General features: G+C 49.4%; 5 protein-coding genes and 3 long non-coding RNA genes across 13 annotated transcripts in view; 3 read left to right on the top strand and 5 right to left on the bottom strand.

Moving 5' to 3' along the window:
- Nucleotides 1-6,021, bottom strand: part of LOC135821638 (uncharacterized) — a 6,054-nt gene extending 33 nt beyond the window's left edge. Inside the window, exon 1 of the mRNA XM_065334634.1 lies at nucleotides 1-6,021. This exon is cut by the window's left edge and continues 33 nt beyond it. Within this exon, the coding sequence (XP_065190706.1) occupies nucleotides 1-6,021 (6,021 nt within the window).
- Nucleotides 6,022-16,198: 10,177 nt separating this feature from the next.
- LOC135821637 (52 kDa repressor of the inhibitor of the protein kinase-like) lies at nucleotides 16,199-17,161 on the bottom strand. The gene has a single exon (XM_065334633.1). It carries the CDS (start codon nucleotides 17,159-17,161, stop codon nucleotides 16,199-16,201), a length of 963 nt encoding a protein of 320 aa, XP_065190705.1.
- A 100-nt stretch (nucleotides 17,162-17,261) lies between these two features.
- On the bottom strand, nucleotides 17,262-17,876 carry LOC135821635 (52 kDa repressor of the inhibitor of the protein kinase-like). The gene has a single exon (XM_065334632.1). It carries the CDS (start codon nucleotides 17,874-17,876, stop codon nucleotides 17,262-17,264), a length of 615 nt encoding a protein of 204 aa, XP_065190704.1.
- A 2,973-nt stretch (nucleotides 17,877-20,849) lies between these two features.
- On the top strand, nucleotides 20,850-41,100 carry LOC135821088 (uncharacterized). Of its 2 annotated transcripts, XR_010554292.1 has the most exons (6): nucleotides 20,850-21,115; nucleotides 28,910-29,011; nucleotides 30,907-31,426; nucleotides 31,806-31,869; nucleotides 39,579-39,633; nucleotides 40,934-41,100. It is a non-coding gene; the product is annotated as an uncharacterized LOC135821088 (long non-coding RNA). The 2 variants fall into 2 exon arrangements; XR_010554291.1 differs by lacking the exon at nucleotides 30,907-31,426.
- A 1,872-nt stretch (nucleotides 41,101-42,972) lies between these two features.
- LOC135821087 (complement factor B-like) lies at nucleotides 42,973-51,070 on the bottom strand. Of its 3 annotated transcripts, none has more exons than XM_065334152.1 (6): nucleotides 50,802-51,070; nucleotides 47,896-48,045; nucleotides 46,221-46,397; nucleotides 45,901-45,975; nucleotides 44,478-44,678; nucleotides 42,973-43,725 (listed from the first exon to the last, which is right to left on the bottom strand). In XM_065334152.1, the coding sequence occupies exons 1-5, from the start codon at nucleotides 50,881-50,883 to the stop codon at nucleotides 44,674-44,676; spliced, it is 489 nt and encodes a 162-aa protein (XP_065190224.1). In that variant the 5' UTR covers nucleotides 50,884-51,070; the 3' UTR covers nucleotides 42,973-43,725; nucleotides 44,478-44,673. The 3 variants fall into 3 exon arrangements, with proteins under 3 accessions (XP_065190224.1, XP_065190223.1, XP_065190225.1); XM_065334151.1 differs by having other exon boundaries at nucleotides 44,490-44,678; XM_065334153.1 differs by lacking the exon at nucleotides 45,901-45,975 and having other exon boundaries at nucleotides 44,490-44,678.
- A 290-nt stretch (nucleotides 51,071-51,360) lies between these two features.
- On the top strand, nucleotides 51,361-53,334 carry LOC135821938 (uncharacterized). The gene is made up of 2 exons (XR_010554430.1): nucleotides 51,361-51,926; nucleotides 52,456-53,334. It is a non-coding gene; the product is annotated as an uncharacterized LOC135821938 (long non-coding RNA).
- Nucleotides 53,335-59,445: 6,111 nt separating this feature from the next.
- Nucleotides 59,446-60,772, top strand: LOC135821937 (uncharacterized). Its single transcript, XR_010554429.1, has 2 exons — nucleotides 59,446-59,697; nucleotides 60,211-60,772. It is a non-coding gene; the product is annotated as an uncharacterized LOC135821937 (long non-coding RNA).
- Nucleotides 60,773-67,783: 7,011 nt separating this feature from the next.
- Nucleotides 67,784-70,686, bottom strand: part of LOC135821090 (uncharacterized) — an 89,828-nt gene continuing 86,925 nt past the window's right edge. For all 3 annotated transcript variants that reach the window (XM_065334155.1, XM_065334154.1, XM_065334156.1), the window contains 2 exons: nucleotides 70,213-70,686; nucleotides 67,784-68,503 (listed from right to left, as the gene is read on the bottom strand). The exon at nucleotides 70,213-70,686 is cut by the window's right edge and continues 225 nt beyond it. In XM_065334155.1, coding sequence (XP_065190227.1) covers nucleotides 68,364-68,503; nucleotides 70,213-70,686 — 614 coding nt within the window. In that variant the 3' untranslated portion in view covers nucleotides 67,784-68,363. The remainder of the gene's footprint in view (nucleotides 68,504-70,212) is intronic.

Here is a 70,686-nt window from a genome sequence, read left to right as displayed (position 1 = left end):
CACAAGGCTCTTACCGGTTGCTAGACGCAGCTTCACCACTCGTACATGGTTATCCTTACCGGGATAGACTTCCATTACTCGTGCTAACGGCCATTGCCCACGTGGTGTATCGTTAGATGCCACTACAACCACGTCGTTGACCTTCAGGTCTGGCAACTCTTGCCTCCATTTCTTGGCTGGGTTGAGAAGAGGCACCCACTCTCTCATCCAGCGAGTCCACACTTGACCAATCAGATGCTGCACAGCGCGCCAGCGCCTGCGCGGGCTGAAGCTACTTTCGCTGCAAGCTGGTGCGAACTGACCACCGACTTGGCCGATGAGGAAGTGGTTTGGCGTCAATGGAATGTCGTCCGACGGGTGAGCTGACTGATACGTTAGGGGACGCGAGTTGAGCATGCTTTCAGCTGAGGCAAAGCACGTTGCTAGCTCTTCATCGGTGATATCTGCTCGGGTGAGTATGGCGTAGGCTGCTCTCTTGGCGCTCTTGACCATGGACTCATGAATTCCTCCGAAGTGAGGTGCTGCTGGTGGGTTAAAGTGCCAAGTCACTCCAATAGCAGACAACTTGTTGGCTACTCGCTGCTGGTTGACTTCGCCGACCAACTGTTGCAGCTCATTGACTGCGCCGACGAAGTTGGTGCCGTTATCCGAGATGATATCTGTAGGCGTTCCACGACGACTGACAAACCGACTCAAGCAGTTGAGAAATCCATCGGTGGTGAGGTCGTTCACCAGCTCGAGATGAACTGCTCGCGTAGCGGTGCAAGTAAAGACAGCCATGTACCGCTTATACTGGGCTCGTCCTCGACCCTGCTTCGTGAAGAATGGTCCGCAGAAATCCACCGCGGTTGTAGCGAACGCACTCAATGACGGCTTCGTACGGTGACTCGGTAGAGGAGCCATGACCTGCTGCAGGGTCTTTGCTTTCTGCCGTCGACACGCTTGACACTGCTGCTCATACTCACGAATAGCTTCTCTGGCCGAAACTATCCAAAACCGTTGGCTGAGCGCTGCCAAGGTCTGGTTGGTTCCACCGACGTGAAACAGGCGGACGTGTGCTCGTTTCACTATCAAAGTGGTTACTCTGCTCGAGCGGGGCAGAATGATCGGGCACCTGGCATCATCCGAAATATGCTCTGCATAGCGCAACCGACCACCACACCTCAGAATACCATCTTCGTCGAGCTGCGGCTGTAAGCTGCTCAGCACACTCTTAGGAGAGATAGGCTTTCCCCGCTGAAGAGCACTGATTTCCTCTGGGAAGGCTGACTGCTGGCACTGACGTATGATGACATACTCGGCGCTGCGGATCTCATCTACGGACAGGGGGCCTGACACTCGCTCAGTGTTCAGGCGTCTTGCGTTGCTTGAGAAGCGATTGATCCAGGCAATGACCCGGGCCAGCTTGAGGAGGCTGCTGTAGCGCTCTGGATCCAATGCGGGCAGGGCGGCGATCGCCAGATAACTGAAATGAGCTATCTCAACTGCAGGCTTCTTCAGCTCTGCCGCCGCTGTTGCTGACAATGCCTTTCCTGGGGACGGCGTGTGTAACCCGGACATGTCTGGACCGCACCACCAGAACTGGGAATCTGCGAGCTGACTTGCAGACATACCACGCGTCAACAGGTCGGCTGGGTTGCGGGTAGTAGCTACATGCTTCCACTGGTCGGGATCACTCGCTGTCTGAATCGTGCCGACTCTGTGGGCAACGAACGGCTTGTACTTTCGGCTCTGTCCACGAATCCAGTAGAGGACATCAGCACTGTCAGACCAGAACGTGACAGTACTCATTGTGAGATCAAGTGGAGGTAGAAGAGACTTCACTAGCTGCAAACCCAGAACTGCGGCCATCAATTCCAACCTAGGAATACTGTGGACAGCAAGCGGGGCGACTTTCATCTTCGACGCGACGAGACGCATTGAGTCGCTGCCATCGCTGAACTGCTGCCGGATGTAGACGACTGCGCCGAACGCCTTTTCGGAGGCATCCACAAACACTTCCACGCTGCTAGTTGCTGTTGTCGCTGCTGATTGTCGCAGGCACCTCGGAATTTGAACTCTTTTCAAATCCGGTAGCTCGGCGCACCACGCTACAGCTGCGCTGACGAGATCCTCTGGCAAGTCGGCGTCCCAATCGAAGCCTTCGATCCACATGGATTGGAACAGGACTTTGGCTCGGACGATGTACGGAGCTAGAAACCCGAGCGGATCAAATATGGTTGCCAGAATACGCAGAAACTGCCGCTTCGTCAGACGTGTGAAATCTGGCACCTTGTACTGAAATGTAAACATGTCGATCTCGGCCTGCCAGAGGACGCCGAGCGTCTTGATGTTCGGCAGCTGTTCGTCCGTGAGCTCGAGTTGACTTGCCCGATCCGCTTGTGGGATCTCAGCCAGAACCTCCGCCGAGTTAGAGAGCCACTTCCGCGCGTGCATGTTCGCTTGGCCCCAGAGATCCGACAAATCCGCATATAAGGACTTGGCTGCTGTAACATCAGGTGCTGACGTCATGCTATCATCCATGTATGTGGAGTCCAGCACGACACTAGCGGCTTGCGGCATCTCTGAGCTGAGCGATCTGGCATGCTGCTGCGACACGTACTGCGCTAGGAATGGCGAAGCATTGACACCGAACACCACGCTGCAGAATTCGTAAACTTCCGGTGGCTTACTTGGGTCTGTGCGCCACAGAAATCGATGGTAGGGCCGGTCGTCTGGATTTAGGCTGATACGGAGGTACATCTGGGCAATATCGCAGACCAGTGCTATCGGCTCACGACGGAACCTAACCAGTACATTCACCAGGTCTTGCTGTAGTTTGGGGCCGGGCAAGATGAAGTCGTTCAATGACTTGCCATTCGACTTCGCTGCGGCGTCGAACACGATGCGTACTTTTGTTGTGGTCTTGTCCGGCTTGACTATCGGGAAGTGGGGCAAGTACCACGCGTTTCCGTCGTTGACGTCTGCGGCGTCAACCCGGCGCACATAGCCCTGGCTGATGTGTTCCGCTATCGTAGCGGCGTAGACTTCTCCGACTGCTGCGTCTCGCCTCAGCCGCTGCTCGGTGTTGGCCAAACGCTTCAGAGCAGTGTGGTAGCTAGCATTAGCTCCGGGCGGGTGATCCTTCCATGGAATGCCAACACTGTATTGGCTTCCAATGTGCTTGATCGACTTTGCGACCGTCTCCTGTGCATGTCGCTCATTTGGGGTTAGAAGTGCCGCTCCATCTGCCGCAGGCTGACTGTCTACTTCCCAGAACTTCCTCACCAGCTGAGTGAGGTCGGCGTCTGACTGAGTCATCAGACAATGGTGCACGCTGGCCGATACCCGGGAGTCTCCCGCCGTTTGACTGATGGGACCCACACATGTCCAGCCGAGTGGTGTTCTCCGGGCACTTGGCTCACCTGGACCACCGATGACTTCTTCTAGCGATACATGCAGGCTGCTGTTGTCAATACCAATCAGAAGGTCAACTGTCGACCAATCACTGAGCTTCGGGAACTTGACATTCTGCAAGTGTGGCCAGCTCTTCTTGACAATCTCCCAGTCTACTGGTGTTAGCGACCGAGATACTGCTGGTACAGTGTTAGCACAGATGTCCACGTTTGTCTTCTTGGTCAAGTCAGACAGTGTGACGGTGACTGGCATACTCTGAAACGTTTCTTGGTGCCCATTCAGAGTAGACATTGTAATCCTCTTCGTCTCTCCGCGGAGACCAAGTGCACCTGCGGCACTTGCGCTGATCAGCGTCTGCGTTGCGCCGTCGTCCAGAAACGCGTTGACCCGTATGGTCCGCTCGTTGTTGCTCAACAACACTGGCACAGTGCGCAGTGACCCTGGTACTGCGCTGACGTTACTCGCTGACATAACGTTGCCGACGTTGTGCCTTGAAGGTCGCTCCCCTTCAGTGCTGCGATCCGGTTCGCTGTGTACTTTGTCGAACTTGGGTTTACGATGCAGCAACCAATTGTGTGTATCGCTGCACTTATCCACACCGCATTGTCTGGTTCTGGAACACTGCGCTCCACAGTGACCTGACCCAAGGCATCGATAGCATAGCCTTTTCTCTTTTGCCAGGTCCCACCGTTCATCCATGGTCTTTGCCTTGAAAGACGGACATTTCCAGACGGGGTGCTGCTCGCTGCAAGCGGCACAGCTCTCGCTCTTCTTCTCTGCTAGGAAGACTCTTCCGGACGACTCTGCGTTTCTCGGTTTCCGGTCATTGAAACCACCACGTCGCTGTCTGCTGCTGGCAGTACTGGCGATGCCGTCAATGGTTTCCGATGCTGTAGCCATTATTTCGGCTTCTCGGTTCACCCAATCTAGAAGAGTCGTCACAGATTCATTGGCATTGGTCTCCTGCACCCAGCGATGATACTGGACGAGGTTTTCCGTTGCTAGCTTCTTCTGCATACGTGTATACAAAGTACCCGTACCGAGTTCACTGGTCATGCCGGCATCCGTCATTTTTACCACCGCCACCTCTAGCAAATCTGCAAACTTCTCAAAGTCTGCTGCTCTGTTTTTCACTGCAGGGAAGTCCTCTAGTTCTTGCATATGGACGGCCACCAACCTCCGCTGTCCGCCGTACCTCTTCTCAAGCCGTCTGCGTGCCGCACTATACGCTGATGGCGTGAAACCCAGGTTTTGTACGACCGCCAGAGCTTCGCCAGACAGGTACTGCCTAAGTTGCAGCATCTTCATTTCTGTTGAAGTTGCCTGCTGATCAATGGATACATCAAAAGCCGCCTTCCAAGCCTCGTATTCCCGTTTGTCGCCGGCAAACGTGGCAATAGAAACTTTCTTCATGTGCTTGGTGATGTCTGTCTGTGGCTGACTTGTTCGCAGGTACTGTAGCTGTTGCACGTTCTGCGGCTGATATTGTGGCGTATACGTCGATGGCAGCTGTTGCTGCTGCTGCGGTAGGTACTGTTGCGACGTGTACGTGTATGACGGCTGAGACTGCTGCTGTTGCGGAGTGTACGTGTATGACGGCTGGAACTGCTGCTGTTGCGGAGTGTACGTGTATGCTGCCTGGGACTGCTGCTGCGGTGCCGGATTCGGTGCAGTGTACGCCGGATTCGGTGCCGTGTACGCCGGATTCGGTGCTGTGTACGCCGGATTCGGTGCCGTGTACGCCGGATTCGGTGCCGTGTACGCCGGATTCGGTGCTGTGTACGCCGGATTCGGTGCTGTGTACACCGGATTCGATGCCGTGTACGCCGGATTCGGTGCGGGGTACTGCTGGCTCAACGCCAATGGCGCACCTGTACGCCGGGTGAAGTCCCTAGTAGTAGCTGATGTACTTGGTGTACTCTGTATGACTGCTGTGCCAGTGGCCATAGTCACGAAACCCGTTGCCATGGGTACCCGTTGTGAACCCGTGCTGCTTGGTGCCACAGTTCTGGCTATTAATGGCTCTGGCTTCATTCTGGCTTGGCTAAGCTCAGATGCCTTCGGCTCTGGCAACGCTGTTGCCATAGTAACCGCCGACCACGATGACGTGACCCTTCCCTGGGTTGACGTTGTGGGCGTGTCAGACATACATGTACGCTTTACAGGTGCGTTGCTTTTCACTTTACTCTGGTAGACACCTGCACTCTCACTTACATCCACACTTGGTACCTCCTCTTCTTCATCTTCTTCGTCGTACAGTTTCTCTTTCAACAACGACCTTACTTCTCTGATTTTTGCCGCACGTTCTCTGGTTGCGGGGCTGTGGCTGATGCTGGTGGCTTTGCTGGGCCTTTCTATTCTCAGCTGCTCCAGCACATCCCCCGCTCTCGATACTGCTTCGCCATATTGCTGTTCCAACAGCTGGACTTCCTCATACCAGTCTGCGGCATCACCTTCCACACAACAGGCGATGGTGGATGTGGCAAGAGCACTGAGGCCATCCAGTGCCCTTAGTATCTCCTTCTTGTCCGCTTCATCCTTATTGATCTCTACTAGCAGCGCTCTTCTGCTGTTGGTGAACTGGGCCTTTGCCAGTGTTCTTTCCTTCTTCGTGGTTTCTGGCATTCTTGCTTCAGTTACTGAGTCTCTGTCTTACTCTTACTACTACAATGTAGTTCTAGTACTACTGCCTAGACGTGACTACTATACTACAACTATTACTTCGATAACAACCATCCTCTGCTACCAAATGTTGCGGTGCGACTTGGTCCCGCAACTAACCATCGTCAGGCAGACCACAAAAACCCAGAAACTCCTTTAATCTACATTACCACTCGTTTTCCACAAGAACACCAAAGAACACACCGAACAACGATCGCCAAATCGCTGTCCTGGGCAAAACGTGCAGCGTGCGTGCATTTGGCTTGCGCTGCATGCATGCACACAACGACGTGGCATAGAGAGAAAATGCAGCGTACAGAAAATGCATGATCATCGTAGCCATAGAGATACTAAAATATGGCGACTGCCAAAGTCCGCGTGCAGCGCGGACGAGTACGAGTGCATGCAACGAAAAGAAAAGCAATAATTTGAAATGCAGAACAAGCAGAAACTAATAATGACTTGCAATGTGCTGGAGTGAAAGAATAAAGAATTGTTGGTTACGGAGGTGAAAACAGTGTCTGTCAAGGGGTGCTTGCACCCAGCGACAGGGTGACAGCACACCCTGTCAGCGAGAGTAAGTTTCGCCAAGTAGATCGTAGCGGAGTTGCCGCGGATGGCGATAATGCAACGGATCAAATACTAGTAAGTACATGTACATTGCAACCAATTAGTGTGTCAACAATTCTACTTATATAATACATTAGAACAATTCACAAGATATTCCGCTCGTGAACATGGCGTGGTACGAACACGCATAGCAATTACTGTATCGTAAAATGTGTCTCGACGTAGACGTAACAGACATGCACTCGTGATGTAATTCTAACAGACTAACAAATAAATATTACACTCGCGAAATACATAGCAGTAATACGCAACGCACCAATATTGCAAGCGACCTAGCATGTCTTGACAATACTGCCCTTGCAGCATGTGACAGTTCTGTACACAATTCGTAACTACAATACACTAATAGTATCAACGTGCAACATGTGACAACATGAAAAGATAATGTTCAAGAGTGCAGTCTCCTGTCCAGTCCTCTTTCCTATTCGTGCATGTTGGCGCAGTACTCGTACAAGTCACAATAAAAACTACAAGTCACCCGTGAAGTGTCAGACCAAGATGGACTCTTGGGGCATGTTCGATTAGTAAGGATCGGGATCGGGATCCAGATCTCAGATCCCTCGGATCCTTCAGATTCAACTGAACACTAAAGTCTTTATCTTGAGGTATATTATGGCACCGCAGGCCGCGCACCTGAGAGCCTTTCTGGAAGCCTTACTCGATCGGATAGAGCGAAACTGAGCACCCTGGGATGCGAGCAGTTTTTAGTACTCCCGGGTCCAAAATCTCACCACCAGGCCGGGCTGATCAAAACGTCTGCCGGGTCTGCAGCCTACAAACGTGGATCTGCCGACACTGTGCTGTCGACGACATGTCCCGCAAGGCATCTTGCGTGAAAGCAAGGAACGCTTTTTTTTAGAAAGGAAGCTTCTTCCCCAAAATTTAAAAAAATTGAAAATTATTCCTTCTGAAAATATCATCGCGCTCTTGACCTCGAAGCTGACGGCTGAATGCGATTAGGAAAGAAGATTCCTGAAGATGCACCAGACTGATTCTGGCAAGCCGTCTGTCGTCTGGATATGCACTGTTGTTCATTATGGTCAGCAATCTTCTTCGTTCGTCCTTTCGTTTTCCTGACCACGATGATGACAAGCAGCTCTCATGCTCAGGTTAGTGCTACTTGTATGTCTGGGCACACAACACATCTGAGATGCACCCACTGACGTTATCGAACTGAAGAATGTAGCAAGGGTTCCTTGGATTCTCTTGATTTCGGAACAAATTTCCTTCACTTTCACCCTCTCAGTCTCTTCCCCATGCCCTCCATGCATACACAATGGAGCTTGCATTTCAAATGTTGTTTTTATACTTTGGCAGTGCCTCTGCTACACTTTCATATAGAGTGAGGTCCTGTAAATAGGATCCAACATTGTTGGTGGTGGTGTGTGTGTGGGGGGGGGGAAGGTATGTTTGCAGCCAGGATGTAGGAATGACACTTCTGCGCAGCAGGTGGCAATAGTCAGAACTGGTCACTCTACAAATCCCATACCTGCCGACCTTTGCAAACCTGAAATGGAATGACATACCTAGGCATGAAAATGTATACAAATATACCTCGCGGTGAGGCATGGAACTAATGCTCTTTTGGGTGCCTATTACCGCCCTCGATGTCGGGATGGTTGTCAGGTATGAAATCCCAACCGAGAAAACCATTTAATTAGAAGATAAACTCGGCTGGAACGCCGCTTTTCTGGGAATAGAAATTTGTTGTGCCACTTTCGGCTAGTCCTTTTTGCAGAAGTGATTCAGTGCCTCCGCAATGCTGTATGAGGGCCAGGACATAGCAACTTTCTGTATGCCGGGGGGGGGGGGGGTCATCGTCCGCAACATTGGTAGAGTTACGGTTACATTGTATATGTAGATACGTGATTTTTGGACTCGCCTCCAGGGATTTGTCGTAAGCTGGGGCACGCGTACGTGAAGCAAGTGGCAAGAAAGGCCCAGTTCGTACAAGGGAGTAGTAAAATACCGGTATTTTTCTGTTCCTATGTTCCCACGACGAGTCCTCTGTGCACTGAGTGCAGGTCTCTTGCCGCTCCCTGGTCCCCGGTTCACGTGATCGTGACGTTTATCGAATAAGGTCTATATGCGGGCATGCATAAATCAACTCCTCCACAAGAACGGCTCAAACAGGCAGCCAAGGAGTGAAAATTTCGCTCCTGGGGCTAGGGGTGAAACGAAGGCCTCAATTTGCCAAATGAACCTTCTCCATCGAAACGACCGAAGGTGTCGAATAATTCTTTTACCAGTTCACAGTTCCTGTTCACACGCACTCCCGGGGGGGGGGGGCTACTATGCGCTTGTAGTGACACTTACCGTAAGCCAAGTTGCACCTATGGAAGCCAAGTGGAACACGACTAGTTGACTGAACAGACTACAGTACAGTATACATGCACATGTATACAGTGAAGATCAGTGCATGGATGCCTGTCGTAATCGTATGTTGACCTTCGTTCGAATTGAAAAGAGAGGGTCGTTTCGAAAAAGAAAAAAAAGCTCAATGGAAGTATGATGCTGCTGACAATTCAAGACTCACTGAAGTCGCCTTTCTGGAATGGATCATGCGCTCTAGGTTCATCCAATTGGAAATGGACTCAATCATTGTTACACCATTCTTGTTTGGTTAGTTATTCTACATCCCATAGCATGTACAATCCAACTTGTGAATAATGTACCTCGGATTTACAAAACAACTCGCAAATAACAATCTTCAGATCTAGTGACCATTTGATTGCATACTTCCAACCTCACGAGTAACAACAATACACCAATAGCGACACTTTTTTCATTCACAATCGAGGGTCAGTATTCCCCAGGTTGACTGCAATTGCCAATCAAACAGGAGGGGCGAAAGTCGACCACGGCTGAAAAGGCGTAAAGAAAATGTATGTCATGAGCTAGATGGCAGAAGGAGGAAGTAGGTTTTCTGAGAAAGCAAGAAACAGAGGTGAATGAAGCACCAGGTCTGTCCATGCAGTGGATAGAATTATTGGATTGAAAGACAGGCTCTTTACGTCAGCTTGCTACTATTATACCTACATTTATTATTATTATTATTATTATGACGGATAACCCAAAGGCAATGGTTTGCTTTCTGCCTTTTCATGCAGGATTCTGAAAGCTGGAGCAGCTCTGCTTACCTCGACCACTGAACTTACAACTAACTTCCAACCAAGTTCAAGGCAGTATTATGATGAATCAAGCACGCTTGCCATCATTTCATCATTGCAAAGTACATCGACAATATAGATTTGGTGCTGACTATGTATGATGCAGAGTGTGCTCTATGTATCTATACTACTGATTGGCCTACATTGTACTTATGTGGGCTGAGAGTAATCGATTGTGCTATATGGCAGTTTACTTGTATGTCATAGATGTTAAATTTGCACACAGCTTCTGAAATGCTTTCTGTTGCACTGGCCTACTGCGGCCCACTGCAAATAGATTGTAGTGGCATGGGCCATGCCATCATTATAGTGGTATACCGGTACTACACCAACAGTTTCACTGGTACACTGTACTTACTGGTGGATCTACATCATGCACAGCCTTGTCACTGCTTTTCTCACTTTTTATTAATTTACTGTACTGTACACATTTTGGCACAGCTCTTCCACAAAGAGTTACTATTATTTTCTTCTGCATACCTACTGTATACAGTGACCTGACAGGTAACATCTATGGCTGTGAAATCACAAATTTATGGGTTGACAGCCTCAAACCTATACGATTTGTTTCTAAGAACGTGCTATAAGAAGTATTCTATTATTAAAAGTATTCTACTGGAGCTCGCAGGACATAGAGTGAGTTTGGAGCACCACTCACTCTTCTGTGATTTGGATGTCAAATTATGAAATTCAGTTTGTGAGGTAAACCCATGCATGGCATTCACTGCTATAGTATGACTCGGGGTAAAGTGTTCCAACGCATACTCATTATAGTGAATAGTTGTGTGTCAGTTAATCGGTGCCCAACGTTGTTGCTGCTGGATAAATAAATATTCTGAGATAACTGAAGCTACACAGCCATCTAATGTTCAAACATGCATGCATGGAAGGGGCCGTAACGAGATCTGCAAGGCATGATTCTATACCTATATTCGATGCTCTCTAGCAGGACATTCATCTGCCTCATTTTCTCTGTGCTGCATTGATGAGCGAAACAGCATGCTGTCCGCAGATTGAGTATTGTGTATAGACAGACGTGTATGTAGTGGTAAAGCTCAAATACATGTACAACATGACAATCAATAACAATCCCCGTGTTTTACAACAGCACAAACCCAGCACCACAATTCTTAAATTTGGGCTGTGGTGTTCTTAGTATTCCAGGCTGGATGTTCTAGGCTTCCACGCTCTTGGGCGCACGACTTTACTGTGCCGAAGAATATTTTCAGCCAATGAACCCAGAGCTTGGTGGCATGGTGCCATGGAACAGCCTTTTGCATGTGGCTTTCACTACATGCACATGTACAACGTTCAATTGATGCGGAAAAATCAGACAAGGACTTTTGCAGTTATGAGCAAGGTCCCCACGAATGGTCATGTCACTTCACAGAATACATGAACTGATAGATTAGACCTCCGTCCCCTCAGAGAACGCTTGGGTGAAGTCGGTTTCAACTGAGGACATGTCCAAAACCATGCTAAGTACTTGAGCTGCTCATGAACCCCACAATTATCAGGCCCACCGGAACCGGTCTGGTTGGTCGGGTTATCACCGGACCAACTTGTTGGCCACCAACAAATGTTTCCTGCTGTGGAGGACGTGTGTACCCGCCATATCACACACAAAGTATAAAAGGCCATGAAACTACCAGACCGATCAAAAACTGCTTCCGGCGGTACTGATTATACAGTACAGGTTTAAAAAGCAGCTCCATTTTTGTCATACATCAAACCAACTCTGTCATTGCTATGCTACTCAAAAAGAGTAGTGATGTTTATTCACAAAAGAATCACAATGCTAGCAGAGAAATTCGATATTCTCCAATTTTAGGGACACTAAAGTACTATGCAAAAATTAATGCTGCATGGTCATTGGTATGAAGCAGTCACCTCAGTACAGCAATTAAACAGGCTGATTATGTGAACGAGATTCACGGCAAATCTTCTTCCATCAGTGCTGTTCAGTCTTGAGTGGTCCACTGAGGCAGGAAAACAACCTGTTCGGTCCCTCCATACGAGAAACAGAAATTGAACATGTTCCAGGGTGGAGGTGGCGAGCATCTGCAATGTAATGCACCTTTAGGCCAACACAACCATCATTCCGACATGGATTCTCAAACACCTTCGCTCGTGAGAGTGCCTCAGAGTGGTATTCATCAACAGATGGCAATCCTGTAAAACACATGAAAAGACATAGCAGCAACACAAAGAAACCTAATGTTATAGAAACGAATTCGAAAAACAAAGTCTACTGAACCAAGGTACAACCACACTCCAGGAGGCAAGCAAAAGTGCATATAATCCGAAGGTTGCGATGCCTGTATGTATTGTATTCATTGATTCATGGATTCTCCACAGGCCTTAGCCTAAATCGAGGGAGTCTCTGTCATGCCACACAGGATACAACATGCTACCAGAATCACTTTCCCCAGTATTGATGATCTTTTCTTAGGGTGTTATATAAAACACATCTGTAGCCACTTCATCTTGCTCACGAAATCATACACCACCACACAAACGGGCCCTTCGGCTATTATAATTTGGGTGGTGATGTATGATATTGATAATCTATTGATACTAGGGCTGAAACGATTATATCGGTTATCCGTCTAATCGATCATAACAAGGAAACGATTTCGATTACGCTGTCTGTTTCGATTACGCGATTCTAAATAAAAAACGTCTGCAAGAATCAAAATATGTCATGTACAGCACTACTAGATACTGTACTTTGTTCTTTTCCTCGTTTCTTTTTGTTGTCCATATGTTTTCCAGTAGGGCTGTGAAAAAATTAAAAAATTAAAAACTGACTGTCTGCACCTGCACGTGATGTGCCACTGCATTGCGTAGAGTACGCGGTCTATCTGCACGCGTGTATGTACATGTATATGTGCATATTTCAACACGGCATGCTTTGTGCTGGTCTGGCACGACAATTTCTAGGACGCAGTAATCAATAATCATAATCGATAATCGAATCGATACAAGGGTAGGTTAACCGATAGTTGAAAAGTGTAATCGTTTCACCCCTAATTGATACCATATCCAAGTCTGACTCTCACCGTGAGATCCTGGCAACAATATTACCTGGTACATGACATATTCAGACACTGACGTAAACATCTTTTTGGAACAACACATGTGCCTATCTGCTAGTGTAATGTGACACACATGCAGAATCAGTCATAGCTAATTTTACCCCCTCACTGTTGTATGCGCAGACTCCACTTTGCGGTGTCAAGTACTCTTCTTTCGGTGGACTACTTCACTAAGGCGCTTGTCTAAAAGGACTCATGTTCATCCTGCAAACCTACACGACTTGCATAGTTTTCACTGTCGGCCGAAGTCCATGCATTGCACACATTGAGATTCACTCCCTCCGTACAGGCCAGTACAGAGCTGCCCACCAATTGAGTCTGTTTTGCGTACTCAGACTTCTGATTTTCCGTATCTTGCAGTGTTTTGCGTACTGCCGTGTACATTGCATGCATACTTGCACTATAAAGTTTTTTGACACGCACATGCATGTCGTAGGCTGCATTTGGTAGTGTAAAACATGTGTGACTTGCACTCACGACATTATTTTTTGTGCTACAAGTACATGTTGTCGTGGTACGGCATGCACTCACTTTGGTACAAGACTATTAATCGCTCAGCTTACACTTGCAATGCTTCTACACAGCTGATTGATCCTCTTCGATTTTCTGTACCATTTGCCCAAATTCTGTAGTGCGAACAAGGAGTGATTTTCGGCACAAATACAGAAAAATATTTTTATTTTTTTCAGTCATTTTCACCACATATTTTCTTTATCATGATCCCCGGGTGTACGTGTGGCGTTCTTACGAACGCGGAAACGCAGTCTTTCTAACCGAGTCTCACGTGCACTGTGAATTTGTTCTTCTTTTATTCACAATGCCATGTATCGATTCATCGCTTCTTCGCAACTGAGATCCTGTGCAACAGCGATTTAAAGATTAGCTTTATCAAATAGTGATCAGAGAGAGAGAGAGAGGATCAGTTGTGGGTGCTGTGACAGCATAGAGTGTAGATTGGTGCAAACATCATTGCCCAGCAGAACCGTATTCATAATCATAGGGACCTGCGTTTAGCATTACATTTCGGCTATTTTTTAGAATTTTTACAGGCCCAATAAGCCTGAAGAGAAGAACACTTAACTTAGACTGTCCTAACGTTATCGAACGCACTGCCTAAGTAAAAAAAAAACATTTGAAATGCAAGCTCCATTGTGCATGCATGGAGGGCACATGGGGAAGAGACTGAGAGGGTGAAAGTGAAGGAAATTTGTTCCGAAATCAAGAGAATCCGAGGAACCCTTGCTGCATTCTTCAGTTCGATAACGTCAGTGGGTGCATCTCAGATGTGTTGTGTGCCCAGACATACAAGTAGCACTAACCTGAGCATGAGAGCTGCTTGTCATCATCGTGGTCAGGAAAACGAAAGGACGAACGAAGAAGATTGCTGACCATAACGAACAACAGTGCATATCCAGACGACAGACGGCTTGCATCTTCAGGAATCTTCTTTCCTAATCGCATTCAGCAGTCAGCTTCGAGGTCAAGAGCGCGATGATATTTTCAGAAGGAATAATTTTCAAATTTTTTTAAATTTTGGAGAAGAAGCTTCCTTTCTAAAAAAAAGCGTTCCTTGCTTTCACGCAAGATGCCTTGCGGGACATGTCGTCGACAGCACAGTGTTGGCAGATCCACGTTTGTAGGCTGCAGACCCGGCAGACGTTTTGATCAGCCCGGCCTGGTGGTGAGATTTTGGACCCGGGAGTACTAAAAACTGCTCGCATCCCAGGGTGCTCAGTTTCGCTCTATCCGATCGAGTAAGGCTTCCAGAAAGGCCCTCAGGTGCGCGGCCTGCGGTGCCATAATATACCTCTTATCTTGGACCTAGTCCTTGACTGTTGCCATGTTGAAAATGGCGCTCACAAGGCACCCAAAAGGGTGAACGTCGTACAAAAAGTCAACAAGCTCTATCTCCGGAGCTCCATCCACGTGTGCGTACCACAATGTGTACAAAAATGATTTTACCCGCCATATACGCACAAAGGTCACATTTGGATCCGTTGGATCCGGTCAACCCTGCTCCCCGAGGTGGGTTGACCCAAGATTTTTTTTTTTCTGGCGCGTGAACTCCAGTTCCGTACGAAAGTTCATTTCAAACTAGAGGGAAAGTACACTCACTTCTGAGCATGTCATGAAAATAAATCCGAGAAGAAAGAAAATGGTATCTTCTCGACGGCAGAGCGCAGCGACAGAGGCGAGAAGTATTTTCTCGTCACAGCGGTTTTTTCTCGTGTTTTTTCTCACAAGTGAGCAGTCATCTGATCAATTTCTTTTTACTCGTACATCTTCACATGTTCTCTAAACCGCCGCGCATGAGCACGACTGGCCAGTCGTCTTGAGGTACCCACCCTCCCTCCCTGTTTTTTGTACTTGTCAGATTAGCCACTTGGGGTTTTACACCCGGTTTTTTCCCTCAAAAAAATAATGCGTCCGTCGGCGCGAGGGTTTTTTCCCGGCTGGATCGGCCCAGACGAATTAATCTGACGGTCCCAAGTGGTGCTTCTGGTTTTCGGTCATTGCTCTCTCAGTTGCTGCCATTGCGTTGCTTTCATAGAATAACCATGTGCTCTGTCCCTTCTTCCGCTATTCTACAATTCCGCATCCTTCCATGTAAAAGAACGTGGTGTCACACTTCTGGCCCTCCTAACCGCAATACAAATGTGCTGTTGTTTGGTGTGTAGCGAATGTGGCTTATCGCTGTGCGAGAAAGGCCCAACCCTGCCCTGCCAGTTATTCCAGGGGCGTAGGCAGGATTGTGGCTGAGGGGGGTGCTCACTGGAAGTGTGGGCCTGCGCCCGAAGGGTGCGAAAAATGGGGGGGGGTGGGGGGGCCTCCCCCGGAAAAATTTTCCATATTGAGTGCCAAATCCTTCATTTTTGCATCTATTTCATTATTTTCCATTCCACCAATGATTCAATAAAAAGTCAGATAATCGTATGAAACGCACAGTACTTTGCTACAGAAGTTGGATGGTAAGAGATTGACAGGGTGTGGTTAGACCCAGAATATAATACAGACAATTGTTGAAGTTCGTTCAATCCACGATTGAATACATGTAATCACCAGGACACTGCTGCACATTATACCAGCCAGGATAGGAAAATTTTATAATACAGGGGAAATCTTATTATACAGGTATTAGAGGTTACGTATGTCTGCCGACGAGTGCTCATGTTCAATCTGCCTCATGAGATTTGTATTTACAGTCCAGATGTGCCAGAGTGAGATGTACCACAGTACGCTGCATCATTCACTGTGCAATACATTCACCAGCTGCATTCGTCGTGGATGGCGGCGAGCAAACTCATCGATAACCGCACCCACGTCAACTGGAATGTCATGATGAACCTGCAGCAAGGTGAGGCCAGACAGCCGGGAGTTCTTCATCACTGATCTCTGCCGGTCCTTGACCAGTTTCAGGGCGCTGAAGGACCGTTCGGACGAGCAAGACGTCACTGGCAAGGTTGCAAGAAGTTGCAGAAGGCAGCGGATGTTCGGGAACATCTGGGAAGCGTGGGGTAGCGCTGTTGATACCGAGGTCGGCAAGCTAGCTTCACCGTGCTCTGCCTTTGCCTTCACCCACTTCACGCGCCAGCAGTGGAGCTCAGCCTCCATACTACGGCCAGACACAAAGTCGTCGTCATACAGCTTCACCAGCTCCTGTACTTGGGACTTCGCAGCGTCCATGGACATCTTTAGCAGCAGTGCTGGGATGGCACAGAAGCCCTGGAGTGCGGTCGAGTGGTGCGGCGTGAACCTGGCCTCTATCTCCGACACCATGTGGTCCAGAATGGGCACTGTCAGGGCACGTCGGTAGTACTGGACGGGCGTATCGGCCTGAACGTTGTTCCGTTGGGTCTGGCGACCACACAGCCTAGGAAGTGATGGCGTAACGTGCACTGCCTCACATACGGACTTCACCACTTCAAACCACTCACCATGGTAATTGTCCACATTTCTTCGGACTTCTGCCAGTGTGGTTGTGACGGAACTCACATCGTGCATTGCTGCAATCAAGTCCTTGGCTTCTGCTTGGAGACTGGAGGTGATGCCACGCACGTAATGAAGGCACTTGTTGACAATAACTAAGGCTGCGATAAAGTCGGTGTTGGTGATAGCCGTCAGCAAACCATTCGCATCCGTAATGGAATCTCTTGACCACGCCTGGGGACCTTCATCCAGGATTGCATTGAAGCAGACCACAAGCATGGGGTGAAGGGCCAGGAAGGATTCCAGTGCATCAAGTCGCTGCACCCACCGTGTCCTGCAGAGATCCTTTACCTTGGATGTATCAGGTTCCTCGTCTGCATCATTCAAAGCGGGGCTCGAGCGCTTTCTGGCGTTTCGGATGGGAGTCGAAGAAAACTGCTACTCGGGTGACGACGCCCATCATATTCTGCACCAAACGATCTTGCAGAGACGAGACGACCACCAAGTTCAGGCAGTGCGAGGCACAGTGCAGGTACAAAGCTCGGGGGTACTTCTCTGTGATACGGGCAGCGGCACCTTTCCTGGCTCCTGCCATGTTGCCTGCTCCGTCATAGCTCTGTCCACGGAGCTTGCCAAGGTCAAGGCCAAGACGGGTGATGGTATCCGTGATCAGCTTAGCGAGGGCCTCTCCGGTAACTCCTGCTGCACACTCAACGAACACGACAAAATCCTCTCGAACCACCTTTGTCGATAGGTCCACGTACCGTAACACCAAGCTGAGTTGCTCCTTGTTTGCCACATCTGTCACCTCATCAGCGATGACCGTGAACCATCCAGCATCCTTGACCCGATCAACAATCCTCTGGGCAATCTGGTCACCAATGATGTCGATCAGTTGGTTCTGGATATCTCCTGACGTGTACGTTGCATTGGCTGGGGCAGAAGCAATATGACCAGCTAGGATCTTGTCACCAGCCTCCACTCTGAAGTCCATCAAAGCCCAGAAATTTCCACAGTTTGCGGAATCCGCGGCCTCCTTGTTTGTGCTGGCGTCTCTGTGACCTCGCAGAGGAATATTTTGTCTGCCGCACAAGATCAGGATTTTGATTATCGCCTCCAACTTGGCGCGATTCGCAGCTACCCTAGCCGCGAGTCCATCATTGGTCAGCTGTGCTATGTCCTTCGTTCCCCTCCATGACACTGAGGAAGCCGTCAGCTCTTACCACAGCGTCCCGGTGGTAGGCTTTCCCCATATGCTCATCCAGGAGCGCCAGTGCTTTCCGAAAGTTCGTCAAGGGACGTCTTGCCAAAACACCGAGCGACGATCCTCGGAATGCATTTGCAAATAGACAGCATGGAACGCAGACTCCGCCGGAAAGCGAAGGGCTAAACACCAGCCATGGTTTGTATACATCGAGCCAGCGGGGCTGAAAAGACCGGCCACCATTCTTCGGGAAAACAAACGAACTATCCGGTTTGACATGGTCCTTTAGCAGGGCAAACATCACGTCGTCGTCGAGCGGTGCACCCTTCGCAATGTCCTCCATGAAGGTACCGATGTCATTTCGGACGACTGCTACTGGTACAGCCAAGGGCGACAACTGCGGCTCTTCAGAGTCTTCGACTTCGACAATTTCGCAATTAGATTCGTCAGATTCGGAAATGGCACTGGCACTGCTGCTACTGGTATCTGGTCTCTTCGACTTCCCTCGACTGAAATACTTCAAGATCGACATTTTCATAAGAATCCATTCGACTTGCGGATCACAAAACGACGTTGACACTTCTCTTTCACTTCTACCAAGTCTAGCTACACAAAGTGCGAGTCTATACCGGTAGTTGTACAATGCGCAGTGCATCCGAAAACGACCAAACTCACATTCAAAGGCAAAGATCTACACACAACTATACTACCACGGTAGTACGGGTAGTACTACATTGTACTAAAAATTAATAATTAACATTATCGCACCCCACGTGAGTGTCTCCATGGTTTGAGCCAATCAGCGGCCTTACTGAGCGTGCAATATTCCCCAGTACACCGCCAGCCAATGTGGATGCACTGCAGTGCGATATTGCACCCCGGCGGGTGAGCGTGCAAATCTTTACTTATAAAAGAGAGGCACCTGTGACGTGTGTCTGTGTGTGTGTGTGTGTGTGTGTGTGTGTGTGTGTGTGTCACGCTCCTTATAAAGAAGAGGCACCTGTGACGTGTGTTTTTGTGTCACGCTGAAGCGCTGCGGAGCAGCGCTGCCCTGAGCACGCGAAGCGTGCGAACAGTGTAGCACAGTGTAGCTAGCGGCCGCAGAAGCACTGAGCACGCTTCGCGTGCGAATCGTGTAGCTAGCGGAAGCAGCCACAGAAGCACTGAGCACGCGAAGCGTTCGAATCGTGTAGCCACCACAACGTGCTGAGCACGCGAAGCGTGCGAACAGTGTAGGTACGGTGGTAGCGCTTATACTTATAGCAGACACGATCAGTACGAGTAGCAGTAGCAGCCGCGCGCAGAAGCACTGAGCACGCGAAGCGTGCGAATCATGTAGCCTAGCCACCTAGCCTAGGCCATAGGTAGCACTAGCAGCCGCACAAGCGCTGCGGACCACGTGAACCGTTCTCTGCAAATAGAAACATCTGCAACAAAAGGATACAAAAGATCTGCACTGACTGCATGCACTCTGCATCTGATCTGCAGTGAAGAGCGCATCGCACTTTTGTTCGTAAGTAAGTTTATGAATTTTTTGAGCCGCTTCATCCGCCACCAGGTGATGGACAACCCTGACCAGCCTCCCGAAGGTGTAACAGACGTCCCTCCTTCTCCTTCCAACGATGAAGAACCTCCCTCACCAGGACTTCAGCGGTCTGGCCACCACCACGCGCTGAGCACGTGTGCTGTTCATGTACTTGCTTCACCCACACGCCACATTCGGCCAGGCAACGCTGGCGGGGGTGCTGCTAGTACCGGTAACCTATATTTGCACGCTCACTTCGAACCTATATTTCTATTTGCACGCTCACTTCGAAGTGAGCGTGCAAATATGTATGGAATCGAGCATGAGTACGAGGACGAAAGTGCGGAATCGGAGCCCGACGCGCGCTAGCGCGGAGGGCTCCGATTCTAGCACTTGAGTCCGAGTACGAATGCTTTGATACCATTTCTGACATGCATTGCACGAACTACTTCGTACTACTAGTACTACTACATGTAGTACTTCACACATACCTAGTACCTATCATCAGAGACCGTTGGTGAGTTGGGGATTGCACTGTTGGGTCACAAGTTGCGATGTACTCATCAATGTCGGGATCGTGGAACTCAGTCTGCTGCTGTGATCGCTGAACGCTCGTTGTTGGCGCTGTAAGAGCACGGGTAGCAGCATTGGTTGCAGTTGGAGACTCTCCATCCAGAACTGCAGCCATCTCTTTTCTAAAAAAAAAAGCGGCCTCTGATGGCTGAATCGGAGCACGCCTGGGCGTGCTCCGATTGGAAAATCGGAGACCTGCAAGCGCTCACAGGTCTTCAGTGGCTGATTCAAAGCACGGCAAGTCGCGCTAGGATTCGCTGTTGCCATGTCGATTGTCATGTGACATGTCAGAAAGGTTATTTGCACGCTCGCTTCGAAGTGAGCGTGCAGATATAGGTTATTTGCACGCTCACTCGCCGGGGTGCAATATCGCACTGCAGGCTTGTGGCTCAATGTAGCTGAACCATCGGACCTTATTTGTCAGCTTGGATCACGTGATCCATCCAGCTGCCGCGTGCGGCAAACAGCCCAAAAAGCGCTAACTCTGGCCTGCGAGCGTTTGCTGCGACTAGCGCGCTAGCGCTCGTGACATACACAAACGCGCTAGCCAGAATGCTTTGACTTTGATGGCTTTCAGCTTCTATTTTTTGAAAAGTAGCGCGCTCAGACCAGCTCGCTCACTCATTTCCTCTTCCATTTTTTAGGGCAATTGCCAATTTTGTTTGATAGACGAAGCTTAGGGTCTCTTTGGGTTTGCAACCCTTACCCTCCTGGAAAAAATCATAGTTGCTAGACTGCGACACTTCAGACCAGGTACTATTAGAGCCGCTAATGGACGACGAGCTATTTTCCGCTATCCGGAGCTCAAGCATTTGAGCCGCTAAATGGACGAGACTCCTGGGGTAAAGAATGCAGAGACTGAGGAGAAAACACTCGTATGGAGCAGGGAGTAGGTATTGTACTACTTCCTGGTATGGAGCACTGAGAAGCGGTAAGTCTTAGGGCAATTCTTAGCCTTCCCTACCTCTTAGCTTTCTTAGCCAGTAATTACTTTCTCGCCATAATTATGTTCTCGTTTTTCGTGTCTTCTGTAATGCCAGTACACTAGCAGTACGACTACACTGTAGGCGAGAGTCCATAAGCCAGAGTGTGCAGCTCTCCATCTATGCAGCATAAACAAATTGATGACAAATTTCCTTTGCCTAAGGGCTGGGTTCCACTGCCGCTCCGCCGCACATCATCCACGGCATGAAACGTCATCATTACGAGCTGGTCCAGCGAGGCCGCGACTCATCACCAGCTTTCGCTTCGCTGCTTGATACAAAAAAAATGCAAGCCGCGGTCACGGCTTGCATTGTTTCCCGCACTTAATTGTTTTATTCGGGGGAATTTTAATTCGTTGCACAGGCCAGAACACGAGGATTTTTTTGGATTTCACGCGCGCGCAGGCAGGCTAAATGTCATCAAAAAACGTCGAGCACGATCGCGGTACCGTGAATGGCGAGTGTCACTGGAACCGCGCCGCTCTGCTGCATGCAGCCAAGTACCGTGGAGCTGCGGAGCCGCAGTGGAACCCGGCCCTAACCAAACTTATAGCAATTTGAAAATGTTTGACAATTTTTCATAAAAAAACTTGACAACATTGTTCTTCTGTAGAGTGCCGCTGGCAACTCCATCGATGAACTCCATCAATGAGCGCAGGGATAAAGTTTAGAAACCCTTCTAGCGAGAACGTGTTTTCAAAAAGGAAGCACAAATATGCCGCGTAACTTCCCCTCTAGTATGGCCCCATCATATTTTGCACAATAGGGCACAGTAAATAATCAGCATGCATCGCAGTTTTCTGCAACATATTCCTGAAGTCACTTTGCACCTCAGAAGAATTGCGTAGCTGACTGGAATTCGATACCGGTTTAGTTTCTCTCTGGGTCATTATGAATCATAGAAAACCCGTCATACAATAGGTTCAAGCTAAAGTGTGATATCGGCGATATCAACAGTTCATGCACTCAAAGTCTCTCTCTCTAAACTACGATCACAATCAATGCTACGACACAGTCGCAGACTTTCACAGTTGAACTCGGGGTCGAGAGAGCCTAACTCTCGGGAACGTACTTCTCTTGGTCTGAATCACGGAAAGGCAAAGAATGATTGTGAACACTAGCAATTTATAGAGGAAGTTAGCTATCGGGGAGATCGATAAAACAGCGCAGCGGAGCAGGGAGAAGGATCGCTAGATCGAGATGGACAGCGTAGAGTACGGAATAGCTAGCCGGAGAACAGCGGGCTTTGCGGCAGAAAGATCGAGACTACGGGAAAAGACAGCGAGAACTAGCGGAAAGAATATCGAAGAGAAACAATGGAAACGTTATGTTTAGGTAGCGAATGAAGAAAGAGAAAGAGACGCCAGCGGTGTAACGGAATCCATAACTAATTGCTAAAGCAAGGGAGACAGTGTAGGAAAAGTGATATCTATTATTATGTGTGTGGACCAGACAGAGTGGCGGCAGGAGGAAGAATAAAATCTGTGAAGCATTCAGGCTATTGACTGTGGTGTGCAAAAAGCGTGTCTATCAGGCCGGCGTACAGGTTTCTATAGATGACAGGTCATGCATGCAAAGTGTCACGTGCTCCTACGCTACGGTGCGCCAATACTACACCACACCTTGTTTTCTTGAGAACACGCCCTCGTGTTCAAAGTGTACAGGTAGTAAACATGAAAGAAAAATGAAGCAGGGAAAACAATATAGATAAGGGTGTCTTACGATGACGTTTAAAATGATCTTACAATTTATGGTTGTCTATAGCGGTGAGGTCGCTGGAGTGCATTCCGAGGCCGGAGGTTATAGCGAGGCGGAGGGCCAGCCAGCGGTACGGGTAGGTCGTCATCGCAGGTCGGGTTAATCTGGGCCGTATACTGTGCAGGAGCGACTGGCACTTCAGGCGGCCGAATATACGGCTTGAGGCGGTTTACGTGGACCGTCAGCCGTTGGCCCTTGCTGGCGTCTTCGATGGTGGCAGTGACAGAGTCCAGCACCTTACGGACAACGAACGGGCCGGACCAGTAGCTGTGTAGTTTGGGCGACTTTCCTTTCGGGACGACGGGCGAGAAGACGGACACTTCAGCACCGACCTGGAGACGTGGCTTTGTGTGGACGGTGCCGTCATAACCCTTCTTCTGGCGACGGAGGGCGAGTGCATTCAACTGGCGGGCATTAGCAAAGGCTGTCTTAAGGGACGCTTCCAGTTGTTGGACATAGAGCGGGTAGTCCGGATGTGGGCGTGGAGGTGAACCGTACATGATGTCCAGAGGGAGCACCAGTTCTCGACCAAACATGAGACGGCTAGGAGTGTGCTGGGTGGAGGCATGCACGCAGGACCGGTACGCAAACATCGTCCGTTGCAGGTGTAAATCCCACTCCTGATGGTCGGTGACACAGGCGGAGAGCATCTTCTCAAGCGTACGATTGAAACGTTCTATCATGCCATCCGACTGTGGGTGATAGGCGGTTGTCCTGGTCTTGGTAATATCCAGCAGCTTACATACGGTCTGCATGAGTCGGGACTCGAATTGAGGGCCCTGGTCGGTATGGAGAGCGAGAGGTACACCGTAACGGCACACGAAGCCATCAACAAAGTAGCGGGCAACGGTGGAAGCGAGCATATCTGGCATGGCGAAAGCTTCCACCCACTTTGTGAAATAGTCGCCGATGACGAGGATGTACCGATTTTGGCGTGCCGTGGCGGGTAGCGGGCCCATGATGTCCATGGCAACACGCTGAAGCGGGAATGACGACTGTTGACTGCGGAGAGGAGCGGCAGGCTTTGGGACTGGGCCTTGGCGAGCTTGGCAAACTGGGCAGGCCCGAATAAACACTTCAATGTCCGAGGTCATTCCCGGCCAGTAGTAGCGCTGTCGAGCTTTGTCGGCCGTCTTCGTGATGCCGAGGTGAGCAGCAATAGCGTCAGTGTGGAGCGCAGTCAGGATGTCCTGGCGAATTGCAGATGGGACAATCAGCTGGTGAATTGGTTCGGCGGTCGTGTCATAGCGTCTGACGAGGAGGCCATCCTTGATCACTAGGCGGTCAATCTGTTGCCAGAGTTTGAGCAGAGATGGACTGGCGGTTTGAAGAGCAGGATCACCACGAAGCGGAGTGGTTGTCGACAGCCAGTTTAGCACGGCTGAAATGTCACGGTCAGCGGACTGGAGAGAGAGCATGTCGGGCGCCGCACCAGCAGCGCATTCCTGGGCAGTAACAACAGACACACAGACTGCGGGCAGACGAGAAAGAGCGTCTGCATTAGCATGTGTCGTACCAGGACGATGAACAATGTTATAATCAAAGATCGACAATCGCTCAATCCAGCGGGCAAGCATGCCATCAGGGGACTTGAAGGAGGCAAGCCAGACAAGAGCAGCATGATCGGCGCGGAGCGTGAATTTGGAACCCAGGAGATAATGCCGGAAAGATTCACAGAAATGAACTACTGCAAAGCACTCTCGATTGGTCGCAGTATAATTTTTCCGACTCTTGGACAGCGTAGCACTACCATATGCAATCACAACTTCACGACCCTGGTCATCTGCCTGAGAAAGAACCGCCCCGATTGCATAATCACTGGCATCGGTATCTAAGATAAATGCACGTGAAGAATCAGGATAGCCCAGGACAGGAGCAGAAAGGAGGCAAGACTTGAGCCTGTCAAAGGAAGACTGTGCCTCTGAAGACCAAACAAATGGCACATTCTTGTGAGTGAGACGGAGAAGAGGCTTAGCCACTGCAGAGAAATTCTGGATAAAGCGCCGATAATAGGAGACAAAACCCAAGAACTGTCTGACCTTAGTAGACGAATCAGGCGTTGGCCATTCACGAACGGCGGCGGTCTTCTGGCGATTGGGAGCAACACCCTCAGCACTGAACGTATGACCGAGGTACACGACTGAAGGCTGGAAAAGACGACACTTAGAAGGGCGGACCTTGAGGCCAGCCGACTTAAGACGCTCAAACACCGAACGAAGACGGGTCAGCTGAGTATTGAATGACTGGGCATGTACAATGATGTCATCAAGATAATCAAGGCATACATCGGGAATCAAACCCTGGAGCACAGTGGTCATGAGGCGTTGAAAAGTGGCAGGGGCATTGCAAAGACCAAATGGCATCACATTCCACTCATACAACCCAAATGGAGTAGCAAACGCAGCTTTAGCCTTGGACGAATTCTCCAGTTCAACCTGCCAGTAACCACTAGCCAGATCAAGTGTGGAAAAGAACCGTGCACCATTCATATGATCAATAGCGTCATCAACTCTGGGCATGGGGAAAGCATCTTTGCAGGTGACACCGTTCAACTTCCGATAATCAACACAAAGGCGGATACTATTATCAGGCTTACGTACAACGACGATGGGCGCGGCCCATGGACTGCTAGATGGGGTGATGATACCATCATCAAGGAGGCGGTCAACATGATCTCTGACTTCAGTCTGCTGATGAACTGGGAGCCGGCGAGGCGCCTGGCGAATAGGACGAGCGGTCCCAGTGTCGATGTTGTGTTGGACAACACCTGTGCGACCAACATCACCTGAATCTGTGGATATGCAACATGAAAACTCTTCCAACAACAGAGACACGGCAGAACGCTCAGAGTCACCCAAATGGGCCAGATCAAACAGAGAAGCAACAGAATCAACAGAGCTGTGGGTAGCATGAACAGGCAGGGCATCCGCCGGGGCAGATGACTCGGGATCAACAGAGCAAGGGCTAACAGTAGCTACCCAAGTGCCTTTCTTAAGAGTGACAGAGGCCTGGTGTGTACTAGCAGCACGGAGCGGAACAGGCTCAGCGAGGGGACCCGAAACAACACTGTAAGTAGCGGATATGTCAAACACCTCATGAAGGTCAGGGCGGGGCTCAAGAAGAAAGTCACCGGTGGGAAGTGGTGCATCACAAGCAACAGGAAGAATGACTTGGGAAAAGGGCTGAATGCAAATACTCTCCGTTAAGCGGACACGACAGTTAGCGGGGAAGGGAGGTGGGGTATTGTTATCAAGGCGACAGGCATTGTTTGAAGCAGGCACAGGCTCAAAGGTAAGTCGACGGTTACTAGTGTCCAAGATACAGGCATGCAAATCAAGGAAATCCAACCCTAGGACAAGTTCTGGCTGGATATCAGCAACAAGGACGTCATGACGGAATGCACGGCCACCAACAGTAACAGACACAGACAGCTTACCCAACACAGAGACAGGGGAGCCATTAACGGATTGAAGTCGTGGAAGGGAAGACTTGCTCAAGGATAGGTGATCCGGCAGCCGAGAATACAACTGCATACTGACCATGGATACCGCAGAACCTGTGTCAATAAGAGCTACAGCAGACACATCCTCTGCAGAGGCAGGTACAGAGAATGAGGAGGCAGCATTGACAGAGGTAACAGGCACAGGTGGTTGTACAGTCGGCAAGGAACACAAACCAGAAATCTCAGAGACAAGAGTAGAAAAGGGAAGGCGGAAGGCCTGAGGATTCGACCGGTACACACACCACAGAACGGGAGGACAACACAACAGCCAAGGAAACAAAATGCAGAAATGGATGCAACCCAGTGCAAACAGAGCGATGGCAACGAAGTCAAGAATATATACAAAATCACATCGGTCACTAACCGGAGCCCAAAAGGAGAAGACGGCTGGCGAACGTGGGCTCACCGTCGCAGCTGGCGCCAGTTTAACGGCTGGGAAGCCTGGCGTTGAGGAGCAGAGCGGCAGTCCCGGGCCAAATGACCGTCTCGCCCGCAGTTCCAGCACGATGTAGAAGGGCGAGGGCTGGGCGGCATGCGGCGGGGTGATGGCTCGTCACGCCGATGGTAGCCCGTGTCTCTGGTAGATCGGCGGGCAAGCTCCGTCTGGACAGACTGCAGTGCGGCCACGGTCTCCGCCAGGGCCTTCACTTGGTCGGCTAGAGCGTCCCTGGTGGAAGATGGCTGCGCGGAACACGCGGGCAACGTTGGCGGGCGCTCCTCCGGGGCAGTCTCCGCGCGTTGGATTGCCTGATGTTGCATCGCGGCCCGAAGGGCGTCGTCTAGCATGGCGGGGTTCAGCTCGCGGACCCGGATCCGCATGGCACGCGAATCCAGGCCCTGGACGAACTGGTCCTTTGCGAGGACATCCAAATCAGCAGGCTGCATGGCCGGGTAGGCAAGGCGTGCAGAGTGTCTTACGTTCTCGCAGAAGGAGCCCAGTGGTTGCTCCTTGGACTGGTGTGAGCCCTTGAAATTGGCGCGGTGTAGGTCCACGCGCTGGGCAGGCGCGAAACGGTCCTGGAGCGCCTGAATGAGAGCAGCGACTGGGCCCTGTCGGGTGGCCTGGGGCAGCGGCTGGTAATAAAGCTGAGCCTCGTCGTTCAATGATATTGCCATGAACTGACTCTGCTCGGCGGGCGTCCAGGCATTGATGGTAGCCACTTGCTGAAAATGGTTGAGCCACGTCGGCCAGCTGTCCGACAGCGAACCAGCAAATTTGTTTGGCATAATAGCGTGAGGAGGCACACGCGGGACGGCGGCAGGCGCAGCAGCAGCAGCACCAGCAGGAGCAGGTTGAGCCATGGTGACCAGAGCGCAGGTGGTGAACGAGATTCAGGACAAGAGGAACGAGGACCGCTAAGTGGACAGAGAAGCAAGCAAGTAGCGACCGAGACAGCAAGAGGACTAAAGAAGAAAGCACGTAGAGGACGAACCACCGCTGCCACCAGTGTGATATCGGCGATATCAACAGTTCATGCACTCAAAGTCTCTCTCTCTAAACTACGATCACAATCAATGCTACGACACAGTCGCAGACTTTCACAGTTGAACTCGGGGTCGAGAGAGCCTAACTCTCGGGAACGTACTTCTCTTGGTCTGAATCACGGAAAGGCAAAGAATGATTGTGAACACTAGCAATTTATAGAGGAAGTTAGCTATCGGGGAGATCGATAAAACAGCGCAGCGGAGCAGGGAGAAGGATCGCTAGATCGAGATGGACAGCGTAGAGTACGGAATAGCTAGCCGGAGAACAGCGGGCTTTGCGGCAGAAAGATCGAGACTACGGGAAAAGACAGCGAGAACTAGCGGAAAGAATATCGAAGAGAAACAATGGAAACGTTATGTTTAGGTAGCGAATGAAGAAAGAGAAAGAGACGCCAGCGGTGTAACGGAATCCATAACTAATTGCTAAAGCAAGGGAGACAGTGTAGGAAAAGTGATATCTATTATTATGTGTGTGGACCAGACAGAGTGGCGGCAGGAGGAAGAATAAAATCTGTGAAGCATTCAGGCTATTGACTGTGGTGTGCAAAAAGCGTGTCTATCAGGCCGGCGTACAGGTTTCTATAGATGACAGGTCATGCATGCAAAGTGTCACGTGCTCCTACGCTACGGTGCGCCAATACTACAAAAGTACCGTATCACCATGGTAATTCCTGGAAATTCGGTTTGTTTTCTGCCTTTTGTTGAACAAGCAGCAATGTGCAACAGAAATTACCATGGTGATACAGTAGATGACCGTGTGAAGCGGTGTGAGATGCAGCAAAGGTGAGCCTGTTACTGTGAGTCTATGCCCTAAACAATAAACTTTGCCGTGGGATGATTCTCCTTGGGCTGCACACTCTGCACACTTATTGCTAGGTATATCATTGGTCTTGTTCGGATCGTCCATTACGTTTGCAGCTGTTCAAACTTGTTTTGTTGTTTATTATTTTATTGATTTATTTATTCTACTTGCCTTTCCTATCTTCTTTTGTTTTAGCATTAGGCGATTTGATCGCAGGACAAGAGAGGAGCTGATGGACGATCTCTCCAGTGTCCCTCTTGGTTCGGAGCAGCGCCGAGTGCTGACGTTGGGACTTGGGTAAGGATGAGTGTTCCCTCATGTTTACAAGTTATCCGTTTTGTCCAACACTAACAGTTATATGCAGAATGCTGCTGAGTCAAAAATGTGCAACAATTAGCACAAAAACTGACTGATGAGATCCTGACATTCAACGACCTGATGCTTAGCTGCATCACGTTTATATCCGTTAGTGTTGGACAAAACGGATAACTCGTAAACTGATGGTCCTCTTTTTCAATTTTAATCCTTGGCTCTCCATCCGAGTTCCCTTGTGTGTGTAGCTATTATTATTTTTTTGGTGACAGTCAATTTTTTCTTCAGACTTTTCCCGTTTGTGTCTTTCCCTCAAATTACCGTACTGGCAATATTATGTTGCCGCGTAACGCGTAACCCAGGGGGGTGCGGCGTAACGCGCGACCAGGCTAGTGCGACAAATTTTCGTTGCGTTCGTAACGCGCGTCCGGCGGGGTGCGGCGATCTTTTCATTGCAAAAAAGGCTGAAAACTGTGAAAGCACGTGTACCGCGTGGTGAAAAGTTCAAAACTGGACGCAGCAGGAAGTCCTGCAATAGCAAAAAAAGGACTGCGGCAATATAGGAACCTGTGTAACGGCTCCTGTGCGACTTTGCATGTAACGCCCTGTGTGCGGTAAACATGTGCCAATGTAACGCTTCATGGCCTCACTGCGACCATATATATTGCCAGTACGGTAGTCAATATTTTTATTTGCTTATTTTTTTGCCCAGGGTCTACATTCTACCTTTATTTTACTTAGACTAGGGTTAGCTGTCCGTTTACCAGTACTCATCCACATATATGTGCACATAGGGTCTACACAGAACTCTATCAGTAGATATTTTGTGTATAGGGGGTTGTCTATCCACTGAGATAGCACTATATACTCCCATTCTGTGTGTTCTCTGGTAGCTATGTCCCTTGGAGACTATACGGTGCCAGTGTGGTTACCGAGGTCAGGCCGTGTCTGCACTGGCATCGTCAACTTTGCCTACTGCTACGTGCTCCCCAGTGCTCCATCTGTGTCCTGTAATTTGTTTGGGGAGGGGGGTGGGGGCAATACCGGTACTTCAGGTGCAGGGGGCAAGGGGACATCATGCCCCCAATGAACCTCTCCAGGCGTTGTTCTGGAGTAGACTAACCATAGGCGGAGTGTACACATGCAGCACATAGTTAGGGAGCTAGAACGCGGTCGGACTCAGGCATATTCAAAGGCAGTCTATTGTGATAGTAGTCCTGGACTGATCTCACTATGATGATATAGGTCGTGCCCAGCATCACAATGGCAAACATTATAAATGACTGTTTTTTTTGCCTGAGGGGCTAGATGAGCATGCGGCTAGACTGCCGATGGCAACCAACAGGCTCAAGGCTGTGTTGAGACTTCGTGTGAGCGACCCGAGTCAATTGTTTACTCACCATGACTAGGCATCGCATTGAGCATCGTATGCCCACTAATATATGTCACTGTTCTTAGTCGCACCGGGGGCGCATGTCCGTTTTCAGGAGACTTCTCAAAACACATAAGCCCTGGGTCCTGAAGGTTAGGCCTATTGTTAATCTTAATAGTCCTGGCTACTATCCCGCTGAGTTCACTGACTTTCTACTGAACCCGTATGTATATGAGGAAAGTACTGTTCTGACCTCAACTGCGGATTTCATCAACTTGGTAGAAGGTTTGCCTGTGCGGGACGATCATTTATATTTGAGTATAGATGTGACCAGCCTTTACTACACCAACATCCCCAACGAGCTCGGTTGTTGTGGTATATCACACACAGGTGTACAAGGTGGATGCCCCTCGCCCTTCGTACATGGTTATTAACAGCAGTGACTTCCTTGATGTCAGTCATTCGGAAGAAAAATGAGTTCGTGTATGGTAACGATGTGTTTCGGCAGATCCAAGGGACTGCCATGGGTTCGCCTGCAGCAGTGGTCTATGCCGACATTGTTATGCTGTATTTGGAGAAGCGGTACGTTTTGCCGATCTTAGAGGGGGAGGGTTTAGAGGTTCAGGTTTATAGACGCTTTATCATTGCATGGTTGCGAAGGTCAAGTTCAGCGCACTTTAGATAGGATTAATAAGTGTTCGGCCCTCAAGTTTTCTCATGAACTGGCACATGATGGCATTGATTTCCTGGACACCACAGTTTTCCGTAGTAAGGGATACATGTCGGTGAAGCCTCATTTCAAGTTCACCAATCGTTTCCTGTATCTGCTTGTCGGTAGTAACCACCCCTGTAGTATGGGTAAAGGTGTGTTCACTGGGGAGTTGATCCGTATCCGTCGGTCTTCGACCCTTGACCACCACTACGAAGCTGCTGCCGAGCGGCCGAAGCAGGCTTTCCGGGCCCGTGTATACAAGCGCTCCATCTTTCATCTTTCAGACCCGTACACTAGGAATGGATGCGCAGGGAAGGTATGTTGGTCAAATTGGCATGGGTTTGGGTTATTTCTGTAGTTGTATACAGTGCTCCTCCCGGCCTGCTGTCCTTCGCCCGTTGGTCTTGAGGTCCAGGTGTAATACCCCTAGCATACAGTCCGGTGGCCAGCGCGGTTGTTGTTACACGGTGGAACATCGGCAAGAGGTTGCTTGCTCGTTTGCCCCATGCTCAGTGTCCTCAGGGAGTTAGTATTTTCCTCCTGTTTGGATTTTGCAGTGTCTATGGTGTCGGTAATTGAGTTTTTGTTCTCTATGCTTTTCTGTGGTGTGTGGCCGTTGTTCACACATCTTTATTTGACTTGCTTCCTGGTGTGGTGTACCTTTTTGTTTTATATTGGTGTTGGTCCGGCTGTAGAGTTCTAGCATCCGTAGCTGCCTCAGGGGTGCCACTTCTCCCATCAGCGTCGACTAGTCCGCCGGTACGTGGTGCTATATTACGTTTAGTTGTCTGTTCCATCCTGTACGGGCTGTGTCCTGCTGACCACACAGTCTGGGTCTCCATACTTTGCATGTTCTCATCGTGTGTAGTGTTCACACGTACATATATGGACTGTCACACCCATATGTTGTACATGTGGCTGCACGTGTTGTCTCTTTGTCGTACCTGCTGCTGTATTTGTGTCTCTGTGCTGCTGACCCGTACATGCTGCTGCGCTGCATTGTTGTATTGCTGACACGTGCACCTTTTTGTGCTGATATGATATCGAGTACGCCACTTTTTGTGCTGATGAGGGCACCACTTTCCGATATCATGTTTCCTTTCGCCATGTCGGTTGTCAGTTCTCCCGTCGTCTCCTGAAGTGTAGTAATGAATAGCTCTCTCTCTAGCTCTAGAGAAAAACCACTTGACTAGTCCGTTTGATGTGTGGCGTGGCGAGGGTATAGTAGAGACAGCTCGTTTTCCAACCGAGACGACATTTGGCGCCCAACGTGGGGCTCAAACCCACGACCCTGAGATTAAGAGTTTCATGCTCTACCGACACATATATGCACGCGGCACCGTTTGTGCTCCTATCCATTTACATATGCTGCTTTCCACACCTGTGCTGACAGCCGGTACGCACCGACTCTGTACGCATGCACGCACAGTCGCACACCATTACATTCTGTTGGCATCATATTAGTGAGGTTTGCATTCCGAAACTCGACAAAAGATTCGGCACGCGGGAGCGAGGTCGAAAATGCACACGAAGATGCGGCATGTTTGTTCGGAAAAAGCTCCCTTTGCCGAACATATTTTTCGGATGAATTTTCTTGTGGAAGAGCGCTAGCGCGTGATTTATTCAAAGAAGTTTCTTATCTTGGCATGGCTTTGCAGGCGTCTTTGACGACATCAGCATCGTCAGCTGCCTCTGATTGCTCCTCTCCACTGCCTGTCTACTCTCTTTTGCCTGGAGTGTCCTCACCGTCATCTGTGTGGCTGAAAAGACTATGGCGATACCCATAAAATTTGACTTGGCCATGGAGTTGGTTTTTCTGAGGCGACTCAGGAGGCAGGTTTGGCCCTCGACTCTTTGGGCGCGATCAAAGTTTGTCGGAATCAGCAAGAAAAGGAGCACGGGACAGGACGTTGCTGATGCTGGGGCTCACGAAATCAAAACACATCATTTTCGACTTGCAAAACAAACGTCGATGCGAAAATTCGACATTTTGATGTTCGACAAATGACCAAAGAACGCCGAGCCGAAATTCGGAATGCAAAACCTCACTATTGCGGAGCTTTCCGGAGCTCCGAGTTAGTTGTTGTTTGGAATGCAGCAAGAGAACAACATTACATTGGCGCTGCGAGCAAACGCCTAATCCTCGCCATGTCCCTACTGTCACTACCGCCTCCGGAGCCATTCCCGATCTACAGCAGTCTATACGACGCTGCTGCCCATTTTCCTGCCTGGGAACGGTGTTTCCAACTCTATGTCGCAGCAGCCGGCATCTCGGATGACACTCGCCAGAGAGACACTTTCCAGAATGTGGCCGGCAAGGACATCCAGCCGCTCGTCCCTACGTTAGCCAACAATGGCAACGATCTCGACGGCCTCATAACCGCCGCCGCCGACTACTGTCAGTCGAAGCAGAGCCCCAGCATGACCCGCTTCCACTTCCGGCAGGTCACCCAGCAGCCTGGCGAAACGTTAGACACGTTTTATACTCGTTTGCTGGCATCGGCAACGACCTGCAGCTTTGCCGACGATGCCCAGAAGAACGTGGCTCTCTGTAATCAAATTGTGGCAGGATGCACGTCCGATCCACTCCGCAGAAAATTGCTGGAGACTGAGTCCCTTGATCTCGCCAAGGCGCTCAAGGCCGCCAGAGCATTTGAAGCGTCAGTGGAACAGACGACGGCGTTCCGGCGCACACAAGACTCGATCAATGCCCTCCGTCATCAGCCACCGTTCTACAAAAGGACACAGCCGCCTCCTGCTACTGTTTCAACTCCGTCGCGTCGACCGATGCGGTCTTCGCCACATCCAGCTGCAAACTCGTACCACCAGCCACCTGCCCCAGTCGCCACTCGCGCTCCAGGCCAGCGGGAATCCAGCACATCGCTCTGCTACCGCTGTGGAGAGCCAGGCCACCCTGAGTCACGTCGCTACGCAGGTTTGCACTGTAAACGTCTGCCCATGGGCGTATCGTCCGCATCCGAGATCCGACAGCGCACACTGGACACCATGGCTCGCTGGCCTCGACGGTGTGAAGAACGTCCACGACAACATCTTCAACTTTGGTAAGAGCGTCGAAGAGCACAACCGACGACTCGCCGCCTGCCTCCAGCGGCTCCAAGATCACAACGTTACACTCAACCAAGCCAAATGTCACAAATGTCACATCCTCAAGCCTCGGCTCGAGTTCATGGCTAGCGTCTACTCCGACAAGGGAATCCGCGCCTCTCCCAGCCACCAGCAGTCTGTGGCTACATTCTCTACGCCATCTTGCGTCAGCGACATACAGAGTTTCCTGGGTCTCACCAACTTCCTCCGCCGTTACATTCGTAACATGGCCGATCTCACCACGCCACTCCCTGCTCTCACTAAGAAAGGTACTGTTTGGCGTTGAACTGATGTTGAGCAGCAATCATTTGATGCACTGAAGAAGGCCATCGCCGAAGACTGCATGCTGCAATACTTTGACCGCAAGCGATACACATCACTGTATGTCGACGCATCGCCCACCGGCCTCGGCGCAATCCTGTGTCAACGCCAAGACAACGGCCACGATGCACCTGTAGCATTCGCCAGCCGTGCACTCTCCGGCGTCGAGCAGCAATATTCTCAAACTGAACAGGAAGCATTGGGTGTCAAGTTTGGCTGCCTTCGCTTTCACCACTACTTGACAAGGTGATCCACAGTTCACCGTTGTCACCGACCACAAGCCGCTCCTGCAACTCATGGCCGTCGGATCGAGACTTCCGCCATGAATTGAGCGCATGGTCCTCCGCCTGCAGGATCTCAGCTTCCAGCTCCCGTACAAGCCTGGCCCAGAAAACCCGGCCGACGTCGTCAGTCGCAATCCGCAGCCTCATCCCGACTTGCCAAACATCGGCGCACAGGAAGACACTGCGTACATACATGCCCTAGCTACAGCAGCTAAGCCTAATGCGTTGGCTCTGAAGGAGATTGCGGGCGCCACCACCGCAGACACCACACTGCAAGCCATCCTTTCCTCTCTGCAATCTGGCTGCTGGGATTCCAACCACACCACGGTCCGCCCGTACTTTGCCCTCCGCCATGAACTGTCTGAGAGTGACGGTCTACTACTCCGCAACGACCGTCTCGTCATTCCCACGGCCCTCCAACGGCTTACCCTGCAGCTTACACATGCGGGCCACCAAGATATTGTCCGCACCAAGCAACGGCTCAACAGCAAGGTTTGGTGGCCCAACATGGCTACTGAAGCCGAAGCACTCTGCCGGCAATGTATTCCGTGCCAAGCAACTCTCTCAACGACACCGCTACGTCCGGGAGTTCGTGCCCACACCACCGTCCACCAAGCCGTGGCAACGAGTCTTCGTCGATTTGTATGGACCCATGCCAAACGGTCAGCACCTGCTTGCCACTATCGACCAGTTGACTCGCTACCCGGTCATCAACGTGTTCAGCACGACACCCACTACGGCCGGTGTTGTTAAAGCTCTGCGCTCTACATTATCCATGTTCGGCTTGCCCGAAGAGCTAGTCTCGGACAACGGTCCTCAGTTCCGTTCTTCGGCTTTTGCTGATTTCCTCGCGCAACACGCTATCCAGCACTGCCACACCCCTCCTTTGTGGCCACAAGCAAACGGAGCAGTCGAGTGCCTCAACCGTACCATTGGCAAAGTTCTGCGAACTGCCAAACTAGCTGGCGAAGACATCAATGTTGCATTAGACCAATGGCTCCTAGCGTACCGCACCACGCCACACCCTGCCACTCACGAGGCACCGGCAACACTCATGTTTGGTCGCCCCATCCGCGACAGCATACCCTGCATTACGGCAGCCGCACCAGACTTGCCTTCAGCCGCCCACCGTGACCAGCAATTCCGCCAATCGCAGTGCGACGCTGCCAATGCCACCCGCCGGTCAAACGCCCCCATCCTCACTCCTGGTCAGCGCGTCTTACGCCGCAATGAGCAGGCACACAAGCTCTTACCACAGTGGGATCCCAACCCCTGGACCGTGGACCAGATCTCTGGGTCTACGGTGACGATCTCCAACTCAGCAACTGGCCAAAGATCGACTCGCCATAATTATGTCGTTCGTCAAGTCCGTAATTGTTGTCACACCGTCAGCCCATCACCCACTACCAGCTGAAAGTTCTGCCACCAAACCTTACAAAATTACAACAAAATCACATGCAAGAAGTCCTTTCACTTTGACTACTGCTCATTGCGTGACATCACTCCTCACCAAAGGACTTCCTGGGGATCACAATCCTAAACAGACAAATGTACGAATACCGCAACTGACTCTGTTGTTCTGCACGCCACGATCAACACGACTGCGTGCAAGACACAGCTGATCATCGTCGCTGTACTCTTCCCTGAGCACGTTACCCTGTCGCTGCAGCCTGCGACGGACATTCCATAGTTCCACCAACTTGATGGCTTGATGTTCCCATTGACGTCGACCATGCGGTGTTGCCATTGACGACCTTCAACAGACTTAGTGGTCAAACGAATGCTGAGAAGCTTCGAACGTTCGTTCTCGAGTCGACATTCGAATGTCAACTTGACCGCCCAAACGAATATCGTAACTCACAAAACTGTGAACTCTGCACTTGTAGCAGCGATTTTCATGCATGCAAGCACGTAGACCCAGGTGCTCGAAGTCCGTACACGTTTACAGTGTGTGTTTGCCGAGCTGAAACTCACACTAGCAATGATCACTTGCCAGAATCCTGCTCGTGGATGGAAGGTATCTTGTCCAAGTTTGTTTTGAGGCCAGGCTCGATTGAACCAGGCCATCTTTCGATCCGATCTGTTTCTCTGGAGTTCGCTGATTTTTCATATCAAATTTTGGTGTCGCAGAGGGTACTCTAAGTCCGTACTGATCAGAGGTGACTCGAAATACACACATATTTCTGCTAATTGCTAACTTGCAATCCCTCGGTTACGACGAAAGCACCGAAGGGATATGTTTGGCATGTGCCTCCACCGGTATTTCTTGCAAAAGCGTAGCTTGTTGCCGAAATGCAAGCTGTTTTTAGTCGGCTCAGAGAAGAAGCAGCTGCGCTGTGAAAACCGCGGGAAAACAGTGGTGGAGATGCCAGGAGTGTCAACCTTTCTGCAAGGATTGGTGGTTCTCTGTAAATTCTTCTCCTCTGGCCATTGTCAGCTCTAAGCTGGCTCTTGATGATTGAGTGAAGGTCTGTTTGACGCTGTGTCCGTTCGAAATCGGTCTTGACAAAGTTGATTTTTGCATGAAATGTAACCCAATTTGTATTTCGTATGGACACTCGAAAACCCACTCCCGTGGTATGGGACTTCTGCTAATCGTAGATCCCTGAAAATTGGTACGCGAGGAGAACATACCACACTGTCCCCTCCATAAAATATTTGAGTCGAATACAATAACAGAACATGAAATTATGGGCGTACGAACTTAGGATACCATGTACGGACTTCGAGCACCTGGGTCTACACACGTCTACTTTTGAAGCCGTGCCGCGCTGTCTTCATGACCAGAGACTATGGTAGGTCTAGTCTGCGCAGTGAACTCTAGTCTTATCTGGGTTGAACGTCGTTGCATGCATGCGTGCACCGCGCCCGGCTGTGAAACTGGAAGTGCAGTGCCACAGGCGATTTTAGTCGTGACAACACTCGACGGTCTGTCTGAAATAATAACTATTGCTGAGAGCCGTCGTTGAGTCTTTCTTCATCAAATCCACCCAACGTTCGTCATGGCCGAGAAGAGTAGGCGCTCTGCCGTATGGGATTTTGGAATAGAGATAACGGCTGACAATATTATCTATATTCTCACGACAATATTGCTACGTGTACTCGGTGCAAGCCGCCGAAAGACTTGGCAGATCATGGCGGAACAACGAATTTACGTAACCATCTGAAGGACGTTCACCATGTCGACTTGGATGGCGCAGGGGCGATACCGAAAAAGGACGGAGGGATAACTGCCTTCTTCAAGGCAAAGAAAGTGCCAGCGGCTAGATCCTCTGAGGCTCTGGATGCGACGACCGATAGGTGGAATTTGTGTGCAGAGATCTTCGGCCTGTGAGCGTAGTCACTGGTGCGGGGGTTCCTTTCGCTCATGAACTACCCCGAGCCTGGCTACCTGCGACTCAAGTGACAAAGCTAATTCAGCGGAAGCACGTCGCGGGCCTGAAGTTGCTGGTGCAGTAGTTAGGTGGAGAACCTTGAAAAGGCCAGCTCCATGACGCTGACTACAGACCTGTGGACAAGCAGACGAACGGAGGGGTACATTACCATCACTGTCCACTTCATAAATGAGTCATGACATCTACAGTCTCTGTTGCAGACTTGCAGTGTGCAACTTCACTTATGATTTGGGTGCCTTTTACAAAAGTTTTAGTGTTACATACTGGTTGGTAGCTATAATTTCTTACTGATTTCTTAATCATGGAACGGGCGACATTCGTTCGGTATTCGTTAGGAACATTCAGAGAAGGTTCGATTCGCTGTTTAGCACATTCGTTTGACCACTACAGTTCAACTTCAGGTCCTTGCCGTGGTCCGCACCATTCAAGAGATGGGCCACATTTGGTGTACTTTCACCAAGTTGGTCACTTATTTTAACCTTGCCGACTTTCCACTGCCGGACTGTTGCTTCAACAACTGGCGGAGAGCACATACGCATATCATCACTCTTCCTTGCAAACATCATTTCCGTCTCCACCACGTCCTTATCAGCCTGATCCATGGCTGACACCCCCAAGGCACTGTCCACTGTGCCGCCGGGCTGGTGGAGCGACGGACCGATTCTCCAGTGACGGTCGTCGTCCACAAGGCTGTTGGAGTGCGCATCCAAGATGTGCTAGAGCTGTTCAGTGTCGTGCAATGCTATCGCATGAGCTGATTGTTTAGTAACTGGCGGTGTTAGTGGACAGTATAGCGTAACTTGTAGTTCCTTGGTCTTTCTCTTTTGTATAAACAAACTAGTAAGCTAACGATAAACTAGTTACACTGAGACAATTCGACTGGCACAAATTACAACAAAATCACATGCAAAAAGTCCTTTCACTTTTACTACTGCTCGTTGTGTGACAACCACCATCATCAGTGTGCGCATTGCGCCTGGTTTGGTGCATGCCTGGTGGAATATGACATAGCGGCTGATGCAGTGGGCACGTCAGGTAACACCTAACGCATTGAAAATGACTCAACTATGACTTGGTTCGATTGTAGCAAACCTAATGATAGTGGTACCGAAACATTCGGGTAACCGGAGTAAGTGTCAATTGATATTTTTGGCTCCAGTCAGTTAAGTGATTCAATTGCAATACAATTATATACGTACGGTGGAACTCACTTAGTACGTACCCAGGTAAGACATACACCTGCATAACACGGTCCTCTTTTGTCGCACGGATTTTCCTCCCATAAGCGCATATTCAGATGTGTACGGATACGACTGCTTCCTTCTGTTCATGTGATTCATTGTCGCTGTGTTACTGTATGCAGATCTCACTCAGCTCTGCTCTCCGAGCATTCTGCTTCCAACACGACTTCCCGAAAGGTATGTATGGTGGCTAATAAATAATTAGGGCTGAAACAATTATACCGATAACTCGCGTATCGATCGTTAAGAGTGCAATCGATAATCGTTAGTGTTCAAAACGAGTGCTAACAATTTTTTATGCATGTATATGAGTGACAGTATTCCAGCCCTTGCACTCCATCCGATAGTGAATACGAGTACAATCATGTACTTTCAAGCGCAGTAAAATTGATTTGTGGCTTTGAAAGAGATCGGAAGAGAGCACTCTTTGTCTTTTCAGTTCATTTGCGGGAAAGGTCAGAGATAAGAGCAGTTGCTGGAGGGTAATGACAAGATTCTTCACTCTAGAAACAACATGAAATTCTCTAGGTCATGTTCATAAACCAGTCAGATGTCTACAGATGTCAACAGTGCGGTGCCACAAATTTCTAACGTAGCAAAAGTATCGTGGAACTTTTTCATAAACTGGTGTTCGAGGTACACGGGTAGAGCCGACAAGAATCGATAAAACCAATATATCGATCGTTAATGATATTGGTTGATCGTTAAGAGTTATTGAATGATCGTTTCAGCCCTACTAATAATGCGAGAGTCTTTACAGATTCCAGTGCTCTCATGCCTTTTGCAAGTTCCGTTTGTAAGTCAAATGGAACATGGTTTGTGGTCAATACTTCAGCAGTAGTGGTGCGAGAATATTCGGGTGTCAAATTGCTCGGAATTGATGTATGATAACGGAGAATATACCAACATGTGAATCACTTGGAGATATGGTTTGCCAGGTTCTGTTCACACTCACTAGGCTAGACCCTCTCGAATATTGTACAACAGTTTTGGCCCAGGAGTGGTAAAGGGCACGGGGAAAGCTATGTCGGGACCTGCTGTAAAGTCTGCCATACACGAGCTGTACGTCTTATCGGATGGGATATACCCCTGATATTGCTGATAATGAATGGCCCAGTTTCATTGTACTGCTGTCCGCGATATTATATCGTTAGTGGCATTGTTAACTTCTCATTGCTTGTGGGGACGCATGGATCATACGTCCATCCAACACCTGCCAATCGGAACCCACCGACAACGCTGTCGGTTGGGTTGGACCACAATCGGTTGGTTTTTGAGTCCAAGATGCCGCCTAGGTAGCACACAGCATTGCTAATCTGATTTTAAATTAGCTGCGCAAATCCTGGCATACTGCCCGTAAATGCATCTAACTCCCAGGGTACTTATGAGTTTTTAGGTCTATGTGGTACTTGTGTCGCATTGGCAGCCACTGTTCCGTTCTGTATTTTCTGGTGTATGTGTCGTTGAATCTCCACAGAAAATGTGCTAGCGCATTAGAAGGAGGTGACAGATGCGCCTGCAGGAGAATACATGCTTAAGAGAAGGCAGAAACATGCCCGGATCCACCAGAACTAGTGCTGGCAAGTCAACAGAGGCGAGTACTGATAATGTTCCAGATTGTGGTAGGATCACATAAGCAAAATTGACACTGGGAGGCACGGCGGTGGGTCAGCTCATGGCCAGCGCCAGCTCCAGTGGATATCACGTGCATCCAGTTCTAGTACTATAGTATGACTGCTACAAAGTAGTGCGGCCCAAATAGAACTCGGGTCAGGTGCCGAAGAACGGGGGGGGGGGGCATGTGTCAATGAATGGTAATAACTCCGGAAATCATGCTGGTGTATCGACGGCGTGGGCCAATGAAGTGCTGGATTGATGGTGGACGACTGTACTGCAATCTTGGCTGGTCCCACTATCGCAGAGACAGCACTTCCTGGTGCAACCACCCTATCCTGCAATCTATATAATAATTATTATAAGAGATTTGTGTGAACGATTTTAGCATGATGCAAGTCAGCTTATTGTGCTGGGGGCCTGGCTACATGTCACTATAGCATTTTATAGACTCGATCACCGCATTACGCTGCCTTGCGTTGACTTGATTGAGCACTCTTTTTGGTTAGTGTCAAAGGTATATGTAATATGTATCTGCCTTCGTGCAAAGCTCTCTTTGTGCGTGTCTTGCAGATCGCTGACTTTGATGCTGTGAGCCATTTTCAAATTGCTTTTTTTGTTCATTTCATATAGACCGTATTGCCATTTGTTTAACCTCCCGCTCTGAGCTCCACTGATGGGACCTAAAAAGGCTGAAACAGCTGTCTGGAGATTGAGCGTCAGTATTATGGATTTAGAATACACGATCTGGGGACAGCACTAGTACTGTCTAGCTGTTTCGTCCTTTGTGGACTCATCAGCAAATCACGGAGAAATAACTCTTAACTAAGGATGAACCTAGCAGCCATGAAAATAGATAAATAATGCCTCCAAGCCAGAATTCAAGGCTACATGTGTAGGCCTGAATGTGTCTTGCCCGAGTGCTGAAACTGATACGTCATTGAGATACGCATAGAACATCTGGCAAAGGAACTACTAAAGCCCCCACAAGCACGGTATTCTACTTCAACAAGGAAGACTTTTGAAACTGCATACACAGCCCTGCATGTATAATGTTGGTATAGGTAAGCCTTGTTTGTTAATTAACATGACAAGGCGGGGGACGCACTGTGTTAAAAAACAGTGCTCCTGATACACTAGTGTGTCCTCGGCTTTGTGACATGCTGTCAACCGATCAACACATACAACGTTGCTTGCAGAACGGCTGCAGCCTCGAAGTACGGAGTGCTATTTTGGAAAATGCTAGATATACAGCCTGTACTTATACAGGTGTTCTATCAACTAGTGCCATTATGACAACGGTAGCTGAATGATACATGTACATAAACCCGGGGTCATCATTGCAAGAACCTCTGGGTCTAAGCCCGAAGTAACATTCAACTACATGACTGTATACACCATCATGTATACGCCATCTTCGTAGTAACTGAGTCTACCCCTCACCCACTACTGCCACTGTGACCACAATTGCGCACAAACAGAGGACCTTAGAGGACCTACTTCTAACTACAGTGCTGGCCAAATAAATCACACCTTATGAATAAAATTGCACCGGGCGCTACGCAGCCCTAGTAGTAAACATACTGGACCGGTCTGTGCTCTCGAACGCGGCGCTACTTTATTAACGAGGTTGGATTTCTCTGGCCAGCACTGTACAAAATACACACATGCACACACAACACTGCTAGGCTTTCCACCACCACACTAGGTTTTGAAACCGAAGAGTGGCAAAATTCAGGGCCAGACTAGAAAATCTGGGGAGACCTGATGGTTTTTTAAAGCAAACACAGCCAACACTCTGCAGCCTCACAGCCTCAGGCAGGTTTTCCCGAGTGCACAAAATTAAAAGTTGTTGAGGCACCACGAATACAGTCGGGCGTCACAGAAGGTGGGACCCAGGAATGTACGTGTATACCTCTAGGAACACCACAGCCAATAACGTTTTAAAAAGAAACGCAGTGTCAATAGACTCAAGTCTCTGCTTTTCTGGAATACAGATTCTGCTACACACGTATTGCTCACTATCCAGTGGGATGTGCATCTAAGAAAGTGGTACAAGAAGTCAAGGAACTAAGCCTAAGGCCAGATTGCTGAAAGGTTTTGTATAACTGACCAGCCTGACCCCTTGGAAACAACAGCCGTGGATGCGTGGCTCTACTGTAATAAATGTACAGGTACACAAACAATTTGAATGCAGAAATAACAACAACAAACAGGGAGAGGTGTAGGAAAATATACTCGGCCCCTAGTGAATTTGCTTGTGTATTAGCTTGAAAACTTTGGGTAGACTTGTTGAGAGACCTAACTGCATGCAGCTAAAATATGGAGTGCCGTTGTCACCGACGACTTTTCCAGTAAAGTTGCGGCTAACATCTTCTCAGGTATTCCCGGGTCTTCGCTAAGGCCGTAAGGGTGAATGATATCATGTGCGTCTTCTATTGCTGATGTCGCTACTCTCGATGGTGGTGCTGATGTACTGATTGTGGTGGAAGATATTGAGATGCCGTATGTCTCGAACCTTTTCGCCAAGTCTCCGCGGCCATCGCGCAAGAGGGTCGGGAGCACCACAACTGCAACGCCACAGGTCCAAGGATCGATTCTCGGACAAAACATTCTTCAGATTGCCAAAGGTCCCCAGTGCTTGGCAATACTGGCCTGTACAGCATGAACACACCACACATACGCCCACACACCATGTACCATGTAAACGCCCGTTGCAGGAGAAGCACGCAAATCTGCAAATGAATTGGATGTGCACCCACAGATTTTCTCGTATAGGAACAATAGCTGATCTGAATCTGAATAAAACAGATCAAGACTAGTGCCAGATAGCAGTCTAATCCGCACAAGGCAACTGGCGCAGCCATGTGAATCTCGAGCAAAATGGACAAACATGTCCCCAATTATCAGCAAACCGGTGTGCGTTACAGGATTGGCCTGGCAACTTCAAACAGGCACAATCCACTAACGTGGTGCCCCGTCAACTTCAACGGGAACACACCGATACAAACACAGCCCCACAACAGCAAAACGGGAACGCCGTTACAAATATGGTGCCCTGGCAACTTAACGGGAACGCACCAACACAAGCTGGCCTGGCACCTTCAAACAGGCACAACTGACAAAACACGGCATCCGGCAATAGCAAATGGGTAGGTACACCGTTACAAGAACAGTCCATCGCACCAAAATCCTGCTGCCACAACATTATAGCAGCAGCACGCCAGACATGCATACATGGCATTCCCAAAAGCAGATACCTGGAGTCAAATTCATCCATCACACTGTTTGTTAGGGCTGAATTTTACAGTGACAATAGCAAATCCCACCTAAGGCACATGTGATGAGATCTGTACACCAACTATAGTCACAGAATCAATGCACATTAGTAGAGCATAAGAACTCACTTGCGCTCATACCTTGTCACGTAGAGACGCTACTCTACGTGTACTGTTCCAATGTCCATTGGGGTGGTATGCCGGCCACTTGCCAGATGTAGAGCTTTTAAGCCGTACTTTGCCACCGTCTGCTTGCCGTATCACCACCTCACTTGCAACTCTGGATTCCAGGACTGTCGCTCCAACAATGGGCATGGAGCGGGAGCTAACCTGATAACAGTTGAGAGCGTGACAGAGTATCTTATTTAAATAAGGCCGAGTAAGGTGGATCCCTTTGGCAAAAGTGAACACAGGCTTGGTGCTACAGGCATGGGCTGTCATGTACCGGAATAGCCAATACCGGGCATGTTTCGTCGACAGTAGATGGAACTGCGACGGCTCCACCGTATATGGCCGCGTCCTAGTGACCTTCAGGCGCAAAGTGACCAAGTCAGGTGCGAGACTCCCAGCCTCCCACACAAATACTCTTTGGCTGTCAAACGAGTGAATACTAGTAGATGATGCCAAATACTCGCTGGCAAACAATAAGCCATACAAGGCCAGTAGTATACTTACCCACAGCATAGCCTGATCTACAATATGACTGATTGGATCGTTGTAAGTATTGCCGAAAATGGATTAAGTCGTCCACTAAAAGCTCTTTGAAACTCGGATGTTGAGCCAATATGGCAATAATAAAATTAATGTAGAAAGGAAAAGGACGTATGAATATGAGTGTAGAGTAACTGTCACTATATGCTAAATACAGTCAGAAAGTGCAACAACCAGGCACTAAAACATTTGACGACCCGACTCCTGGCTTCAACACATCTCCGTAGTGTTAAGGAGAGACCAAAGAGGGAAAGGTAATACTGGTTTCGTCATCGTCCAGTAACAATCAACATTTCTTGTTCTTGTGGGACAGTAGCTTCAATTACTAGCTTGTGCTCATTTTCGTTGCGCTTACCTTCCCCTCTTTGGTCTCTCCTTTTAACCTTGAACCTTCCAAGTTGGAAGGCTGTTGGTTAGCGCTACGGAGATGTGTTGAAGCTAGGAGTCAGGTCGTCGAATGTCTCAGCACTCTGTCAGTTTTGTGCCTAGTTGTTGCATTTTTTTACTGTAGTAGCTAGTTACAGTGGTGGACAGTTACTCATAACTCGTATCCATATGTCCTTTTCCTTTCTAATAAAAGCTCTATCCGCAAATATGTCGAGGCGGCTTGCCGTCTCTCCCTCTATGCCATGCAACACAACTGTTGAGCGAGCAGCTTTTAGGCCAGCCCCATTGCACAACAGGTAATAGGCTACTAATAGCGTAACGCAGCTAGGTAAACACGAATCGATGAAAGAGGCAGACTTCTTAGAACAAAAAGACTAGTTGTGAAGGACACAACATTTTCAGCAGTCAGCAGTAGGAGAAATTGCTCTTAATTATGCAGCAATACTAGGCTTACACGTTTGTGTCATGCGTTCTGAGACGGAGTCCTTGACTAGCTCGTCACTGGCCGCACTTAGAGCAGCAGTCGTCACTACACATGGGTTGGGAAGCAATGGACAAAATTAACACTTGCCATGCACACATGCACTGCTTACCAGTTAAGTTAATATGTCATACTGTACTGCAGCAAGCAAGGAACTGGCAATACCTGCACCAGGCCTATCTACTGTGACCCATGCCATTGTGAATGAGAAGAGGCAGCATTTGACAGTATGAGCGGTGTGATGAACGGGAATGCATAATACAAGCCAGTCGAGCATTGGTACATGTACTTACGGACGCAAGTTGGCTGCACACCGCTCCACTGGCCGTTGATTTCACAAGTCCGCACGGCCGAGCCCATAAGGACATAGGGAGATGTGCACACAAACGTGGTCGTGTTGCTGAACATCAAGCCGTTCACGGTCATTGAGCCCAGTGCCGGTGGTGACAGGACCTGGCAGTCGGTTTGACCTGCACAAGCACAGAGTGCACAGAGCACAGAGCACAGGCATTCAGTGCATGCATGTTTGGCCTAGGGGTGAAACGAGTGCCAAAATTGAGGACTCGAGTACTCTTTGAAAAAACGAGCGAGTATTCGAGCGAGTACGAGTATTTTACTGACAACATAAAACAATGTACTGCACACACTCTCGTAACACTGAACGTATTACAACTGATACACATGTAGTCTTGCATGCAGCCTAGTGCAGGAAATAGTCTGAACTACGTCTTTTGTTGGTAAGTAGGGACAAGTAATAATTTCACACTTGCATGGGTTATCAGTACTGGTCAGAGTAACAGACGTGCTTGATGTACAAGCATACAGTACACTGTGCATAAGATACTTTGAGTATTTTGCGAAACGAGTCCTCACTCCTTTCGAATTTTCGAGCAAGCGCTCGAGTTTTCGATATAATACACCGAAAATTTGTGAAATTACAGTACTCGTTTCATCCCTAAAACGTTTCCGTATGTGTGCGTGGCACAGACGTTGGTTTTGAATACATTGTAGTACACGCATTGTGTAAAGGAAATTGATGCGAAGACTGCCTCAACATGGCCATGCAAAGTAATAAAATAAATACAGCAGTGAATAGCGGTCAACAGTAGCTCTACATTTTGCTTGTAATAGAAGTCATTAGCGTCAGAGCAAGAAGAGGGACAAGACGAGTCAAGGGACAATCCGGAGGACGCAATACTATACGACCAACTGTTTGTTTCTACCAGCGTTATTGTACCGTCGACACAGCTCTGACGACAATATACTGGGCGAATGCCGCGGGGCCTCCCAGCGTGTCAGTGGCAGTGGGTGATGGGTAGATAACAAGGTAGCTTGCGGACAACATCGGTGGCATGAAGCCTAGTGACTGCCAAGCGTTTTGGCGCGACGGGCGAGCAGTACAGTGTCATGCCCCAGGGGCTGCTGTGGCTGTCGACGTCGGCGGGTCGTGAGGTGCGTTCGCAGGCCTTCATGGCGCTCAGACAACTGCAATACTAGTACACAGACTCTCACTACTAGCTACATAGTACTGATTCTGGCACTTTATTTCTGCATTGAATAGTGATTGATTTTCCGCGCCGAATATCCGACGCTGCATGCATGTCCAATGCGCGTCAACAGTACTTCACACTTTCCTTTTCCCGCGTTATCACCTCAGCTATGCCAGTTTTTTATGTGGAAACCCCCTATATAATAGCAGTTTGATCTATATTTTTAATCATTCAATATCTACCTTCACTGATGAGCTATGTATTAGCGAAACAGCTGTCTGAAGGAGTTAATAAATATCGTCTACGGAAGTGTCCTCGCAATGGTGATGGTTGTGCGCAGGAGGGTCTAGTCGGCTAAAGAGCGCAGTGTGGTGGTGGAGGTGACTCAACATTTTCTTCAATGGCCGAGAGCTCTGTCGCACCCTGTAATAATAATAGAAGTCATGGTACTACTATCAGTGCTGCTGCTGGTGCTTACCTGGAGCTGGTGTGACCTTGCCTGGGCAGTACTGTGCATCAGAGCCATCAGCACAGTCGTACCAAACACCGTCGCAGCGCTGAGATGGCAGGATACAGCCACTGGAAAGCAGGCAGGGCAGGTAGCCAGACTGGCACTGCAGTTGAATGGCTGGATACACGTACCCATACACACAACACACAAAGCAGTCAAGAGATGAAGAAAGTGTCTGCTCGGCACATCTTTTGGACAGTCAAGAGATATTAGCATATTTGGAGGAGGTGGTAGCCTAAAACAGGCTCGACAAAAGTTACCGGCTTATGCCAACAACTCAGTGTTCTGGTAGAGTAGACGGTTCGATTCCGGAACGCCTTGACAGCCAAATTTGTATAGACCCAAACCGATCATCAGCGTTGATTTTTCACTCGAAATATGTTTGTGGAAGGAAACTGGCATGTTGAAGTTTGCTCTGGGGCCAGAGTCAATCGAACTGAGCCACTCCTTTGTGTTGACCCATTGCCTCCAAGTTGCCCAATTTTTTGCTTCAAAAAAGTTCAAATCAGAGGTGGCTCCAAACCGGACACGTTTTAGAGTGCACGTCAAATTCACTCTGGGTCTGAAATTAGGTAATTGCTATCGCTCCACGACGGCCAGTACAGAGTAACAATAAGCCTTGTGTGTGCTTCCATTAGTTTTGATTGGTATGCGGTGCTTTATTTGCAAGAGGCGAGCCGCTGTTTACCTGCGACAAGAAGTTGATTTTTCGAAAGTCGTAAAACTCAAGTCGCAGTGCGAAGCAACACGTCAAAAACTCACCTGCTTGGTATGGCGCGTCTGGTCATCGCAGAGCCATGAAATTTTGGCTCGGAGTATAACACATCGTAGTCTCACTGTGACATATGTTTTCTAATCAAAATACCAAGAGAGAAAGTGAATGTTGAGTCCGTTCCGGTTTGCAACCTGTGTCCTATTTGAAACCGTCGCCTCTACCCGGTGAAACACCCTAACCTTACACCTACAAGTATAACATATATCCTAAGGACTCAGGCTGAGATGCCCGCTTCACACGGTCATCTACTCTATCACCATGGTAATTTCTGTGGCACATTGCTGCTTGTTTAACAAAAACGTAGAAAACACACCGAATTTCCAGGTAATTACCATGGTGATACGGTACTTTAGCTTGAACCTATTGTATGACGGGTTTTCTACGATTCATAATGACCTAGGGAATAACTAACAGTTAGCGACGCAATTCTTCTGAGGTGTAAAGTGACTTCAGGAATACATGTATATTGCAGAAAACTGCGATGCATGCTGATTATTTACTGTGCCCTATTGTGCACAATATACCTGGTGTGTTACTCAGGGATAAAGTAGATGCACACACGTGCCGTGCATCACGGCACAGGTTAGGTTCGCAACTAGCTGCTACAGTGTACTTGTGGTCCGAACTTGCACTCTACTCAGCTCTGCATACGCAAAGAGTGCTGGTGCCGAAATGAACCAGAAGGGTGCTGAGTGGGACGCAACAACACTGACTCTGTATACCCATGTACACAGATATGATAGGGTATGCAGTACCTGCTCTAAGATTTAACACAAACCGGGTACACGTCTACCTGGCACAACTCCTGCAACACTGGGCCAGGGCCAGATGCGTTCAAGTGCGGCTACTGTGTGTCAGGGAGTCGTAAACTTACTTTCGACTTCCTGATGTACATGATTGTACATGTACATGTATGAACGTACTCGCACTGGGCACTCTGGCCGCACGCATCTGCACGCGTATGCAGCCTGTCAGTGGCGGTATACCCTCGAAGTATAAAAAAGTATAGTACTCGACAGGACTTCCGACCGGGTAGCAGGTAATCCAGTGTTCTTTTTCCAAAAGGTCCAAGTACTCACAAACAGGGCCACTGACCTGGCTCTGGAGCAGACACTGGTAATCTAGGTCCAAGTTTGCTCGATTTTGTTCTGACGCTTCATGTGCTTTCATAGCCAAGGTTTCTCACTTTCTTCGCAAGCTCTTTTAGTCTTGAGAGTTGACAACTGCTTATGGTTGTGTTGGCAGAAAACATGTCAGCTCAGTAATCTGACAACCGTCCAACCCCATTTTACTGGTAAGTAGTCAGCGAGTGGCTTTGATGGGGCCATACTAGAGGGGAAGTTACGCGGCATATTTGTGCTTCCTTTTTGAAAACACGTTCTCGCTCAAAGGGTTTCTAAACTTTCTCCCTGCGCTCATTGATGGAGTTCATCGATGGAGTTGCCAGCGGCACTCTACAGAAGAACTATGTTGTCAAGTTTTTTTATGAAAAATTGTCAAACATTTTCAAATTGCTATAAGTTTGGTTAGGGCCGGGTTCCACTGCGGCTCCGCAGCTCCGCTGCTCCACGGTACTTGGCTGCATGCAGCAGAGCGGCGCGGTTCCAGTGACATTCGCCATTCACGGTACCGCGATCGTGCTCGACGTTTTTTGATGACATTTAGCCTGCCTGCGCGCGGGTAAAATCCAAAAAAATCCTCGTGTTCTGGCCTGTGCAACGAATTAAAATTCCCCCGACTAAAACAATTAAGTGCGGGAAACAATGCAAGCCGTGACCGCGGCTTGCATTTTTTTTGTATCAAGCAGCGAAGCGAAAGCTGGTGATGAGCCGCGGCCTCACTGGACCAGCTCGTAATGACGTTTCATGCCGTGGATGATGTGCGGCGGAGCGGCAGTGGAACCCAGCCCCTAGGCAAAGGAAATTTGTCATTAATTTGTTTATGCTGCATAGATGGAGAGCTGCACACTCTGGCTTATGGACTCTCGCCTACAGTGTAGTCGTACTGCTAGTGTACTGGCATTACAGAAGACACGAAAAACGAGAACATTATTATGGCGAGAAAGTAATTACTGGCTAAGAATTGCCCTAGGACTTACCGCTTCTCAGTGCTCCATACCAGGAAGTAGTACAATACCTACTCCCTGCTCCATACGAGTGTTTTCTCCTCATTCTCTGCATCCTTTACCCCAGGAGTCTCGTCCATTTAGCGGCTCAAATGCTTGAGCTCCGGATAGCGGAAAATAGCTCGTCGTCCATTAGCGGCTCTAATAGTACCTGGTCTGAAGTGTCGCAGTCTAGCAACTATGATTTTTTCCAGGAGGGTAAGGGTTGCAAACCCAAAGAGACCCTAAGCTTCGTCTATCAAACAAAATTGGCAATTGCCCTAAAAAATGGAAGAGGAAAAGAGTGAGCGCGCTACTTTTCAAAAAATAGAAGCTGAAAGCCATCAAAGTCAAAGCATTCTGGCTAGCGCGTTTGTGTATGTCACGAGCGCTAGCGCGCTAGTCGCAGCAAACGCTCGCAGGCCAGAGTTAGCGCTATGGGGCTGTTAAGTGATGACGTCACAGTTCCTTCGATACGCATAGCAACGATCCCACTGGGGACAAACAAAAGTAGCGTCGTCTCCAGCGAACCAGTTGTCAGTGGCAACATATAGGGATCGTGTACATTTCTTCGTTTCTTCTTTGCTGTTTTCAGTGAGTGTTTTGTTTTCTCTTTGTCCTTGATCTCGACGGTGTTGTCGTGCTCATTACCTTACTGAGACGTCTCTTGTGACTGTAGCCAGTGTCACGGAGGATTTTATTGGCGTGACGAGGTAGATCGCCGAGATCGAGTGTGAAAAACGCTCTGCATTAGTAGCTCCTGTAGAATGTCTTCTGGGATGGCGTATCCATGGTCAACAAAGCCAAGGTGCAAGACAGCATAAGAGATCGTGTAAACGATGTGAACTCCAAAAGGTAAGCTCCTGAACAAGTGGAAAGATATGTGTATTTACAAGCTCTCTCTTCATCCATCGATTGCCGCTATGCATTGCATTTTGTCTTCACCGATAATCTGGACAAATAAATTATATTGTAACTGGAGAGTGCAATCGTGCTTGGGACCCATCCCAATGTCATCACATGGCTTTGGTGACTAGTGTATACCTGTACCTGGGAGAGGTTTTCCTCAACTGAGACGGAGTGTAGGTGGATGGATTATGAGAAATGCGAAGATGTGGAGTAAGTTGTGTCGAAGAAATGTGTAATAAAATATAATTTACTTTACACTCAAACATACACTGTACATGTACATGTAACATCATGATAATGATTCCATCTTCATATCTCCGCAACAGGTACGCCATGCGCACCGAATACATGGTGTGTGTGTGCACGCACACGCTTGCGTGCGTACATGCACATACTCTCATGCGTGGCCGAGTTGGCCGGATGAACAGACCACGCATTTGCACGAGGTGTCCGTCATGTCATTGGAATGCTCTACTTTATGACTTTATTCCAAAAGAGTATGTCTTGCCCCTGTCAAATGGAGTTTGTGTCTATGCTCAGCGGGTATCGGGCCACGACGCCACACTGCAGTCAGCGCTGGAATTAAAATAGCACTTCATGGATTATTTTAACTAATTTCCTTTGCGTTTATATGTACTTAGTTGAGCCCGTGGCTTCATTTCTGTGTTCTGTTATGATTGGCCTCTGGAAATAATCGGAGTGGATGTCATTTTTGTCATGTGTGTGCCTTGTGCAACAGGTTCAAGGCTAGATGCACTTCACATTCGGTGTGCGATCTCGGCGTCTGGGACCTGATAACGTCTTGGTTGGATGGGTAATCAAGGATGATACTACTCGGCACACCAATGTACATGTCAATGTAATTTTTACTTTTTCAAAGCTGCACTATTTACGGACGAATGTGTCTGTTAGAGAGGAAATAAATAGTATTCACAAACAAGTCCCACTTATTGTTTCTGTTCGTAAAAGGAAATTGCAATTTTTTGGTCATATTGTTCGTTCCGGCTGTTTGTCATTGACTGTTCTTCAGGGTTGTGTTGCTGGAGGTCGTGGCCGAGGCAGGCCCAGAATGTCATGGCTTGATAATATTATTTCATGGACTGCACTTGACGTGCAGTCCCTTGCTCGCTGCTGCACGCGATCGATTTTTATGGCGCTCGCTTCAAGCCTTGGTCATACTTGCTCTGTGACGCCCGACGGCCTTAGGGCTATGGGCTTGTGATGATGACTATTTACGTCTTGATGCTTACTTCGGTGCTAGCGTGTTTCCCCCGGATTATTTCTATCATCATGCGTGTTCTTGGGCTGAGCGAGCACATGCACGAGTGTGCAGCTATAACCCCGTGTATCTTTGGTTACACTTTGTTCTGCAATGCATGTACCTTGTAACAGTATGTGCTTGCACTGCTTTGTGTGGCCTGCGTATTTCAGGACTATTCAGTGCATTAGACCCAGGTTGGTTTGGTTGCCGGATGATCTCTTGTTGCGTCGCTCTGTGTTTTGTATTCATCAATTTTTGGGCTTGAGAATTGAGCTGGTGTGTGGTTCCCAATATCAAAACATCATGCTGGTGCTCTGTGTTTCGATTATCGACTGTCCGAGCAGTCACGATTCATTACCAGAACGGTCAATACTGTAGTCTCTTGACGTGTTTGTCTTTTTGTGTTTTCGCCGGGGGAATTAGCGGTGACGTTGCACATAGAACGACAGTGTTGCATCACTGGACGACCCTGCCTCTGCATCTGACTTTATGTCCCCAGGATCTGGTGCAGACACACCAGACAATCACTTCCTGTAAACACGCAAACAGCAAAAGAAGAGATCCCGCAAATCAGGAAAAACCGTTGTGGAAAATATCGAGTAGATCATACACCATTCAATAATCTAGAGTAATTACAGTGAGACAAACACTTCAGTGCTCTCTCTCTCTCTCTCTGTCTCGATCCTTCCAAAATACCCTGTAACAATTCCCTAGAATTATTTTATTTTATATTCTCAGGACATCATTCTGAACATAATAACTTCTTCCATGGGTCTTCAATCACCACGGAGGGCGAGAATATATCTAAGTCATGCAGTTTACGGGAGGTGCGAGCTGTCATGGATATAGAGGCTGATATCATTGTGCCAGTGTGAGGGCAGAGACAGAAAGAAGACACTGATTTCTTGAACAACTCACCTACATATAATCGAATCCACAGGGAGCGCTCGTACTTTAATCCATCAGGACGCGAAGAATCTTCAAAGCACTCTCAAACACGGAGTTTTACAGTGGGCAGCCAATTTCACAGCCATTATGAAGGCCCTCGACGACTACAGGAGATTTGCAGAGGAAAGAACAAGGAGTAAAGAGCGACAACAATCGCTTGAAGAAAAAGCAAAGAAAAACTGCTCTCTCTCCAGTCATTTAGATGCTGTTGCCTTTGACAACTGGTTCCATCCAGAGGACGCGACTTTTGTTTGTCCCCAGTGCTCTCCGTTGCTATGCGTATCGAAGGGGCCGTGACGTCACACTTAACAGCCCCATTTGGGCTGTTTGCCGCACGCGGCAGCTGGATGGATCACGTGATCCAAGCTGACAAATAAGGTCCGATGGTTCAGCTACATTGAGCCACAAGCGCACTGCAGTGCATCCACATACTCATCTGGTCATTGGCTGGCGGTGTACTGGGGAATATTGCGAGTCGCTCCGCCAAGCAGTCGCTGCTGACTTGCTGCAGCACACCAAATAAAGGACGCTGTCGCGGAAGCGAATGTGGACCCGGCTTGCGTCCGCCAAGCCAACTTCACAAGCTCCGTGAGAGTCGAGACAGCAGACGCCCAAGTATTGGAGAAGACTGTCGACAGCCGATTTGAGAAACTGTCCGACGCCGCCATCGACAGCCTCGTTTCTGAGCAAAAAAACAAAAACACATGCAGGCAACTGACAAATGGCTCCGCTTATTCGACGAGTATTGTAAAGACACAGGACGTCGCTGTGACCTGAGTACGGTTACGGCAAGCGACCTAGCTTTAATACATTCTGCGACATGCATACGTCGAATTCCGTCCGGAGAAAGCTGGAGTGAAGTTCTACTCTGCATCAAGCTTGCTCGGTTTCCGTTCCGCAATACATCGCAAGCTAGTCGAGTTGAAGCGGCCCATGAACGTCCACAGTGACCCAGCGTTCAAGGACGCAAACATTGCATTGAAGGCTTTCCTCATGAAGCCAAAGAAAGCGGGAGAAGTCAAAGCGGTGGAGCACAAACACCCCATCAACGACGACGACATGAGCAAGCTGTCCCGCTACTTCCAGGATCTCCCGTGTATAGACAGCAGCTGCTGGAAAGAAGTGTTCCTCTAAAAATGAACGCGACTGGTTGTGCTGTGTTGTATGACTGTGAAATGATAGCAGGGTTGCATGCAGCATGCTAGGGTTGCACCAGACTGTGTCAAGTGTATGTGGTGACAGACTGTGTGGTGGCAGGGGTGCGATAAATACTGCACTCGGACGCGTGCAATACCGGCGTCGATATCTGCACTTACGGCTTCGCCGTTCGTGCAGATATCGGCCGGTATTGCACTGGTCCTTGTGCAGTAATACATACCTACTGCGCCTGTCACCGGCGAGAACATGACTGCATGTGCAGCCGTGCATGCAGTCTCAAGTGCAACCTGCATGCGCTACTAGTACTAGTAATACAGTTGGCCGGGCCCCGTCGTGCAGCGCAGCGGTCGTGTGGTGTCGATCTTGTCGACGTCGAGTCTCGATCGCGGGCGGGCGTAGATCCACAGCAGTACGAAAATGGTACCTGAAATTTTTGACTTACGGGGATCGCCATGGCAAATAATAGACATAAAACTGTACACGTTCGGGCTCTCCGCCTTCTCCGTGAAATTATAATACCGTAAAAGAAAACTAGAGGGGAAAAAAGAAGCAACAATGAGGAATAGGAACTGATTTAGGAACCACTTGCAGTCAGTTACACAGGGCAGCGGGCCTCGGCAACGGCCAAGGTAGCAGATGCATCCGCCACATCGCTGACGCGCAGGGGGCGTCGCCGAGCACCACGCAAACAAACCATGCTGGAGCGAACCAGAGCAAAGCCAAGTCGGCAGCGAAACCACGCCATTACACGGTTGTACGGCTCCTTCGTCTTGTCGGACAGGAGCCCGGCAATCCGCTTATAGCAGGCTGTTGCCGACTTGCCCATGCCGCCTGTTGAGGAGAGAACGAGAGGTGAAAAAGTTGCATGTTCGATCTCTCGAACACGCTCCTCATAGCAGCGGCGTTTCTCCCGTTCGTGGCGCTGGTAGCAGGAGGGTACTGAGGTGGAGCGATTTGAAGCCGCGAAAGGGTTAAAAACCCGTACGTCGAAGAAAGTGCGGTCAAAACGCCCACCCCAGACACCACTCGCTGCTATATCCAGCCTAGCCCGGGGCTCCGTTATGGCAGAGCGGTAGCGGAATGCTTCCCCAGTTACCGACTGCAGGTGTGGTTCAGTGGTGACGTTGTTGGCGACCCGTTTGAGGAGACCAGCCGTAACATCTCGCACCTCGTTGTGCCTCAGTGAGGGAAACCCACCCAGAGAGCACGACAAGGCGTGGGCGACGGTGAACGATGCACCACACGGGCAGATCGATGGAAGGTGGGTTGGCGGCCAGCCATAGCGGAGCGCAAGGCCATCCCGGAACTCACCCTTCGAGAGGGCAAAGCCATGGGCCTTCAGGGGTCTACAGGTCAGCCAAGCCGACGCACCCTTCTCCGCCGCCAGACCGACACAGAGCTGGATATCAGTGTTCTGCGTCAGGATGAACTCTTTGGCTGCTTGGGCCGTTGAAGTGCGGGTACGACTTGCCACCTCCCTCTTAGTGGACCGTACCAGGTCCAGCACATGGCCAATCTTGGGGGTCCTGGTCCAGAATCTTGCGGACGAGCGCGGAGGTTATCGCTGCCGATGCCCGGAACTGGTCGCCCAAGGTGGTGGGGTCGACTAAGCCGAGGCCTCCTTCACGGCATGGGAAAGCAAGGACCCTTCGCTCACGTGAGTTTACTGGCTTACCGCACAGGGCAGGAATGAGGACATTGGTGATGGTGTCTTCCAGAGGGCCAAGATTTTCAGCAGCACACTCCATGACTCTGCACAGGAAGGACCAGCGATGCTTCAGGCCTTGCGTGAATGCTGCATAGGCAGCCTGTGGCTGGGTTTCGGCAATCTTGGCCAAGGACACGATCTCGTCTTTCCACCCGTTTGCCTTCTGGGAAACATAGCTCTGGACGAACTCCGTCGATCCGAGTGCAGCACCTAGTATTATGGTTGACCCAAGAGTTGGGGGATTATGTACTCTTCAATCTCCACACATCTTGCCATGGTATACTTGTCCTAATTTTGTAAAACCTGGCTGAATTTCCTTTTCCTGTTCTTGGCCTTTTCTGCAGCTGGCTTCAAATGTGGCAAAGGAGGCACGGGTCAGACAATGCAAGATGTACTGTTGTTTTCACGATATCTACAACTACAGTATGTGCGGAAGACACCAAAAAGTGAGGGTGCCAGTTTCCAATGAATAATTATAGGTTACTGGTTATAGGCGATTCACACGACAGGCAAATCCACGTTTGTCAGGTGCCCGCAGGAAGTGAAACGCGAGGCTGCAGTTCACACGGCCGCGGGTGGCGGCCAGAGCTCCCGCGAGTATCCGGTGAGTATACGGCGTTACTTTGGTGATTTGGAATGAGTACCCAAAGACAAAGGCCAAACAACCCGGGTTCAAGACTACCGTACGATAGTACGACCTCACAGCCTCATAACTGTAAAAGTGCCCGCAGATGAGTGCATCCGCGGGCAAAAAGGCCATGGACACTTTTGATTCCCGCGGGCAAATTTTGTTCACTCGCAGGAATATCTCCATGGTGACTTTCCTGTAAACGTGGATTTGCCTGTCGTGCCCGACAGGTTAGCCTGAGGGCCGTAGGCCCGAGGGCTACCCTGAAGGGCACAAACAAGCCATAAGACCCTCCCTGCCATGCACTAACTAATTTTAGAACGAGGTTACATGCATTATCTCACTTCCATTATTCTTGGGTAACATTATATTGGGTAGTTTTGTGGTTTGTGTGCAGAGAGACTTGGTGTGGTATGAAAGAATATTTTCTTCTGGTAAGTTATGGTAACTCAGCACCACTTAGGACTACTAAAAGTAGAATAGAAGCAAATGAAATGTTGGGCTCTAGTTGCGAGCTTCATTCTTATTCAAAGCTTGTGGAGCTATTTAGGGGCTTTGAGAGCCCCTTGTCGATACCTCTCAGGACTTTGATCTTCGGTTTTTATAGATTTCCGCAAGCTGTTGACAAAGGCAATTCGTTTAGATGGGTCCGTTTTTTTGAAATGTTGACGTAGGTACGCGTTTCTCGAGCTCCGTAGTTTTGAGTGGATTTTCCGACTTCAACGTGCCTCTCCCGCAAACCAGCCGATGCAGGGTGCCACTTGTTGCCGGTGCAACGGCAACTGCACCTGCGTTCGGTGCGAATGCATGAAGGAGGGCCGAGAGTGTCGGAATTGTCTCCCTTCGAAGAAGAACAAGTGCCGAAACAGCTCCCCGACTTCCCAACCGTCTTCTCAACCAACGGCCACAGCTACCGTACCCGCTGTTGGTGATACGGTGCCGGACCATACTATCAGCAGGACGTCGACGAGCTCCGACAACAGAGCAACCACAGCTACGACACTAGACTCCGTACCCGTACCAAATGTCTCGAATGTGCACAAGCCAGCACTGGCAGCAGTCACCGAGAGTGCAGCCGCAGTACTCACCACCACCCTACTTGCAGAGTGCAGAGACGGTCACGGACCACCTCGCACAGCCCGGTCGAGCTCGTCTCCCGGTACCCGCACTGGCAGTAGAGAGGTTAAGTTACACGTTTTTTGCCCTTTTTCAAAACGCGGTGCAAATCTCACGTTACGTGTAATTTTTAGAGGTTAAGTTACACGTGCGACCTGACGTGAAATTGTGCCTGGCAGGATTCGGGTTTAGTTCGCACAAATATCAAATCTTCCAACAATCTTGATAAATCTCGATAAAATTCCGGAAACTCACACAAATTCGGTCTGGATAACCAAGCGAAACTTCCAAAAACTCACGTCATGAACTTACGTGCGGGACAGTCAACTCACGTAAAACACGTCAAATTTTACGTGAGTTTTTTTCACTTTTTGACGTAAAAGTTCACGGACGTAAGACTTTTACGTGAAACTTAACCTCTCTATTAGCTCCGTAGTACCCGTACATGTGCAGGTGCCGAACTCGCCTGACACCATGTACCAATGGGGCTGTTAAGTGATGACGTCACAGTTCCTTCGATACGCATAACAACGATCCCACTGGGGACAAACAAAAGTAGCGTCGTCTCCACCGACCCAGTTGTCAGTGGCAACATAAAGGAATCGTGTACATTTCTTCGTTTCTTCTTTGCTGTTTTCAGTGAGTGTTTTGTTTTCTCTTTGTCCTTGATCTCGACGATGTTGTCGTGCTCATTACCTTACTGAGACGTCTCTTGTGACTGTAGCCAGTGTCACGGAGGTTTTTATTGGCGTGACAAGGTAGATCGCCGAGATCGAGCGTGAAAAACGCCCTGCATTAGTAGCTCCTGTGGAATGTTTTCTGAGTTGGCGTATCCATGGTCAACAAAACAAAGGTGCAAGACAGCATGAGAGATCGTGTAAACGATGTGAACTCCAAAAGGTAAGCTCCTGAACAAGTGGAAAGATATGGGTATTTACAAACTCTCAGTCTCTCTTCATCCATCGATTGCCGCTATGCATTGCATTTTGTCTTCACAGATAATCTGGCCAACTTTATTGTAACTCAGAGAGAGTGCAATCGTGCTTGGGGCCCATCCCAATGTCATCACATGGCTGTGGTGACTAGTGTATATCTGGGAGAATTTTTCCTCGACTGATACGGAGTGCAGGTGGATCGATTATGAGAAATGCGAACATGTGAAGTAAGTAATTCGTTGTGTCGAAGAAATGTGCAATAAAATAAAATTTACTTTACACTCAAACATACACTGTAGATGTACATGTAACATCATGATAATGATTCCATCTTCATTATCCCGCAACTGGTACACCATACGCACCGAATACATGGTGTGTGCGCGCGCGCGATGCACACACTCTCATGCGTGGCCGAGTCGGCCAGATGAACAAACCATGCATTTACACGAGGTGTCCGTAATGTCATTGGAACGCTGTACTTTATGACTTTATTCCAAAAGAGTATGTCTTGCCCCTGACGAATGGAGTTGTGTCTGTGCTCAGTGGGTATCGGGCTATGACGCAACACTGCAATCAGCGCTGCAATTAAAAGAGCATTGCATAGATTATTTTGACTAACTTCCTTTGCGTTTACTTGGTTGAGCCCGTGGTTTCATTTCTGTGTTCTGTCATGATTGGCCTCTGGAAATAATCAGAGTGGATGTCATTTTGCCATATATGTGTGCCTTGTGCGACAGGTTCAAGGCTAGATGCACTTCACATTCGGCGTGCGATCTCAGCGTCTGGGACCTGATGAAGTCTTGGTTGGATGATTATTCAAGCCTGATACTACTCGACACACCAATGTTCATGTCAATGTAATTTTTCAGAGCTGCACTATTTACGTGTTGATGCTTACTTTGGTGTTAGCGTGTTTCCCCCGGATTGTTTCTATCATCATGATCGTGTGCTCTTGGGCTGAGCGAGCACATGCACAAGTGTGCAGCTATAACCCTGTGTATCTTTGATTACACTTTGTTCTGCAATCCATGTACCTTGTAACATTATGTGCTTGCACTGCTTTGTCTGGCCTGCGTATTTCAGGACTATTCAGTGCATTAGACCCAGGTTTGTTTGGTTGCCGGATGATCTCTTGTTGCGTCGCTCTGTATTTGTATTCATCAATTTTTGGGCTTGAGAATTGAGCTGTTGTGTGGTTCCCAATATGAAAACATCATGCTGGTGCTCTGTGTTTCGATTATCGACTGTCGGAGCAGTCATGCATTTATTAGCAGAACGGTCAATACTGTAGTCTTTTCACGTGTTCGTCTTTTTTGTGTTTTCGCCGGAGGTATTAGCGGTAACGTTGCACACAGAACAGCAGTGTTGCATCACTGGACGACCCTGCCTCTGCATCTGACTTAATTTCCCCAGGATCTGGTGCAGTTACACCAGACAGCCACTTCCTGTAAACATGCAAACAGCAAAAGAAGAGATCCCGCAAATCAGGAAAAACCATTATGGAAAATATAGAATAGATCATACAACATTCAATAATCTGGAGTAATTACAGTGAGACAAACACTTCAAACAGTGCTCTCTCTCTCTGTCTCCATCCTTCCCAAAATACCCTATGACAATTCCCTAGAATTATTTTATTTTATATTCTTAGGACATCTTTCTGAACATAATAAATTCTTCCATGGGTCTTCAATCACCACGGAGGGCGAAAATATATCTAAGTCATGCAGTTTACGGGAGGTGCGAGCTGTCATGGATATAGAGGCTGATATTGTGCCAGCGTGAGGGCAGAGACAGAAAGAAGACACTGATTTCTTGAACAACTCACCTATATATAATCGAATCCACAAGGAGCGCTCATACTTTGATCCATCAGGACGCGAAACATCTTCAAAGCACTCTCAAACACGGAGTTTTACTGTGGGTAGCCAAGTTCACAGCCATCATGAAGGCACTCGACGACTACAGGAGTTTTGTAGAGGAAAGAACAAGGAGTAAAGAGCGACAACAATCGCTTGAAGAAAAAGCAAAGAAAAACTGCTGTCTCTTCAGTCATTTAGATGCTGTTGCCCTTGACATCTGGTTCCATCCAGAGGACGCGACTTTTGTTTGTCCCCAGTGCTCTCCGTTGCTATGCGTATCGAAGGAGCCGTGACGTCACACTTAACAGCCCCATGACAGTGCTGATGTCGATGTCGAACCTGCCAGCCAAGTGCGTGAGCCAGCGGACGTGGAGTGTGCCGATGGTGCCATGATGAATGCCAGCGGGATTGCTGTGGCGGAGCGCAGGGCAGCAAGCAGTGCGGCGGCGCCGAATCCGGACGTTACAGATCAGGAGTTGCACTCGGCTAGTAATACACCGGTCCAAATCGCTGACCCTGACACCATCACCGACAGCCAGGCAACGCACCTATTGGCCACACTGGATGCCGGTGAAAGCCAACCCTCTAGCACTCCCAACTTCGACACAGACGCAACAGCCACTGGGGGCCCAGCTGGATCTGCAGACGGTGCAGAGGTCCCCGACCTACCAGTCTTCCCATCACTGGACCGCACCGCATTCCGACTTGGAGAACTGACCGGGGAAGACTCCGTGACAGCCATCGTTGAGGCGTATGCGGTTGTCGTCCACTTCCGCCCCAACCTGTTCCCAGTTCCCCAGGGCACCGTCGGTCGCTCGTTCATCTCCCAGCTGAGTGCCTTCTTCCACAGCTTTGGCAGTGCCTCGGCCTCAGAAGATGTCGCACTCAAGGCGGCGATGGTCTTCCCACAGCTGATGTTACAGAATCCGCAGGGCAACCATACCAAGCCGTCTCCACAGGAACACCTAAGGAGACGTCTAGAACTTTGGCGAACAGCAAGCCTGCCGGAACTGCTCCGCGAGTCAACCACCATCCAGAAGCAGGTCCAGGACAGGCACCAGCCAGCCGCCCGATCGACCCCCCCCCCCCCCCTGACCTGGCAAGGGCGTTCGCCGCTAATGTGTCCTCCGGCAAACTACCATCCGCCCTCCGTCAGCTATCAAGTGGTGGCTGCAAAGGAGTTCTCAGCCTGGACACCACTGTCGGCACTGATACCACCCGTGACCTTCTTATCAGCAAACATCCGGCAGGGGAGCCGGCTGATGCAGAGTCTCTGCTCACGGGTGAGCCACCTATTCAGCTCCACAGAGTGATGTTCTCAAGCCTGACCCGTGACGTCATCTGCCGGGCCGCCCTGCACACCCACGGCGCGGCTGGGCCATCGGGCATGGACGCTGATGGATGGCGGCGCATGTGCACCGCGTTCTCCGAAGCGTCGGATGAGCTGTGTGACTCGCTTGCAACATGCGCTCGTCGCATTGCTACCACATGCGTCAACCCAGCGACACTGGAGGCGCTCGTCGCATGCAGATTAATAGCCCTTGACAAATCGCCGGGTGTTCGACCCATTGGTATCGGCGAAGTGGCCAGGCGCATTGTCGGCAAAGCCATCCTCACTGTCACCGGGAGAGATATCCAAGATGCAGCGGGCACCCTTCAACTGTGTGCCGGTCAGGAGTGCGGCATTGAAGCTGCCATCCATGCGATGCAAGATGTCTACCGTGAGGAGGATGCGGATGCCATATTGCTCGCCGACGCTTCGAACGCCTTCAACCGGCTTAACCGTGAAGCCTGCCTACGGAACATCCGTCACCTCTGTCCCTCTATAGCGCAAGCTGTAATCAACACCTACCGCCAACCATCCCGCCTATTCGTTGATGGAGAGTGCTTGCTATCGTGCGAGGGTACCACTCAGGGTGACCCTCTGGCCATGTCCGTATATGCACTTGGAGTCCTCCCGCTCATCAAGAAAGTTGCAGTGCCTGGTGCGAAACAGGGCTGGTATGCGGACGATGCTGCAGCCGGTGGCAAGCTAACGCCTGTTCGCCAATGGTGGGACAATCTCGTCAGCCAAGGTCCTGGGTATGGCTACCACTGCAATGCCCAGAAGTCACTCCTCCTGGTCAAGCCCTCCAGGTACGCAGCTGCTATCGAGATGTTCGAGGGGACCGGTGTGCAGGTCACGTGTGATGGTTGCCGCCACCTTGGTGCACCTTCGGGCACGGATGAGTTTATAGAACAATTTGTCCAGTCCAAGGTCGCCACCTGGTGTGAGGAAGTTGCGCAGCTCACGACCATCGCTGCATCGCAGCCACAGGCCGCCTACTCCGCCTTCACACAGGGCCTGCAAAACAAGTGGTCCTTCCTCTGCCGGACCTCCTCCATCCCGCCATCCTTGCTTGAACCGCTGGAACACGCAATCAGCGGTCGGCTCATCCCGGCCATCACGGGTCAGGCTCCACCTGGGACAACTGTTCGCTCCCTACTCTCTCTGCCTTGCCGGCTTGGGGGACTGGGTATGGCAGACCCTTGTTCAGTGGCTGAACAGTACACCTCATCCCGAAGGATCACGGCTAGCCTCGTGTCTCGCCTGCTGGAGCAGGAGTCGTCTCTTGGCGACTCTCTGACTCAGCTCCGGACGGTCAAGGCGACGGTTCGGGCCGAGAAGCGGAGCGCGTTCAAGTCTATGGCTGACGCTCTTCGCTCGGATCACCGGGAGCTGGCCCCTGTTCTCGACCTGGCCTCAGAAAAGGGTGCATCCAGCTGGCTGACCTGCCGCCCCCTCAGCCGCCATGGTTTCACACTCAGCAAGGGAGATTTCCGGGATGGCCTGTGCCTCCGGTACGGCTGGACACCTCCTCGGCTCCCAAGCCTCTGCGTGTGCAGTAAGCCGCTGAATGTGAGTCACGCCCTGTCGTGCCCGTTTGGTGGCTTCCCGACGCTGCGACACAACGAGGTGAGGGACATCACCGCCAGAGCTCTGAGGCAGGCCGCTCACAACGTGACAGTGGAACCCCACCTCCAGCCCGTCACCGGAGAGGCCTTCCGCCATCGCACAGCTGTCACGGAGGAGCAAGCTCGGCTGGACGCTGCGGCTAGTGGTGTGTGGGGTGGCCGATTCGAGCGCATCTTTATTGATGTACGGGTGTTCAACCTTTTGCGTCTTCGAATCGTGCCACCTCCCTCGCTGCTAGCTACAGACGCCATGAACAGGAAAAGCGCCGGAAGTACGAGGAGCGAGTACGTGAAGTTGAGCATGCCTCCTTCGTGCCCGTTGTGCTCTCTGCCTCTGGTGGCTATGGCAAGCATGCCAATGCTCTTTTCACGCGGATCGCCTCTCTCCTGGCTGAGAAGAGTAAGGAGCCATACGGGCAGGTTATCTCCTTGCTGCGCTGCCGCCTTGGGTTTGCCCTGGTGCGTTGTGGTGCTATGTGCCTGCGTGGCTCAAGGAGCATGTTTGCTCCTGCCATGCCTGAGTCCCCTGCTGTGCTAGTGGCGGCGGAGGCACGCATCCAGTGAACCTGCACAGTGCAGTGATCCTACTGAGTGACAGACTCTGTAAATACTATTATGATGATTCGTTTTTATATATGTGTTGATTCTTCACAAAATGTGTTATTTTGCCCGTACAAGAGGCTCAGTTTTCCGTGTGACAAAAAAATTCGTTTAGATGAAAGAATACGGGAGGCAAAAACCGTACACACTTCTGAAATGCGTAGCTTTTAGTAGTACACCGTACATTTTATGCAGAGTTCATTTTCTGCACAGTACTATAATTCATACAGGGAATTGTACGCACCAGTTTAGAGTATATTCAGCGGGCTTTAAACTAATCCAAGGCCCTCGACAGGGAGGGTCTTATGGCTTGTTTGTGCCCTTCAGGGTAGCCCTCGGGCCTACGGCCCTCAGGCTAACCTGTCGGGCACTAACAAGCCTTAGAACGAGGTCTGTCTCGTTGTCCAGGAAACGACCAATCAGCGACATTCCCGCCAAGGGCCTTATCAGAGTTTAAAGCCCGCTCAATCGTTATTTTACTACTCTTGATGACGCGTCGAGGGCCTTGGAATAGTTTAAAGCCCGCTGAAGCTACTCTAAACTGGTGCGTACAACTCCCTGTATGCATAATACGGTGCAGATAATGAACTCTGCATAACGTGTACTGTGTACTACTAAAAGCTACGCAATTCAGAAGTGTGTACGGTTTTTGCCTCCCGTATTCTTTCATCTGTACGAATTTTCTTTGTCAACAGCTTGCGGAAACCTATAAAAAGCGAGGATCAAAGTCATTAGAGTTATCGACAAGGGGCTCTCAAAGCCCCTAATTAGCTCCACAAGCTACATACATTATGAAAAAGAATGAAGCTCGCAATAAGAGCCCAGCATTTCATTTGCTTCCATTCTACTTTGGTAACTCAGCACCACTTTAACTTACCAGAAGAAAATATTCTTTCATACCACACCAAGTCGCTCTGCACACAAACCACAAAACTACCCAATATAGTGGTACACAAGCATAATGGAAGTGAGATAATGCATGTAACCTCGTTCTAAAATAGTTAGTGCATGGCAGGGAGGGTCTTATGGCTTGTTTGTGCCCTTCAGGTTAGCCCTCGGGCCTACGGCCCTCAGGCTAACCTGTCGGGCACTAACAAGCCATAAGGCCCTCCCTAGCCCCTGCCATGCACTAACCAAATAATAAGGCCCTCCCTGCCATGCACTAACCTATAAGCAAGAGTACATAACCCCCCAGAGTGTGCAACGCCGATCCAGCTCTGCATAGGGTCTTGGTCGAGCGGAATCGGATCTTCTGATGTCATGCGTATACTCCACACCAGCGCAAGGCCGGTCTCGAGGCAGGGTACCATTGTTTTTGATCCAAGAGCACCCGCGACTCCCCGGATTCCCCTCAGATGTGTACGGTATTATGACGCAAAGATCCGATTCCGCTCGACCAAGACCCTATGCAGAGCTGGATCAGGCGTTGCACACTCTGGGGGGTTATGTACTCTTGCGTATAAGCAAGAGTACATAACCCCCATGTTATCGTTTTCTCGGATTCCGGTTTTCCACTCTGTTATGCTCGAATCCATAGGCTGTGTTTACATGAGAAATTTCAACCCGGGTCGAGTTCAGCCCGGGTTGAAAGTCTGTACGACAAACAAAAGAGGTGAACGTTTACATGAAGACAGTTGACCCGGGTCAAATACTGATATGCCGCCAAAAGTCCACTTCTACAGTCCTGTATGGTCACGTGAATCCGTTCGCGCGAAATTTGCATCTGCAGTGCTGTTCAAACCTGGCGCGCGCGAGATACGCACAGAAGTACGTTTGTACGATTTTCTTGACCCGGGTTGATTTCAACCCTCCCCTTGGGGGGAGGGTTGAAATCAACCCGGGGCGAAATTTCAACCCGGGTCAAGCGCAATGCGTCATGTAAACGCGCCATTCACTTTGTGCACATGGCGGGTTGAAATCTGACCCGGGTCGAACTCAACCCGGGTTGAAACGCTTCATGTAAACACAGCCATAGTCTGTTTAGTCTGTACACGATTTGTACGCAACTTCTCATTGTTTTTTTTTGTTTTTGTTTTTTTACCAGGCGTGGGCCATCCCCTGATCAAAAAAAAAAACAAAAAAAACATAACCCCCAGAGTAAGTAGTACCGCAGAGTGTGCAAAGCCTGATCTTCTGATGTCATGCGTAGAGTACGCTCCACACCGGCTCAAACAGCAAGGCCGGTCTCGTAGCAGGGTAGGGTTGTTTTTTATCCGCGAGCCCCGAAGGCTCCCTGGGCCCCCCTCAGATGTGTACGGTCTTATGACACAAAGATCCGATTACGCTCGACCAAGACCCTATGCAGAGCTGGATTAGGCGTTGAACACTCTGGGGGGCTATGTACTTTTGCTAAGCCTTGTTAAAAACAGCAATCTGTGTCGTATTTAGCGGGTGCGACACCTTCGAGTACTAATTTGTTGACCCCGCCAATCAAAGTGAATGGCATGCAGGCTGGTACCAAGAGTACATAACCCCCCAGAGTGTGCAACGCCTGATCCAGCTCTGTGTAGGGTCTTGGTCGAGCGGAATCGGATCTTCTGATGTCATGCGTACACTTCACACCAGCGCAAGGCCGGTCTCGAGGCAGGGCACCATTGTTTTTGATCCAAGAGTACCCGCGACTCCCCGGGTTCCCCTCAGATGTGTACGGTATTATGACGCAAAGATCCGATTCCGCTCGACCAAGACCCTACACAGAGCTGGATCAGGCGTTGCACACTCTGGGGGGTTATGTACTCTTGCTGGTACGCACCTGATACGCGCTGCAAATTCCAACATGCTGGAATTTCCATTTGGGCGCGTTTCCGTACGCATGGCGCTCCAAAAGCCAGCAAAAATACGCGCAAACGCGTGGTTTCACGCGCACACACACCAGTTGTGAACACAGCTTAAGTCCAAGGATTTAGAACTTTTTCCTCAACTTGAAACAAGAGTTAGAAATGAAAGAAGAAAAATCTGAAGCCAAACGACTTGAACGCAAACTGCCAGATTCTCAGTCAAAGAACTTGGGGAACACATTAAACGTAACAACTGAAAACATCTGTTTATAGAGAAGTAATGTAGACGACTTATGTATATACTATGTGCTAGTACAATACACAACAACAAAGCTAAACCAGTTAAGGTATGCTATGTCGGGATCAATCTATTATTGCCCTCATCATCTTGCAAATAATAGATGCATAATTACTAATTAAAATACGACATAATTACTCAGCCGTAGCGGGTTATGGGATATCAGTCTGCCTCAGATTTTCACTGATCTGAAATTGCAGATTTGAAATTTACAATGGGAGGAAATTATCAGGACTGGAAACACACTTGGTTAGCCAGGCTCCTCACGTCCTGGAAACGCTCTGTCGAGTTTCCTGGACCGAATTGTGGATGCCATGGAAGATGGGTGGGTAAGTGGAAGGGCACCAGGTTAGTCCTGTCGGTAGTATTCCCTCTGGTTTATGAGTATCTAGTTACAATTATAAACCACTCCACTGTTCATCACCGACTTCGGTTGGAGTGGTTGTGGCTGGGTCGCTCGTTGGTTTGGTTATTCCACTGGTCGTGGGTGTAGCAGCCTGGGTAGTGTTAGCGGATCCTGTACTCGACTCGTTGATCTCTGTTGCGGAGAAACAGAGAGGACACACACAAGCATCTCAGCAAAGCAGACAACAGCATACCATCCCCGCTTCGCAAAATCTGATTTCAAAAATTACTATGGAAACCCACCAACATTTTGACTTTAGATCTTCACTTATTTTGTTCCATATTGCTCTCCTGAACTCATAGTGCTCAGGGTAATATTTGAGAGGAGAACACTTACAAGTTACGGTACAGATGGCCCGAAAAAGAGGAATTTCCTCACCTCTGAGGTCACCGGTGCTCCTGCCTATCATGCAGTCAGCCAGAAGGTTGTCCCCGGCCGAGCTTGGCCCGCTTGCCACCTTAAACACACCTCTATATACTCGTTGATGTCTGTGTGCATCGTGTATCTAGTAACAAGAGTAGATAAACAAGAGAGTGCAACTCGCGGATGGGTAGGCCCACGGCGGAATATTTTGTTGACGTAATCTTTTCGACGACGCACGCGCTGCGAGTCTTTCGGAAAGTTTTCCCTCGTGCTCATGGCCGGACTTCCACTACAAGGTCGGTGCCCAGCACGTGCTCTCACATTGCTCTGCGGCAAAATGCGCATGTCTCTGAAAAAAGGTGACGTCAGCAAAAAATTCCGGCGGGGTATCTGCAGATTGTGCAGGATAGATCCGGAGTTGCACACTCTTGTTTATCTACTCTTGCTAGTATCTAGTAGCTACCACCATTTCTCCGGGTATTAAGTTATGTCTTCGCCACCTTATCATTATTACTCAAAAAACTCTTTTCAGGAGCTGTATTGAGTTTTTAAAGCTCTCGTGAAATTGCAAAATCTGGGTTTGCGTTAGGGCTGAAAACCCCTGAATAGTCAAACTGAAAACCCCTGAATATCCGAACCTCTGTTCTTCTACCTCCCCAGCTCGAACATCCGCGATGTGAAGAAAATTCAAACTGGAAAACGCGATCCAATCCGCACACAACTTCCGGTTTTTCTGTGCTCGCACTGCACATGAACCATCCTGGCAAACAGTCCTACAGCGCAGCACCACAGGATGTGCTACGAAGTTGTTTCGCGAATTCCGTGTATGCACACTTAACCGTATCCATATATGCACACGTGACCGTATCCATAGCTGAGTGGTCAGGATACCTACCAACCATATGGCTTTTGGCCGGGACTGTTCCGATATCGAGGACGGTAATAGCGCCAAAGAGCGAATCGCAGATACGACCATTTTTTTTACAAATTGCATGCGAGGCGAGCACGTCTGTGAACAGCATGCCCAAGAAAGGGGACGTTCCCTGTAGGTCATGGTTGCATGGCTCATGCAAAGTAGAGGTCAGAATAGCTTGAGCCTCAGGAATCTGAGGACTTTGAATGACCATTCTACGTTGAGTGCGTGAGCCGATGAAAATTTTGGTTGGAGGATACAGAGTTTTGCTCACACGCAGTAAGGCAGCTCTCAAAAAGGCGGGACGGCTATTTTGTTGCTTGTAGATGGCATTTAGCAGCAATAGTTGGAGAGCCAAGATCTGTAGCACATCGCATCCATATGCCAACTGGACGTACAGAAACTAAAAATGAATTGAAAACGCACTGTGACGGTAACTTAGTAACGATGATTCCGAGACCTTTGGTCGGAGGAGTTACTTTTCCATCCAATATGCCACCGCCCCGCTGTGCAGCATCTGATGGTTCTATGGTATTCAGTGAAAAACAAAAACAAAAAAACTTACCAGGTGTGGGTGGGTAAAGGCAGGTCGTTGCATTTGTACAGACACCGACTTCACCACACTCTTTGCCGCTGTCAGCATCGACCGAACACTGGCTGGTGACTCGAGACTTGTCCACGCAGCGTTGCTTGTGGCACACGAGGTCCTTGTTAGCGCCGCTGGCATCACAGCGTGTTCCGTCCTTCACGAGCGATGGGTCATCGTGGCTTCTTGGCGGGGACGCGTACAAACCATTGCACTTGCCAACATCGGGTACGCGAATGGTTTCGGCCAGAACGTCACTACTGGGTTGAATCTTTCGAGCAACTGGAAGGCAGAACAAACTACCACATAGGGAATCTCCAGCCGCACAGGCTGCATAGGTTCCTGGGGTGGAATTGGATGATTTGAAACCACAGTTACCAATACGGTCACCATCCATGTTCATGATTGTGAAGCAATCCTCAGGAGCTGACCCTTGATCCATATCGTTCCAGA

The sequence above is a fragment of the Sycon ciliatum genome, chromosome 7 (genome assembly GCF_964019385.1).
Source record: "Sycon ciliatum chromosome 7, ocSycCili1.1, whole genome shotgun sequence".
NCBI classification, from domain to species: Eukaryota; Metazoa; Porifera; class Calcarea; order Leucosolenida; family Sycettidae; genus Sycon; species Sycon ciliatum.
This window is presented reverse-complemented; position numbering and strand designations above follow the sequence as displayed.

What these genes read in the sequence shown, in the direction of transcription:
- LOC135821637 (XM_065334633.1), bottom strand. Translation starts at nt 17,161, where the DNA reads ATGCTTGTGGTCTGCTTCAATGCAATCCTGGATGAAGGTCCCCAGGCG.
- LOC135821635 (XM_065334632.1), bottom strand. Translation starts at nt 17,876, where the DNA reads ATGGACTTCAGAGTGGAGGCTGGTGACAAGATCCTAGCTGGTCATATT.
- LOC135821087 (XM_065334152.1), bottom strand. Translation starts at nt 50,883, where the DNA reads ATGCAGAGAATGAGGAGAAAACACTCGTATGGAGCAGGGAGTAGGTAT. An exon ending in GTATGGAGCACTGAGAAGCG is followed by an intron (nt 48,046 to 50,801) that starts GTAAGTCCTAGG and finishes ACGTGTATCCAG; the next exon opens with CCATTCAACTGCAGTGCCAG. An exon ending in CAAGGTCACACCAGCTCCAG is followed by an intron (nt 46,398 to 47,895) that starts GTAAGCACCAGC and finishes GTGCTTGTGCAG; the next exon opens with GTCAAACCGACTGCCAGGTC.